Genomic DNA, 61,046 nt, shown 5'->3' on the forward strand with positions numbered 1-61,046 from the left:
TGAGTAAATTGGGGACCTAGAGGGAAGATTGAATGGGGAGGGGAGAGACAGGAAGGGGAGCAGAGAAAAATGTAGAGCTCAATAAATATCAATAAAAAATACGTATAAAATTTTTAAAAAGCTGGGCAATGGCGGTGTACGCCTTTAATCCCAGCACTCGGGAAACAGGCAGATTTCTGTGAGTTCAAGGACAACCTGGTCTATAAAGTGAGTTCCAGAACAGCCAGGACTGTAACACAGAGAAACCCTTTCTTGAAAAAAAAAATTTTTTTTTTTGTTGGGCAGGGCATGATGGCTCACACGTTTAATGCCAGCACTTGGAAGGCAGAGACAGGTGGATCTATATGAGTTTGAGTTTGAGACCAGCCTGGTCTACAGAGTGAGTTCCAGGACAGCCAGGACACAGAGAAACCCTGTCTCTAAAAGACAATAACGATGATGATGATTTTGTTACATTTATATATTGATTATGTGGGGGGTGGGGATGCACTGTGCTAAGGTGTGCTTGTGGAAGCCAGAGGACTGTTTGCAGGAATCAGTTCCCCTTCTACCAAGCCCCAAGGATTGAACTCAGGTCATCAGACTTGGCAGCAAGTGCCTTTACCTGCTGAGCCATCTGGCCAAACTGGCCCGTTTTTCAATATTGTACTGACTGCAAACAAATGGTAGACTATTTGTGAATCACTCGGAATGGCCAATGCCTTCTGGATACTGGACTGCTCTCAGTACCACCCATTTGTAGGCAGATAAAAGGGATGAAGGGAGCTGATGATGTTGCTCCATTGGTAGAGTGCCATTCTAGCTTGCAAGTTGATCCTAGTACAAACCAGTCTAGGTGTCCCAAACCCAGCACTTGGGAGGTGGAGGCAGGTGGATCTGAAGTAGTCCAACCTGAGACCCTTTCAGGAGAATGAGGACTATGGCTTGGGCACCAGAATGGTGAGGTGTGGGGTGCTGAAGACTCAGATGGGGGGGGGAGAGTCTTGGGCATTCCCAGCATCCTTACAGGAACTGATGATTTGGAGAGGCAGAAGGTCCACCTCTCCCTCCTCCAGCACAGCTATAAACTTGGGACACACTGAGGCAGGTTTGGTGACCAGCTCCGGGCATGGGTGTGCTTGGAAATAGCATGTGTTTCTTTGTTGCTGTTGTTTTGTTTTGTTTTCTGAGACAAGTTTTCTCCATGTATCCTTGGCTACCCTGAAACTTGCTTTGTAGACCAGGCTGGCCCCAAATTCACAGATATCTGCCTCCCTCTGCCTCCCGAGTGCTGGGATTAAAGGCCCGTGCCATCACTGCCTGGCTTTGTTTTTTTTTTAATCTTTTTATTTTATTTTCTTTTTTTAGATTTATTTATTTCATGCATGAGTTATAACTGCTTGTACACCTTAAAGCCAGAAGGTGGCATCAGATCCCACTAGAGATGGTTGTGAACCACCATGTGGTTGCTAGGAATGGAACTCATGGCCTCTGAAGGATCAGCCAGTGCTCTTAACTGCTGAGCCATCTCTCCAGCCCCTCATTTTGTTTTTAAATAGGGGCTTGCTTTGTAGCCCAGGCTTGCCTGGAACTCACAAGAATCCTCCTGCCTCAGCTTCCCCAGTGCTGGCTGGCATTACGAGTCTGTGCTACCACTCAAGAGCTGAATCAATCTTTTTCGTCACTGCTTCTGCTGAATTGCAAGGATTGTGGTGGAGGTGAGGTGGGTGGAAGCCAAGCTTCCTTAGCCACCCCCCAAACCAAGCACGGGTGGCTTCTGTGTCTGTGATAACCCTGGTACCTTTCCACTTGCTCATTGCCCTTGGCCTCCTTCTCTCAGGGCCTGTCTTGTCTTCAAGGGGCAGTGTCTGTCTCCAGAGGGTCAGGCCTTGTTTCTCCAACATAGACTTTTTGGTTCTATTTTTGACACAGGGCCTCATTTAGCCTGGGCTATCCTGGATACTCCTGCCTCTGTCTCCCAAATACTGATACTATACACTTTGGATAGCATGTACCACCAAATTTATATTACTCAGAAAGAGTAAGTCTTGCTTCTGGACCTCCACTGATGAGTGGAGGATACTGTATGTATGTATGTATGTATGTATGTATGTATGTATGTTTGTATGCATGTGTGTGTACATATGTATTGTTTATATTAAATAAAATATAAAACTTATTTATTTGATGCATATAGGTGTTTTGCCTGCATGGATGTGTGTGCACTACATGTGTGCCTGTTTCCCATGGAAACCAGAAGAGAGTATCACATTCCCTGGAACTGAAGTTATAGGTGGTTGCTAGCTGCCATGTGGGTGCTGGGACTTGAACTCTGGCCCTCTGCAAGAGCAGCCAGTGCTCTTAACCATTAAGCCTAGAAAATACCTCTTGATAGTCACATTTTTACTTATTCACTGGGGTAGCATGAATCTGCCATGGGGCACCTGTGGAGATCAGAGGGCGACTTGTGAGAGTCCTTGCTTTCTTTTCACAGTGTGGGTCCCAGTGAACTCAGGTTGTCAGGCCGGGCAGCAGGTGCCTTTACCTGCTGAACCATCTCTCTGGCCCCAACATTGAGAATACCTCTAAGGCCAAGCATTGATGTAGGTGGGTCTTCTGTCTATCTGTTGCTTTCATTGGTTAATTAATAATGAAAACTGCTTGACCTGATAGGTCAGAACACAGGTAGGTGGGGAAGACAGAACAGAATGCTGGGAGGAAGAAGGCAGTGAGTCAGTCGCCATGAAGCCAGCCACCAGGTCAGACATGCTGAATCTTTCTCGGTAAGCCACCACAAAGTGGTGCTACACAGATTATTAGAAATGGGTTAAGCAAGATGTGAGAGTTAGCCAGTAAGAGGCTAGAGCTAATGGGCCAGGCAGTGTTTAAATGAACACAATTTGTGTGTTGTTATTTCGGGTGTAAAGCTAGCCATGCGGGAACTGGGCGGAACAAAAAGCAGACCTGCTTGCAGCTCCTTACTACAGAGCATCTCTGGGGAATGGCTTTGCTCCCAAGGGATAGGACTTTTTCAAATTGTCACTCTCAACTTTTCCTCTTTGTGATGAAGATGCAGAGATAAAAGTCCATCGTGTGAAAGAACGATTGAGCGAATTTGTTTTCAAAGGACCAGCAAGATGGTGGAAGGCGTGCCTTTTGCAGAGCCCTGGTTCTGTTTCAGCACTGTAAAACAGGAGCAAAACAAACAGCCAGGACTGAGGAAAGGGTCTATCAGGTAAGCTACCTGCTTGCAAGCATGAGGACCTGAGTTCGGATCCCCAGCACCTATAGAAGCAGGCTAGTGCAGCAAGATTGTGTAGGGAGTGAAGACAGGCAGATATCGGAGGTTCATTAGCCAAAGGCACGCTTCAGATGCAGAGAGGGACTGTCTCAAATAAGAAGGTGCAGTACTGGTGAGACGGCTCAGGGTAAAGGGGCTAGCTGCCAGCCTGACGACCCGTGTTTGACCCTTGGGACCCACACAGTAGGAGAGAAAGAACTTCTGAAAGTTGCCCTCTGCCCTCTGTGCCCATGCCATGGCACATGCACACACAATCACACACAGAAGAGCACAGACATGTACATACAAGCACACACACACACACGCACACACACAAGAGCACAAACATGCACATACAAGCACGCACACACACAAGAGCACAAACGTGCACATGCACACACACACACAAGCACACAGACACTAATGAAAAATGAAGTAAAGTGAAGAGTGGTTGAGGAAGACACCTACAATAACCTCTGGTCTCCACAGGCAGCCTTACACACAGGCTCACACATCCACAGTAAGGAGTGCATTCACCACACCCACCTTAGTGAATGAATGAATGGCCCCAGATGAAGATACAGGACACTGTTCGCTATGGACAGCCATGGAGTCCCCTCCTACATTCAACCTTTCAAAGTAGCCGTCTGGGTTTTGCAGAATTGCTCTCCACCAGGCGTGTGGCATATGCCTGTCTCTTGGCATTTGGGAGGTGGTGGTAGAATAGAGTCAGGATTATCCACTGTATAGCCAGCCAGTTTGAGGCTAGCATGGGGTCCATGATACCCTGTCACACAGAAATCCCTTTTAATTTTATATGTGCACTATCGTGCTGGTGCCCTGAACTGGAATTACAGGAGACTGTGAGCTGCTTGATGTGGGTGCTGGGAACTGAACTTGGGTCCTTATGTGCTTTTAACCTTTGAACCATCTCTCCAGCACCACACACACACACAAATATTTTTTTTAATGTTTGGGAGCCTGTGAGAGGGTGTGGTGGTTAAAAAGATGGCCCCCATAGAGAGTGGCACTATTAAGAGGAATGGCCTTGCTGGAGGAAGTGTGTCACTGTGGAGACAGGCAGGCTCTAGGTCTTATATATGCCCAAACCATGCCCAGTGAGACAGACCACTTCCTGTTGCCTGTGGGTCGAGGTGTGGGCCTCTCTGTCCCTTCTCCAGCACCATGTCTGCCTGCTTGCTGTCATGTCACACCATGGTGACAGTGCACTAAACCTCTGAAAATGTAAACCACCCCAATTAACTGTTTTCCTTATAAGGGTTGCTGGGGTCAAGCCAGGCAGTGGTGGTGCACGCCTTTAATCTCAGCACTCAGGAGGCAGAGGCAGGCAGAGCTCTGTGAGTTCGAGGCTAGCCTGGTCTGCAGAGTAAATTCCAGGACAGGCTCCAAAGCTAAAGCAAGAAATCCTTTCTTGAAAAACTAGTACATAAGTAAATAAATTAATTAAATTAAATAAAAAGAAAGAAAAAGAAACAAGTTAAAGAGTTGCTGTAGTCATGGTGTCACAACAATAGAAATGCTGACTAGGACAGGAGACGTGTGCCAACGTGCCCAGCCATCATAGGCTTTATAATCTAGTGTGGGGCAATGGAAGGGAGTCAAGAAGAGACGAGTACTTTAGAGCTAGGTGGCTCAAGCTGGGCTTTTGGCTGTGACCGTGGATGCAAAGATGCAAGACAAGGCTTTAAGTGCAGACGACGTGTGCCATTTTCCTGCCCTCTGGCTGTGGAATGGCGAAGGAATGGAGCAAGGCGAGTGGAAGACAGTGCTGATTCTGTGCTTATCCAGGCCCTGTGTGTTTAATCCCAGCATTTGGATGGCTGAGGCAGGTGTATTCCTATGAATTCAAAACCAGCCTGGTCTACAAGGCGAGTTCCAGGCCAACCAAGGCTACATAGTGAGACCCTGTCTCAAAAACAAATGAAAGTAAACAAAGTCTAGGATGGCTGGCATTGTCTGTTTCATTCACTGTAGTGTTCTCACAGGCTTTATGTTGTCTAGCACAGAAGGATCACTTGTGCAGGGATGCGATTGAGAATGTGAGAGCCACTCCTCCCTCCCTCCCTCCCTCCCTTCTTGAACTCATTCTTCTCCTGTACCTATCTAGGTATCCCCAACAACTCCCCCTTCAATGACCACGTTAATGCTGGCCATCCTATCTAAAATGGTGAGCTCTTGCTATTCAGTGTGTGTGTGTGTGTGTGTGTGTGAGAGAGAGAGAGAGAGAGAGAGAGAGAGAGAGAGAGAGAGAGAGAGAGAGAGAGCTGGGACTGAATTTAGGATGTTGCACATGATACTAGATAAGTGCTCTACCACTGAGCCACACCCCAGCCACTCACTGGGGGATTCTAAGCATTCTACCTTTGAACTTCATTCCAAGCTCTTTTCAATCTTTTCTCCCAAATTGTTGATGTGTGTACATTTATGTATGGGCGTGTCACGTGTGTGTGTGAAAGCCGGAGGACAACCTCGGGTGTCATCGTGACAATGAGTCCATGACCTTTCAGATAGGATCTCTTGTGGGGCTGCACCCCATGGATAAAGCTAGACTGACTGAGCAGTGAACCCCAGGGATCCTAGTTCTGTTCTTCATCATGCCTGGAAGTTTTGTGTGAGTTCTGGAGATTAAATTCAGGCCCTCATGATTCTGAGTTAAGTATTTTATCAACTGACCTATCTCCCCAGCACAATCTTTTACTGCTGAGTTGGGTTCTAAGTCATCCAGGCTGGCACTGGACTTCGGTGTCTCGTGCTTTAACTTCCTAAGTAACAGGCCTGCACCTGAGGCAGCTGCCACCACCTTCTCAGCACACTTCCTTCTTGCTGCAAAGGTGTTCACTACCATATGAAATTACTATCTTCTCTTGATGCCTCCCTCCCTCTCCCTGTGCACTGCCCACACTGTAGACTATAGTAAGCTCTAGGAGGGCCAGTATTTTCTGCTTTGTTCAATGTGCGGTCTATGATCTAGACTTTAGAACTTAGTATGGCCATGCAGAAAACAGAGTCTAAGGCCTGGAACCTTTTCAAGATATGGCTTGGTTTTCAAGGGATGTGTCCTGTGGGGGTGTTTCTCGATTTCCAGATGGGGCCGCTTAGGTGAGTTGTAAACTGTTTCTCATCTGAAGGGCTTAAAAAGGATTGAAGTGCCCAAGCCCTCAAGGGTTTGAGGATCTGGGCACTTACAGGAGGAAAGTGTCGTTCCCCCACCCCACCCCTGTCTTTAACTGCCTATGCTCAGGGGAGGGGTGGGACCTTGGGAGTCATTACACCCTCCCCCAACCCTACCAACCATTAACTGCTCAAAAACCCACAGGAAGTGGCAGCGACCCTTGACTCTGCTTCTCAAGGACGGGTATCTAGCGAACCTATTATTTTCTAAAGGTTAAAGGAAATGAGGTGCACATGTATGTGGGTTTGTGCATGTGAGTGCAATGCCCAAGGAGGCACAGAGGAGGCCGGAGCCTCTGGAGCTCAGTTAGAGGTGGTTAGGAGCGGCCTAAGTGGGCACTAAGAACTGAACTCTGGTCCTGACAGCATGCATTTTAACTGTTGAGCCATCTCCTTAGGTCCTAGGGGACATAGTCTAAGTCCAAGAGGGAGAGAGCCCCACCTCCCTGAGACCCAGAGTCAGCAAACAAGACAGTAGTAACGGACAGAATGAGGTTTATTGGAGTCCCAGAGACACTGGGGAGACCGGGGGTGAGGTTGAGGCTCACGGGGGAGAAACCCCTAGCCAAGTCCCCCTTTCCTCTTGGGGTTAGAACACAGAGACAAGGTGGTAGCGATGGAAAGACTGACAGGTACTACAGTTGATGGGGAGGGAAACCCCAATGTCTACCACCTCCTCTAGGTCACAGGATTGGGATGACTTTGGACAGAGGACTGTGCTCTACAGTGTAAGGAAATGTCTGCCCTATTACTCTAAGGAGAGTGGAGTCAGGCCACAGCCTGCACCAGCCCATTCCAAGTGCACAGGAGTATGTGTATCTGGGTCAATCCAACCTACAGGGCAGGGAGACTTTGGGCCAGTCTAAGCTAGTGTTCAGGATTGGGGACGATGAGTAGGGTCAGACCATTCTGCAGGAAGGGAGACCTAATCTGAGGAGGTTAACTGAAGGTGGGGGCATCTACCCTGGTCCTCTTTCAGCATAGGAAGCAAAACGGGGAAAGGCAGATTCTGGCTATACTCATTTTCTGGGGCTACCAGTGAGTGGCTGGTGGGTGTCATCTGGAGGGGATCCCGAAGATTCCAAGATGTTGCCCCCATCCCCCAGATAAAGGTCGTTGGGAATGATGGCTCTTGGGGTGGTAGGACCATGAGGGTACCCACATGTGAACTGCTGAGAGGTGTTAGTGGAGACCCATTTTTCATTCTCAGGTCTCAGTGGCGGAGGCCAGTTGATCTGAGCATGCCCGCATTCCAGGGGTCTCAAAGTCAAGAGTCTCTCTGTAGATTTCAGTCCCCAACAATTATGTCCTTGGACCCCTTTGCTGAAGGATTCTTCACTGTGGTCCTGCATGGGTTGTGGGTGGCACCATTTTTCCAGGCAAGGGCCTCATCTTATTATGGTCTGGCTCTGGACTTGTAGAGGTCGGGGTGGCCTGGCTATTCAGTCCATGCCCCTGTGCAGCTTCAGGTGCCTAGAGAGATTGCTGAGTGTGATGAAGCCCTTGCCGCAGATGTGGCAGGGAAAGGGCCGCTCTGTGCCATGCAGCAGTCGGTGGCGCTTGAGGTAGCACTCGTGGCGGAAGAACTTGCCACACTCTAGGCAGGGGAACGGCTTCTCCCCTGTGTGAACCAGAACATGCCGTTCCAGGTCGCGAGGCGAACGGAACAACTTCTCGCATTCTGAACAGCCAAAGATTTTCTTGCCACGGCTGGAGGAGCCGGGCCCTGGCCCTCCAGTCGCCTGCTCGCCCTCGCCATCAGGGGCCACTTCCCCACTGCCCTCACCGTGGCTGGCACGCCGATGCTCCTCCAGAGCGGCCAGCGCTGCATACAATGCCCCGCAGTGGCCGCAGCCATAGGTGGCTGGGCCTGAGTGGGCTTCTAGGTGACTGGCCAAGGCCGGGGCAGACGCGAAGAAGGTCCCGCAGTCGCACTGGTACAGTGTGTCTTCCGAGGACGCCTCGGCTGCTGCAGCCGGAGCCCGGGTATTCTCTGCACCCTCACCCTCGGGGAGCAGTGCCTCCAGCTTGGGGATGCCTGCCCCGGTGGGGCTTAGAAGTAGCCCGGCGTCCCAGGTCGGCGGGGCATCCCCTACCTCCACTACATCGCCATCTCCTGCCACCTCTGGACCCCCACCTGAGGACCAGACCTGCGTTGGGGGTGCATTGCTCCCCTGCAGGTCGTGCGTAAGCTTATGGCGTTCCAGCAGCGCGGGCGCGTTGAAGTCGCGCTCGCAGCGTGGGCACTTGAATGGCTTCACATCAGTGTGCGCGGCCCAGTGGGCAGCTAGCTCCCGGCCGTGGTCAAAGCGACGGGCACAGGCGCCACACGCAAACGGGGGCAGCGAGGCAGCTGCGGCAGCTGCTGCCTCTGCTAGTCCCCAGCTGGTTGCTCCTGCTCCCTCCAAGCCCTCTCCTCCGCCAGCCCCTCCACCTCCACAAACCGTACAGGGACCCACGTTACAACACACTGAGCAGGGGGAGTTCAGGGGAGGCAGGCCTGGGCTTGGCTGCAGGGGAGACGGAAGGACGCCCCGGTGCTGCCGCTTGAGGTGGCGGCCTAGGCTGGAGCGAGAGGAAAAGCGGAGCTCGCAGACCAAACAGCAGTAGGGCTTCTCTCCAGTGTGGACGACCTGGGAGCAAGAGCAGAGAGGCAGGGCTGAGGATCTGGGTCCTGCAACAGATTCCCAGGAGAGGGGAACCAAGTTCTCAGCCTCTGCTTATGGGACATGATCTAGATTTCACTGCTCTCCTCTGTTAGGTTGCTAGACAGGCATACGCAGGGGTGGAGGCCACTGAGAAGAGACCCCCACCTCTTTGTGATGGGAAGCTTTACAAGGACCCTTCATATAAAGTTTAAATACCATTATGAAGTAGTAGGAGCTGGGCGATTGGTGGTGCACGCCTTTAATCTCAGCACTTGGGAGGCAGAGGCAGGCGGATCTCTGTGTTCAAGGCCAACCTGGTCTAGAGAGCAAGTTCCAGGACAGCTATGGCTGTTACACAGAGAAACCCTGTCTTGAGAAACAACAAGGGGCTGGAGAGATGGCTCAGTGGTTAAGAGTACTGACTGCTCTTCCAGAGGATCCGGGTTCAATTCCCAGCACCCACATGGCAGTTCACAACTGTCTGAAGATCCAGTTGCAGGGGAATCTGACACCTTCATACCAATGCACATAAAATAAAGTTAAATAAAAACCCAAAAAAAAGAAAAGAAAAACAACAACAACAAAAAAAAAACCAAAAATACAAAACAAAGATATTTAAGTTACAGAAATAATGGAGCTGGGCACCTTGGCACAAGCCTTTAATTCCAGCACTCAGGAGGCAGGAAACTGAGGCAGGACAACCCTGTGAGAAGGAGGCCAGTCAGGGAAACCCTGTCACAGAACAATCAACCAAACATCAACAAATAATGAAATAAAAATATTTTAAGGAAAGAACAGGAGCTAGAGAGATGGTTTAGCAGTTAAGAGCACTTGTTGCTTGTGCAGAGGCTTTGGGTTCATTTCCCAGCACCCACATGGCAGCTCACATCCCACATGGTAGGTCCAGGTCTAGGGGTCCATCGCTCTCTTATCTGCTGGAGCACCAGGAGCGGATGCAGTGCACAGACACACATGCCAGCAAAACACACATACAGATAATAAATAAATAAACCTTACAAAAGAAGAGGATCTAAATCTACTTTGAGCCCTGGGTGTAGACGCTATATTCTAAACTGCCTCAAACATTGCATACTACTGACTTTTCCCTGAAGGTTAAAGCAATTGGCCCTGTCAATTACCTGGTCGGGAAACAGCTAAGGAGATGGGAGGAATAATTATCTTCTTAATGAGGTCATGTACTCACCCTCGTCCCCTCCCCACCCACCCCCCACCCCTGCCCTTTCGTTTTCCAAGTCAGGTTTTCTCTGTGTAGCTTTGGAGCCTGTCCTGTCCAGGCTGGCCTTGAACTCACAGAGATCTGCCGGCCTCTGCCTCTCCAGTGCTGGGATTAAAGGCATGTGACACCACCCCTGGCTCTTTTCTGAGTTCTTAACTCAAAAAGTCTAACCTTTCCTTTTCTCCTTTCTTTTTGTTTTGTTTGTTTTGGTTTTTCTTTTCTTTATTTCTTTTTGGGTTTTCAAGACAGGGTTTTGTTAGGGGCCATTTCAGACCTCTTCTTTCTCAGGGCCTTGAAGTAAAATCGTGACATTTTAGGCCTCTTCTTTCTCTCAGGGCCTTGAAGTTTAACCGTGAGACATAACTCAAGGTTAATTAAAACATTGAGTGCTAATCTTAGAGACTCAAGGTCCTAAAAGCACCATAGAGTGCCCCCCTTGTCTGTAGCTTATTGCTAACGTTCTAACCATTGACCTTGCAAAGCTGCCGAAGCTGCTGAGTCCCTCTGCCCAAGTTTCCCCCATCCCTCTCTGCCCAAGTGCAGCCGAAAAACTACTTAAGACTCAAAGCTTGCTTCAATAAACTGAAACCTTAACAACTGCATCCAGCTTGGTCTCGTTCTTTTCTCCCCCCATGTCTCTTTCAGATAGCGCCCCTTCAGAGAACTCTGAATAGCTGACCCACTGGTGGGTTATAGGGTTTCTCTGTAGCTTTGGAGCCTGTCCTGGAACTAGCTATTGTAGGCCAGAGTGGCCTTGAACTCAGAGATCCACCTGCCTCCACCACCTCAATGCCTGGCTTTGTTTTGGTTTTTCAAGACAGAGTTTCTCTGTGTAGCCTTAGCTATCCTGGAACTCCAGAGATCCGCCTGCTTCTGCCTCCCAGGTGCTGGGGCCAAGGGGCTGTGAGACCACTGTCTGACTCTTTTCCCACTTTCTGGCTCTTTGGATACCAGCCCAAAATTTCAGCATGCTCGTCCTGGCACTCTGGACTTTTTCACTGTCTCTCTGAAGAGGCACCTCCCATGTGGCTGCTTGCAGACATTCACTGATAAACCTGCCTTCTCTCCTGGACTAACTGAAAGGTTTCCATCCTCTTACCGTCTCTCCAGCCCCCAGCCCCACACAATGCTGCCTTTCCTATGATTTTTCTTTCAAATTCTAATAAAATGATTCCTAAGCTTTTAACTCTGCTTTTAATTTTTTTTTTTTATCCAAGAGAGCAGGAACACACAAAAGGAGACCCTAGCTCCCCAGTCACAGCCCTGCTACAGGCCAGCTCCAACCCAGTCCCTTACACTGATGGCCTCTGTACACACTGTTCCCTTTTCAATAGGCTCATCACAGAGCAGCTATGGCCAGGGCGCTAGGTATCCACAGGCCTGAGTTCACCCATCTCTCTTCTCTGTGAACGCTCCACTTTTTCCCTTTGCAAAATGGCCCACTTCACAGTGCCCTCAACACTGTCTCAACTGCGTGGTTCCCCAACAACATATGCGTTAAGATACAAGTGTTTTGTTTGTTTGTTGTCTATCTAGGAGAGCACCTGAGCCAGGGAACCAAGGCAGCTCCCGGGAGTGCAGCTGTTACTCTGCCTGCTGAAAGGGGCCTGGCAAGGCGTTAGAGTGCTAGGAAGTCAGGGTAACGGGAATGTGGGCTCCATTATGTAGGAAGTTAGGGTAACCGAATGTGGGCTCCATTATGCAGCTTGCACCAGACCATCTCCATGACAGCATGGGGCTTTGTGGTAAAGCACCTACTTGGGGTAGGGTTCTGTAAACCCTCACCTGTGCTCTCTGAGTAAAGTCAAACTGATTTGCCAGACTGAACGCTGGTGCAACTATATTTTGGTCTTCTGTTGGGGCCCTTCCTAGGGTGAATGCGTGAGTTTGTTCTCCCCAGGAGAAGCCAATGCGATGCCTGTGAGCACACCGAGGTCCTTCCCACCTCCCGGCCTTTGCACCTGCCACTGTTTCTGTCTGCAATGCTTTGCCCAGGTGGACTAACCACATTTCAAAAGACTCAGGCAGACATCACTGTGCCCTCTTGTCTACGGTAACCCGCAGCGCTCCCAATTCACTCCTACACATTAGTTTTGGTTTGCTGTTTGTGACAGAGTGTGTCATATAGCCTAAGCTAGCCTCAAACTCTGTGTGTAGCTGAGGACGATCTTGAACTCCTGATCCTCCTGCCTCCACCTCCCGAGCACTGGAATTATAAGAATGCATCACATGCCCTGAGTATTTTTTTTTTTTTTTTTTTGTAATTTGCCTCCCAACTCCTCCTCCTTCTTTACCCTCCATCTAGCTTCTGGTCATTTAAAGGAATAAGTTCTCTCAAAGGCCTTGTTGAGCTCCCTCGAAGGCCTGTGCTCCATGAAGGGAAAGCCTTCATTCAGTTGGTCACTGTAGAATAAAGGAGCTGGGTATTCACGGATAAACCTGCTTTCAAGATGGTAAGGGAGAGAACTGTAAACACAGGCTGCAGATACTGGCGGGCATTGGAGGCTTCAGCAGTAGCGGGTGAAACAGTTAATTCCGTGGGGCAAACTTGCTCTGCAGGCTCATGCTTTGATTGGTTTTTGGCAGAAAGGAAAGTGAAATTTTCTAGGAGAAGGAAGCTGGGGAAGGAGTGTGCTCCCATCTCCTGCTGCCTTTCCCTGAGTGGAATGGAGCTCCAGGGTGTCAGCCCCGTGTGGCTCCCAGGACTTACCTGATGGTGCAGCAGGCCAGTGGAGTCTCGGAATCCCTTAGGGCAGGCAGAGCATCGGTAGGGCCGCTCGCCGGTGTGTGAGCGCAGGTGGTTAGCCAGGTTGAAGCTATGCTTGAAGCCCTTGCCACAGCGAGGACATGCGTGGGGCTTGAGCGCTGTATGCCGAGCAAAGTGGCGCCGCAGGTCCGATCGGTAACGGAAGCTCTTGCCACATTCGCTGCAGTGAAAGGGCACCCGAGGGGCAGCGGCAGAAGGTGCTGGCCCTGGAGAAGCCATAGGGGCTGGAACCACAGGCAGCGAGGCCTCATCCATGGTGGCAGGTCCAGGGTGTCTAGAGGCTTTCTCTGGAGTATATTAGAGATACAGAAGCAGGTAAAAATCACCTCCCCATATGCCATCCCCTCCCTTAGCTTTCTGGGCTCAGAAACACTTGTCCTCTGGGAGACCCGCCCAATGCTAAGACACGCCTACCACCAGGCCACACACATACTTTTGCCTAGGTCTGGGCCCCTCCCTCTGTTCCCTAAGCACCCAGTGTTCCTCGAAAGACTTCTTGCTTCTAACTCATCTCCGAAGACAAGCTGCTAGTGAGACGGGATTTGGGGCTGAGCACACTACTCTCATATTTCTAAGGAGATCTCAGTAGCTCTTGTGCAGTCGGTCTGTAGCTTCGGATGAAGCCAACTGGAACTCTTCACCCATGAAATGGGTATACTTGTGCCTACCTCGCACAGTGACGGTCTGAGCTAACGTGGTCAGTATACTTCCCAAAGCCACTGATGCACAGCAAAGGATTAACTGAGCAGTTTGGATATTTAGGCTCCTCTCAGTTCCTTTATTCCCACCTCCTTCCTTAAAAGTTAACTTGACTTTTCTAAGTTAGATTTTCGCTGAGACCTGCCTCCAAATCCCACCCAACTTTTCCTCTAAATAAGTCACCTTTTTCTTTTCTTTTCCTGGAACTCACTCTGTAGACTAGGCTGTCCTGGAACTCACAGAGATACATCTGCCTTTGCCTCCCGAGTGCTGGGATTAAAGATATGCGCCATCACTGTCCGGCACATTTTTCTATCACCTCCTTTCCTTATCATAAGCCTGTCCTTAGCCTGCTTTCACCTTCATGATAAAGACCTGATACTAATACTCTCAAAACTGCATATTTCCATCGGGCACCCTTGCCATGGCAACTTTTTCTCTAAGCCACACCTTAGGCAAACTCCACATCATATTCTGAGCCTCTCGTCTTCCTGCACCCCATTTTTCCACGAACCTTAACAAGTTTCTTCAATTTTTCAACCTAGGCCCCTTCACCCATGGTATATAATCCATGCCTCTTTACCAGGTCCCACCCTTTGCATAAACCTCACCCATTTCTAACCAGTCTCAACCCTTCACAAAATCCCTCCCTCCCTCCTCTAGGCCCCGCCCCAACTAGCTCCTCCCCCTCTCATGCCCCGCCCCAACCGCCATAAGCTCCGCCTCCTCCTGCACCCCACTGTGTGTGGTGCTGCGGGGGCTCCCCCACCCTGCTCGATCTTTCGAACCAGGCCCGGAAAACTAGCCCTTTGTACCCCTTTCCCTGTCCCTAGAAGGTGCGGCCCCGGGCGCCCGGGGCGGGGGCAAGGTCAGGCGGCCCGGGACTAGGCGAGACCACCTTGCTTTTGCGTTGCGGAGGTCCTGGAGACCAGGCAGGACTCCGGGAGGCCGGGAAAGTCTGTCGGCTTTCCTCTTTAATTACTTACACCTCCCTCTGGGCGCCGACATTTTGGGCAGCGGGGTCAGCGTCACTTCCACCTGAGGGGCCCCTCGACTTCCGCCTCGGCTCCCTTCTCCCCCAAGCAGCCCCCCCCCCCGTCCTCTTCTCTCCCTCCCCCTTGGCTCCCTTTTCCCGCCCCCACCCGGCCCTTCTACATTCCCTTCCTTTTCCAAGCCCAGGAGGTCAAAGAAGCTAGGCTGGTGCCATCTTGGTTGAGGGCAGAGGGAGGGGCGGGGCTTAAGTTACCCCGGCGCGCTATAGACTAAGGGCGTCGCACCACTTCTCTTAGTCCACGGCGATTATATTTAAGAGTTTACATAGATGGGCGCAGATATGATTTCCTTCTCCTACCCTTGGGCTCCTGCTGGGCAGGTTGTCGAGTTGCATTCGGAAGGAGAAAAAGCCAAGCGGGCGAACTAATACGGAGTTAGGAAACACCAAGCACCATTTTACTGCTTTAACACCATGGGGCTTTGAAGCTATCGGCCGCCATGTTAATTAGGGGCACTTAGCAGCCATTTCCCGCGTCTCATCTATCCGGTACCTGTATTTGATTGGGTCACCGGGTTGGAGTGCTTTGTGGGAGGAAAGGCATTTGGAGGTGGTCGGGGATTTTCGTGCGTTGGTTCTCACAGGGACAAGGAAGGCGATTGGTGCGCAGGCGCGTCAGGGCCTTGGGACCCAGCGTGTCCCCTTTGTTCCCCGCGGGCGGCGGTGAGGGCGGGGCCACCGGCGTCCGTACCGAGGGGCGGGGCCCGGCTCGCGCTCCGCCGCCCCCGCCCCACCGCCGCCTAGGGGCAGGGCCCCCCTCTCCCCCGCCCCTTCCCACGCTTCGGCCCGTCGCCCCCGGCGCGCGCGCATACACACGCGAGCCCAGGCAGCATGCAAATGAGGTACCCAGAGGCGGGGGGCCCGGGTGGGGGGGAGGAAGGGGGTGGTCCCGGGTGCGCGTGCCCGAGCGCGCCCCCGGCACCTGTTCCCTGCTTCTGCGCTCTCTCCTGCGCGCGCCGACCTCGCGCCCCGCCAAGCAGTCCGGGCTCGCGAGCGCAGACCCCCTCCTGGCAGCCCCTGCCGCCAATGTCCCCGCGCCGCTTATTGGCCACCGCACCCTGAGGGCCCGCCCCGCTTGCGGGCTGGGCCACTCGGGTTGACAGGCAGACGTCCCTCCGGACTGTGGGTGGGGGAGGGTCGAGGGATCACTCACTTCCTAGGTATGTTCCAGAAATTCAGTTTCTTGTCCAGGCTACAGCGTGGTGCGAACCTTGTGATCCTGGAAATGTTGCCTCTCCCCCTCCCCCCGTGTGGACCTCATGCTGTGTGGATATGAAAAGGGGGTGCAAGGTTTGGGGTTGTAGCTCAGGCCTAGTATGCGTGAGGTCCCTGAATTGGATAACTAGCACCACACACAAAGAAAACTTAGAAACCAACCAGACAACAGAACTGTTTAAAGAGGAATGCAGGGGCACCCGGCAGCATGTGCTACTAGCTGCACCTGTAGCGCTCTTGTCCTCCAAGTACACTCCGTTTCTACGGTCCCAAGATCCGGGCACTGGGAAATGACGGTGGTGGTTTTTCGGGTGCTTTCTGTATTCCAGGCAAAGGGTCTAGGGACATTTTTGAAACTTCCTTGTTTCAGTCGATTCTCCCCCACAACCTCGGTATATTGACTTTACAGAGAAGGAAACTGACTTGCAGCTAATTATTGGTAGAACGGGATCCAAACCCAGGACTAGGAGACCTCAAGTATGCCCCCCCAACACCTAGTCTTCCTAGGTCTTTCTCATTTCCTGGGCCACCAAGGTCAGTAAGACAGATTGACTTCATTGGCACTTACTGGCAGAGAGAACTTTAACTCACTTGGCTTTCCGTGCCTTAGTTTCCCTGTTTGCAAAACAGAAAACGTGTTTCCTCGAAAGGTTGGTACTGGCTTTTGTGTATCATGTTCACTGCATGTCTGGGTTAAATTAACAACAGCAATAACAACGAGAAAGAGAGAGAGAGAGAGAGAGAGAGAGAGAGAGAGAGAGAGAGAGAGAGAGAGAGAGAGAGAGAGAGAGAGAGAAGCAAACAAACAAACCCTGAGTTCCATCTTGCAAAGGACATAAATGAGCCCAGAGAAGTTAGGATCTTGTATAATGCCACACAGAAAGGAAGGGACAGATTCATCATTTCATTTCTGATTATCTGACTCCAAAGTCCAGACATTTAGCACCTTCATACACATCCTTCACACATCAGCAGATTTGCCTAGGACCTGCCCCTTTCCAGACCGCCTCCCCATCTCTGTGTGGAAGAGGGCTTTTGGAGGCCTTTGTGGCCCAGAATTCCAGTCTCAGCTAGATTTTTTTCTTTTTACTCTTTTTGACCTTAAAGGCTAAAGTAGTTACTGATCTGTTGCTGTGATGAAAATCCGTCACCACGGCAACTTACAAAAAAACGGCATTTGCTGTGAGGTGGCGGTGCATGCCTTTAATCCCAGCACTTAGGGAGGCAGAGGCAAGCAGATCTCTGTGAGTTCAGGGCCAGCCTGGTCTACAGGAGCTGGTTCCAGGATAGCCAGAGATACACAGATAAACCCTGCCTCAAAAAAACAAAACAAATCAAAAACCAAACCAAACCAAAAAAAAAAAAAAAAAAGAAGAAGCAGCATTTAGTGGGGCTTGCTTACGTTTTCAGAGGGTGAGTCCACAATTATCTTGGTCAGGAGCATGGGGGCCAACAGGCTGACCTGGTGCTGGAACAGTAGCTAAGAGCTCATATCCGATTCATAAGTTTCAGGTAGCAGACACTGGCCTGGTGTAGCTCAGTCCTGGTGAAACACTTCTTCCCACAAGGCAGCACCTACTCCATCAAGGGCACACTATAGTCCGACTGTCCTTCAGGCCACCAGCTCACAAATAACAACATAGAGACTTATTATTAATTATGAAAGCTTAGCCTTAGCTTAGACTTTTTCAACTAGCTCTTGTAACTTAAACGAACCCGTCTCTATTAATCTACCTTCTGCCATGTGACTCGGTTACTGCTCCTCTGTACCACATGTCCATCTTCTTCAGTGTCTGGGAGGCAGCTCCTGCCAGGCCAGATTCTAACCCTGAGTTCCTCTCTACCCACAAGTCCCGCCTAACCTCTCCAGCCTAGCTATTGGCTGTTCAGCTGTTAGACCAATCGCAGCAATACATCTTCACTCAGTGTACAAATATCCCGCAACACCACACCTCCTAATCCTTCCCAAAGAGTTCCACTTGATGGAGCCAGACATTCAAACATAGAAGCCTGTGTGGAGCGGGATCATTCTCAAACTGCCATGAAAGAATGCGTAAGAGAGAGTCATGGGATACACTTTGGAAGAGGGCAGTCAGTATGTCTTATCAACTTGTACAGAATTGTCTTATATAGGTCTTTTAGGAGGGATATGAGTTATTGGGGTACATGGGGGCTTAGACCCTCACCACACTTACGCCGCCCCCTCTCTTCTCTTAGCCGGCTCCAGTACCCAGACTCAAGCTCCCCACTGCTCAATGGACAACCCCAGCTCAGACCAGTTACCTTCCACTTTGTCTGGGGAGGAAGAAAAACCTCTGGCCTTACTTCCTCCTGTTCCCCGGGGCCGCCGAGGCCGGCCACCAGGGGGAGCCACCACCTCCAATCGGACTCTCAAGTCCTCCCTCCCTCGAAAGCGGGGCCGCCCCCCCAAATCAGTGCAGGAAGCCCCGTTGGTAGCACCAGTGGACGGCGGTGGCAGCAACGATCTTCTGTTGATCGATGATCAGGGTGTTCCTTATACAGTTCCGGAAGGATCAGCAGCAGATGGGCCCCAGGGCTCTGGCTCCAAGAGGGCTCCACACTTCTGTCCTGTGTGCCTGCGAGCCTTCCCCTACCTCTCCGACCTGGAGCGCCACAGCATCTCGCATTCAGAGTTGAAGCCACATGTGTGCAAAGATTGCGGCAAGACCTTCAAGCGGTCCAGCCACTTGCGGCGTCATTGCAACATCCATGCCGGCCATCGGCCCTTCCGTTGTGTGCTCTGCCCTCGTCGCTTCCGCGAGGCTGGGGAGCTCGCACATCACCACCGCATCCACTCTGGCGAGCGTCCATATCAGTGTCCCTCGTGCAGGGTGCGCTTCACTGAAGCCAATACTCTTCGGCGCCATTACAAACGCAAACACCCAGAGCTTGTGGGGATGCCCGTGCGCCTGTGCCCCCCAAACCCAAGACCCCAACCGCTGTGGGATGATGATGAGGGTGTGCCTGTTCCAGAAAGGGTGCAGGAAGAGAGTCCTGAAGGAAAGACGCCTGCTTGGCCTGTATCCTCCACCACTTCTCCCCTGTCTGGGTTTACAGCAGGGAGTTCAGCTGGTGCTGGGCAAGGAGGCCAAGACACCCTTATCTCTAGTGGTATTCCCGTCACAGAAGGGGGTCAAAAGCAGGGACCTAAACCGCTGGGTCCTGATGCCGTCTAGCACTTTCCTTCGGACTGACAGGCTCTGGGAGGCATGGGCTGTGGAAATAAATCCCTGCCTACTGACTTCCAGTGTGTGTTCAGTCATGGTGCCTGTCCCTTTCAATGTTCCTGTTACCTTCCCTGAGTGCGGTGTGTGTGATTGGAAAGAAACCATTTCACATATCTCCTTAGCAAGGTGCCAAAGAACCAATGGCTTGGAACAAGCCTTGGCCCAAGCTCATCTCCATCAGACAAGTACTGTAAAACATTTAACCCACTATGCAAACTTGACTCTGGGCCCCTCCATCCTAGCTGAGTCCCCAGAAATTCTACCTAGGACACTCTTTGCTCCAACTTCTTTTCCAGAGGACTTGCTATTCGGAAGAAAAAAAACTAAGTTGAGGGCTTGCAGTATAACTCAGTGGTAATGTGCTTTCAATGCACAAGGCCTTGGGTGGAGTGAGTGGCCAGCTCCAGGGTGTGGGGTGAGGAGGGTGAACAGAACCGAACATTTCCATAAGGTTTAGAGAAAAGGATGTGCGCTCGAGGGGAAGGTGGGACTTAAGATGAGGTACAAAACTTAGGCAATAAAAACTAGGTTTCAGTTTAGGAAAGGAGGCAAAAAATTGGGCTGAGGATCAAAGAACTTTAAGGCTTGGCTGGCAGAAAGCAAGCTAAAGGGAATGGATGGCATTTAACTGAAAGGTGGGGCTAAAAGAAGTCTTTTTAAAAAATGAAGTAGAGTTCAGATTGTTGATTTTAAAGATCTTTTAATATAGGTGTACGAAGCAATTAAGGCACCCCTGCGAACATTCGTAGGGGCATCTCAAAAACCAATTCCATGGATGTACTTTCCAAAGTGCGGTATTGACCATTTGGAGAGGGTGCTTAGGGATGGACATTATTGCTATTCAGGCCATGGAAAGGGAAGAAAAATAGACTAAAATTAGGTTCAGCTGTTCATAGTGGGACTAAGTTAAGAGTAGTGCATCCACCTTCAATCCTAGCACTCAGAAGGCAGAAATGGACGAATCTCTGAGTTCGAGGCCAGCCTGGTCTACAGAAAGAGTTCGAGGACAGCCAGGGCTATACAGAGAAACCCTGTCTCAAAAAACCAAAACAAAAAGTCGTGCATCCAAAGTGTCTCAACTCGGATCTCTGAAACCCACCCCAAAGCTTTCTATTCAGTAAGTCTGTGTTAAGGAGCATCACGCTGATTGATGCCAATGGTTGAGAATAACTGACTTAAAGGAACGCTTTCAAAGTGCAAAGCCGAACTACAAGCATACAAATTATTAGAGAGCCAGCCCCATAATCTCAGAGTTCTCGAAAGCTCTGACAGGAGGATTGCTGCAAATTTGAGGCTAGTATGCCCTACACAGGAGTTCAAGGCCACCCTGAGCCATAGTGTGAGACCATGTCTGAAAAGAAGAAATTAAAAAGTAAAAAAGTGATGTCTCTTAAATGCGAGGGGCGGTGCACAGCTTTTTTTTTTTTTTTAAGAGACAGGATTAAAAGGGGGCGTGATCTGTGGGTGTGGCCTGGGCGGGAGGGTGGAATTCCAAAAGTAGGGGTTTAGCGAGAAGACTAGAACAAACTATTTGGAGGTGCAGCAAAAGTAATCGAACCAACCTATAACAAGACGTTCGAAATGGGCGGGGCCCAGCCTAGGGGGCGGGGCTCAAGCGTGAGACCGGAGCCCCAGGGTGTGTCCTAGCCGGATGTCTAGAGCCTGTGGGTGGTGTGAGCGCAGGCGCAGCAGGCTCCGTTCGCCCACCGGAAGCGGCCTAAGCTGTTCCCCCGCCCCTCCCGTGTCGTGAGACACTGCCGGCGTAATTTCCCTCCCCCGTTCCCCGGCCGCCATCCTCCACGCCGGCGCTTTGGGGGAACCGGCGCGACTTCCGCTTCCGGGCAGGAGGCGCGGGGCTGGTGGGGAGTGGGGGGGAAGGGGCGGCACTTCCGGTTGGGCCCTCGGGTCTCCCCGGAGCGGCGGCACCTCCTCCGCCTCCTCAGCCTCCTCCCGGCGGAGACCCCAGCGCCGGTGAGTGACGGGGTGCGCGGCCCGGGGACCCGGGTTCCACGGGGGCGGGGGGCCTCTTCCTGGCCTGCCGCAATCCCCAGGATGCACCCCCCCCCCGAACGTCAGTGCTTCACTGCCGGGCCCGAGGCAGGGGATCCCCAATCACTAGTCCCCCCACAAGATCACTCCAGATATATCCCCCATGGTCGCCCCCCTCACCGTGGGCTGGCTACCAACGCGTTTTCATTCGTAATGAACCTCTCAAGAGCCAGGGCCCCCCACGGATCCTTTCCCTACAGCCTCGCCAGCTTCCTCCACGAGACCCTCCCCATGCCATCAGCATTGCTATGCTTGCAGGGCAGCTGCCCATGAGCCCTCGGTCCCCATCTCCAGTACGATTGCCTCCAGGGGGTGTTGCATTAGTACTTTGTGACAAGAGTTGCCCCCCACCGTGTCTGACCACACACAACCACCCCCAAAGCCTTCTTTGTGGGTGCAAAGATATTTTCTATTCTGGCCTATGCCAAGATTGCTTTTTTAAAAACCCCTTCCTGCAACCCCCTCAAAAAGACCCCATCAGTGGAACAGCTCCTTCCAGAGTCCTTTCCCCGTTAGGGAGAGACATCTGCCTGCTTAGCATCAGGTTCTCATGAAACACTCCTGCCCCGCTTCCCTCCCTCCCCTCGTCCTGGCCTCTGCTTTCCCAGAACAATGCAAGTTAGCAGAGACTGTTCCCCTATGGAGCATGCATGAGCAGCTCTTGTCCCCATCTTTAGCCAAGTCTCGTGACATTGTCCCAAACTTCCTAGGAAAAACCCTGGCGCTGCTTACATCCTTTCTCAAACGTTCTTACTCTTTACTGAAGGAATCCCACCGTTCTAGGCCCACACCATGCGGTTGTGAAGGGGAGAGGCGCAGCTAACCCTCATTTTCCAGGGGTTTGCAGCGTAGTTGAGGCAGATCGGAAACAAACAGTGCTGCTCTTTGGGTTTTCTGAGAGTCTGGTGAGCTATGCCCGGAGGTGAATGCTGAAACAGAAGATTTAATCGTGCCATTCAAAGATCTGGGGGAACAGCTGGTGCAGAATTCCGGAGGTAACCGTGATGTGTAGAAGAGCAGCAGTGAGCTTGGAGCAGAAGCAAGGAGAGAAAGCTTGGTCCCAAAGAGCCGGGGATAAGTTGCCTGGCTTTTGTCTGCTCTACCAAGCTCCTAAGATTCTTCCTGCATCCACTCGTTCCTTATTGACTCATAAACACTTTCAACCGTTTAGCTAGCATCTACTTCCTACAGAGAATAAAATGGGCAAAGATTCCTGTCCACATAGAGTGGCTACGCTAGTTGAGAAGGTGGACATGAGAAATCAAGCTACCTGGGGTTGGGGGACATAGTTCAATCAGTAAAGTATTTGATCCTGAATTCAGAGTCTTAGCACTTACATTAAAGAAAAAAGTGAGCATAGTGGCACATGTCTGTAATCCTGGCACTGGGGAAGTGGAGACGAGGGGATTCCTGGGGCTCACTGGCTAACTCCAGATTTAATGAAAGACTGTAGTGTGGAGCTGCAGGCAGGCCTGCTTTTTGTCCCGCCCTGCTCCTGGTCGCCGGCTAGCTTAAAACCCGAAATAATTACACAGAAACTGTATTCTTTTAAACACTGCCTGGCCCATTATTTCTAGCCTCTTATTGTCTAATTCTCACATCTTAACCCATTTCTAATAGCACCACGAAGTGGTGTCTTACCGGGAAAGATTCAAGACGTCTACCTAGTGGCTGGCTTCATGGCATCTCTCTCTGAGGAGAGTCATGGCAGTCTGTCTAACTTAGGAGAGGCGTAGCATCTGACTGAGCCATCTACCTCACTTCCTTCTTCCTGTTCTGTCTACTCCGCCCACCTAAGTGCTGGCCAATCAAATGGGCCAGGCAGTTTCTTTATTAGCCAATGAGATTCCTCCATCAAAAGACTTCTCAAAGAAGGAGAGGAGAGCAGTTGAGGAGGCCAAGCAACATTGGCCTGGCCTGGGCCTCCACACCCTCACATGCAAACATATACCACACACAACATAAGAATACACATGTGGACAGAGTTTCAGGGGCTGCTGTTACTAGGACCACATGCGGGCTCTCATTCCATCTCGCTCCTCAGGAACAGACAGTTTGGTCCTAGACTGCCGTAGCCACCGCGGGGCTGCTCTGACAGCTTCTCACCCTGTGTGCCTGGCCTCGTTCCTTCGCTTCTTCAGTAATGTTTATCAAGCCACCAGTGAGATGGCTCAGTGGGTGAAAGCTCTTGCTCCCAAGCCTGACGACATGAGTTCAGTTCCCAAAACCCGCATGGTGGAAAGGGAGAACTGACTCCTGTAAGTTGTCCTCTGACCTCCACATGTGCGCACACACAAGAAATAAATGTAACACTTTGTTTTTTTTGGTTTTGTTTTTATTTAATTATTAGCAAGCTAGGTACTGTCCCAGGTCCTGAGGACAGAGTTCAGAGCAAAGCATTTAAAAATCTTGTTTCTGGGGCTGTGGAGATGGCTTAGTGGTTAAATCACTTGCCATAAAAACATAAGGATCAGAGTTTGGATTCCTAGAACCCATCTGAATGCCAGTGAGTTGGGAGATCCACCTGTAATTCCAGTCTCTGAAGGCAGAAATAGGATCTCCAGAGCAGTCTGGATAATAAGACTGGACATATCTGTGAGCTCTGAGTTTGACTGAGTGGAAGAGAGATGGAGGATCATTCCTAGCAAAAATCTTGGCATCAGAGAGTGAACCCAGTAAAAACACAGTCAGGAAAGCAGAACGTGCGGTGCATTCAGTGCTGGTGATCTGGAGGGAAATGAAGCCAGCTGGGGAGTGTAGGTCTGGGGAACAGGTGGCACTGCCCGCTCAGAGCCTCCATTGAGAAGACAATTGAAGAGACAGGGAGGAGATGAGGAGAGTGTGGGGGACTTAATTTTGCCTGCAAAAGCAACAGTCTTGAAACAGGCCCCGGAGCAGAAATGGAGCCAGTGCAGTGGAAGAACAGCTGCAAACTTGTGGGGGCCTGTGTTGGTCATTGAAGGACTTTGGGATTTACCAAGTGGGGCAGGGTCTTGGGATTTTCTGCAAGAAGGGCCTGGCCTGGCCTTCATCCTCCCAGCTAAACAGGATAGCAATAGTTCTGAGAGTGTTGGGAATTTTTTTAAAATTATTTTTTATTTTCCGTGCATTGGTGTTTTTGCTTGCATTTGTCTCTGTGTGAAGGTGCTGGAACTCCTGGAGCGGCAGTTGCAGTTGTGAGCTGCTGTGTGGATGGTGGGAACTGAACCCAGGTCCTCTGAAGAGCAGCCAGTGCTCTTAACCACTGCGCTGTTGGGAATCTTGAATGGGACACACTGTGTGAAGCAGCAAGCCCCGTACTCTAGAGTTGAGTGAATGCCAGTGGCTGGTCTGGAGTCGGGCAGACTGAGAGGAGGCAGGAGGCGGGGAGAGGATATGCAGCTGTAGGGGCCCCACTTCTGTTCTGGAAAGTGAAATACTGACAGGGGAGAGTGGGGTCTGGAACCCCACCACTTTCCTTCAACTCCACTCATCTCGTAACCCCCTAGCTCTTCCTTAGTGATTTTTTTTTGGGGGGGGGGGGTAGGGTGTTTTTTTTGTTGTTGTTGTTTTGGGTTTTTTTTGTTTTTTTTTTGAGACAGGGTCTCTGTGTAGCTCTGGCTGTCCTGGAACTCACTGTGTATCCCAGGCTGGCCTTGAACTCAGAGGTCAGCCTGCCTCTGCCTCCTGAGTGTCAGGAGTAAAGGTGTGTGCCACCACTGCCCAGTGTTTCTGAGTCTACACGTCCTTATTGTTTTGAGGAGAACTTAGAAGAGTCAAATAACAGATGTGACTTGTTAACATTTTTTTCCCCTGTGTGTGGCATGGTACATGTGCATACTTATGTAGGGGCCAGAGGTTGACGTGTGTGTCTTCCCCGATTCCGCTCTGCTTTACTGAAGCAAGGGCTCCCACTGGATCTGAAGCACACAAGCTGGGCTAGTGTAGTTAACCTGCTTGCCATGGGGATCTCTCATCTCTGCTGGATTTGTTTTTTTTTTTTTTTTTTAGTTTATTTATTTTTATTTCATGTGCATTGGTGTTTTGCCTTCATGTAGGTGTCAGATCCCCTGAAACAGGAGTCACAGACATGTGAGCTGCCATGTGGGTGCAAGGAATTGAACCTGGGTCCTCTGGAAGAGCAGCCAGTGCTCCTAACCACTGAGCCATCTCCCCAGCCCTACCTCTGCCTTCTTAAGTACTGGATAACAGAGAGCTGTTTTGCCCACCTGACTTTTACTTTTCTGTGGGTTATGGGAATCCAAACTCTGGTCTTCAGTCTTGCATGCCAAGTGCTCTATTCACTGGACCATCTCCTCACCCCTGTTAAAACTTGCTGTGTTTATGTGGAACTCCATTTGGTGTGTGGAGTGGGGCAGTCTCTTCCATTATAATTGCATAAACTTTTCCTTGGCACATGGCACCTCAGGAAAGGGGCAGTTTGGGACTGGAGAGATGGGTCCACACTAGAAGTGCCTGCTATTCTCATAGAACCCAACACCTGCTTGGTGGCTCTCAACCACCTGGAACCCAAATCAAGGGGATCTGACACTCTTTTCTGGCTTCCACTCAGTCACATAGGCAGTGCACAGACAGATGTGCCAGAAGAAAATAAACAAATATTATTAAAACAGGGCAATTGAAGACTTATGTCATGCTTACTCAGTAAATACTTACTGAACCATCTTTCTAGTCTCTTGTTTGGCAAATATTTATCAATATAGATGTCTACTGCAATAAATTTCCTTTGAGCACGCACTGTTTTACCTACATCTCTTCAGTGTTGGTATGGGTTTTGTGTGTGTGTGTGTGTGTTTTCTTTTTTTATTGTCTGAGACCGAGTGCTAGATAGCCCAGGTTGGCCTTGAACATGCTGTGCAGCTGAGGCTAGTCTTGAACTCCTGGTCTTCCTACCTCCTTAAGTGCTGCTGAGATTATGAGCATGTGCCACGGCACCTGGCTGTGACTTCATTTTCAATCATTGCAACACGTTCTCTGATTCCCCTCATGGTCTCTTCATGGATTTCCTGGAGGAGGAGAGAGAGAGGTGTTGCTCATCTCTACATAGCAACAAATATTTGTTAAGTATCTGTAGCTTGTCCACATCTGCACTGTGGTAGGTGCTAGGGCATAGTGGCAAAGAAAGCAGTCTACTTTAGTCCTTGCTCCCATAGTTGAGAGGTCAGACAGTAATAATGCATGGCAAAGTGGTACATAATCTGTTGGTGGCACTAACTGGTGAAAAGAATACAGCTGGATTATGGACTAGCAGAGACAGTATGAGGATAGAAACCTGAGTAGGATGTGTGTGGCGGGGGGTATCATTGACTGCTGGGGAAGGATGTCCTGAGGCAGACAAAGAATCCATGGGGTTTGTTGCTTTTTGAGACAGTCTCCTGTATCCCAGGCTGGCCTCAAGCTCACTACATAAGCAAGGCTAGCCTTGAATCCTCCCTCAGGTTCACAAATGCTGGTGTTATAGAGGTGCACTACCATGCTTGGCAGGATCTATTGAATAGTAATCCCCCACACCACCTGCTAGGTCCCTCATATAAATAGCCCAGAGAGCTCCCCTAAAGGAGACTCCTCCCTACACTTTCAGTGTGCAGCTCCTGGGAAAGCCTCTCCCATAGGGGATGGCATCTTCTGGCTGTCACACCAGCTGCTCTGCTGCAGACTTGCTCTGGAGACCTCGAGGAATCACTAGATCCTTGGTGCTTCAGTGGGTTCAGTGGAGAGAGAAGCGTCTCCATATGAGTTGTAACAAGGATCTCATGAGTTAAGAAGCGGAAGGGCTTAGAACAGGCCAGTCTGTGTGAGATACCCCAGCTGCAGCAGCTGTCACTAAGGTCCTCATGGAGGCACACGAAGCCGGCACCATTTTCTCCCCACACATCCCCGCCCCCTTCCATAGCACTCTGAATTGGTCTCTGCCTCCTGCATCCTTCCACTACGTCTTCCTCTTTGCCTGTGGCCTCCTGCACTTAGGCTCTGCTGCAGTCTTCTGGTTGCCATGCCTTTGGTTCTCCTGGAGCTTAGACTGAATGGAAGGGGTGTAAAGGGCATGGGTGTTGACTCTTGTTCAAGAACACTCAGAGCTGGATACTAAAAATATCTATTTCTCTGTAGAGGTGGGGTGGAGACACCTTTTACCTGTGGGTGCCAGGAGCCAGCCAGGCAGACTAAATAAAGGTCCTGGGCCTTGGAGGGACATCCTGTCCCCCATGGCTCCTTAGCTTTTGAGTGTAGTATGATTAGAAAGGTGAGGACTAGGCCAGAACTACAGAACTATAGGGGCAAGGGATGATGGGCAAAAATGGGCCTTTCTCCCAGCAACTCTTCAGAAGCTCAGTAGGGCTGCTGTGTGTGCGAACATAGAAGTGAACTCTGGAAACTGAGGTTCCAGTGAGGAGAGAGGACAGACAGATAGCAGGAATGGAAAACAGACAGAAAAAGTTGTACAAAAAGTGCCTGCCTGCCTGCCTGCTGGGAGGAGCTAAGAGAAACCATAATCCAAGGACCAGGATCAGTGTGCCCAGGTGTGTGATGTCATCATTTATGGCATCCAGCCCAGGGGTGGAATGCACACTACTGATAATGTTGCATTTCACACTCAGCTCCCCATGTGGAAGTTCAGGCTCCATTTTAAATGTGGAGAAAGCATGGACCTAGCAAAGATCAGATCAGAACCCAGGTCTATGCAGGCACTCTTGCCATAACTACCTTGTCCTAGGTTAGTGGATTTTTCTTTCTACTTTGCAATCAAAGAATATTCCCTCTCCCCCAGTACTGAGCTCTTACTCAGTTTTCTTGGCTTCCTTAATTCTGCTGCTGGAATAGATACTATCAATTAATGGAAGGCATTACCATATATTGAGTGTTTTCAAGGCGCCAGGAGGAGCCTTCCACATGCTAATGTTAAACTGTTGATTTTCACAACAGCCCAGTGCTTGACAGATCCTGCTGCCCTAGACCCTTTTCCTTCCTCCCTGCCTCCCTCCCCTACCACAAGATTACTTCAAACTTGGAGTAATCTCAGCCTCCTGAGTGCTTGGTTTGCCCTTAGTCACAATGGTTGTGGAGGCAGAGGTTCTGTCATTTGCCCATGGTCACACAGCTAGAAAGTGACGGATGTGGGGGGGGGGGCAGTGGTGGCCCATGCCTTTAATTCCAACACTTGAGAGGCAAAGGTAGATGAATCTCTCAATTTGAGGCCAGCCTGGTCTACAGAGTGAGTTCCAGGACAGCCAGAGCTACATAGAGAAACCCTGTCTTGGGGGGGAAAAAAAGAAAAGAAAAGAAAGGGGCTGAAGTTGCCATTTTGGTTCCTGAAGCCCCTGTCTTAACTACTTAGCTGGGTGCTATTTTTATCCTCATTTTATAGTTGCAAACCTGGGAAGATCAAGACCAGAGGAAAGTATGTGCAGGGAGTGGAGGAATCTCAATGTGAGCAGGAGAGGGTTTTAAACACCCCCCCATCCCCCTCCATCACCAAGGTCCTGGGAGAATTAGTCTCGGGAGAGAAAGCAAGTGCCTATAGGTGCATAGAGAAGACAGTCTGTGGGTGGATAGGGAGATGTGTGAAGACCCAGGAAAAGGTGGAAGTAAGGTTGGGAGGAGGCTAGGAATGACCCTGGGTTCACACAGGCAAGAGGAAAACTTGTATGGGCAGATTGTCAGGTGTCAAGAGATTGGCGCTGGTGCAGGAGCTTGGACGTAGTTCCCTTTGCCTGCTACTCACGGGCTCCCCTTGCTCAGTCCCCATCCTCTTCTTCACAGGGTCTCCCTTCTCTCCACCGGCCAGAGATGGAGGCAAACCAGGCAGGCAGCGGTGCCGGGGGTGGCGGGAGCAGCGGCATCGGGGGCGAGGACGGGGTCCACTTCCAGAGTTACCCCTTTGACTTCCTGGAATTCCTCAACCACCAGCGCTTTGAGCCCATGGAACTGTACGGGGAGCATGCCAAAGCAGTGGCGGCCCTGCCCTGCACCCCGGGGCCCCCGCCCCAGCCCCCACCCCAGCCTCCTCCGCCTCAGTATGACTACCCACCCCAGTCCAGTTTCAAACCCAAGGCGGAGGCTCCTTCCTCATCCTCCTCGTCATCATCTTCCTCCTCATCTTCCTCATCTTCATCTTCTTCATCCTCTTCCCAAGCCAAGAAGCTGGATCCGCCATTGCCGCCCACCTTCGGGGCGCCACCCCCTCCGCTCTTTGATGCTGCCTTCCCTGCCCCGCAATGGGGAATTGTCGACCTTTCTGGGCACCAGCACCTGTTCGGAAACCTGAAACGAGGAGGGCCCACGCCTGGGCCTGGGGTGGCATCAGGTCTGGGTACTCCTACCGGGACCCCTGGGCCACTTCCCACACCCACGCAGACCCCACCTGGGCCCACGGTCGGGGCGGCCTGCGACCCAACCAAGGACGATAAGGGCTACTTCCGAAGGCTGAAGTACCTGATGGAGCGTCGCTTCCCATGCGGTGTGTGCCAGAAGTCCTTCAAACAGTCCTCACATCTGGTCCAGCACATGCTGGTGCACTCCGGGGAGCGACCCTACGAATGCGGTGTCTGTGGCCGCACCTACAACCATGTCTCCAGTCTCATACGCCACCGACGCTGCCACAAGGATGTGCCACCAACTGCTGGGGGTCCGCCGCAGCCTGGGACACCGCTTCCTTCGCTGGGCCTCCCGGTACCCACATCCAGTGCCACAGCCACCTCCGCTCCGGCTGCAGTGTCCTCCGGCCCGTCAGCTACACCTGCAGCGCCTGCCACCTCCACAGATGGGAATGCCACCCCCGCTGCAGCAGCTGGGGTGGCTATGCCTCCCCCCACCACTACTGGCGGGGAGGGCCCATTTGCCTGCCCCCTCTGCTGGAAGGTCTTCAAGAAGCCCAGCCACCTCCACCAGCACCAGATCATCCACACGGGTGAGAAGCCCTTCTCCTGCTCCGTGTGCAGCAAAAGCTTCAACCGGAGGGAGAGCCTCAAGCGGCACGTGAAAACGCACTCTGCCGACCTGCTGCGCCTGCCCTGTGGCATCTGTGGCAAGGCCTTCCGCGATGCCTCCTACCTCCTCAAGCACCAGGCGGCTCATGCAGGGGCCGGGGCCCCGCGGCCTGTCTACCCTTGCGACCTGTGCGGGAAGACCTACTCAGCGCCCCAGAGCCTGTTGCGGCACAAGGCTGCCCACGCGCCACCTGTGGCCACCGAACCGGCCAAGGATGGGGCGACCCCAGTCCCGCAGCCACCTCCCACCTTCCCCCCGGGCCCCTACCTCCTGCCCGCGGACCCGACCACCACCGACGAGAAAGCCACAGCTGCTGCAGCGGCGGTGGTGTATGGGGCGGTGCCTGTGCCACTTCTCGGCACGCATCCGCTGCTGCTCGGTGGTGCCGGGAATGGCGGCGCTAGTGGCGCGGGCACGGGCGTCCCAGGCAAGACGTTCTGCTGCGGCATCTGCGGGCGGGCTTTCGGGCGCCGCGAGACCCTGAAGCGCCACGAGCGCATCCATACCGGTGAGAAGCCCCACCAGTGCCCAGTGTGCGGGAAGCGCTTCCGCGAGTCCTTCCACCTGAGCAAGCACCATGTGGTGCACACCCGGGAACGGCCCTACAAGTGCGAGCTGTGCGGCAAGGTCTTCGGTTACCCGCAGAGCCTCACGCGCCATCGCCAGGTGCACCGGCTCCAGCTGCCCTGCGCCCTGGCCGGAGCCACAGGCCTCAGCGGGGCCCAGGGGACCACGGGGGCCTGTGGACCCGGGGCTGCAGGCGCTTCGGGCGGGCCTGCCGACGGCCTGAGCTACGCCTGCTCGGACTGTGGGGAGCATTTCCCGGATCTTTTTCACGTCATGAGCCACAAAGAAGCCCACATGTCAGAGAAGCCATATGGCTGTGACTCCTGCGGCAAGACCTTCGGCTTCATCGAGAATCTCATGTGGCACAAGCTGGTCCACCAGGCTGCCCCTGAGCGTCTTCTGCCGCCAACCCCCAGTGGCCCTCAGTCCTCTGATAGTTCTAGTGGCGGCACTGACGCATCCAGCGTGCTGGACAACGGACTGGCCGGAGAGGTGGGGGCAGCGGTGGCAGCGCTGGCCGGCGTGTCTGGGGGCAGCGAGGATTCGGGTGGGACGACTGTGACCGGTGGGGGTGGCGGGACCACTTCAGGCGCTGAACGCTTCAGCTGTGCCACGTGCGGCCAAAGCTTCAAGCATTTCCTGGGCCTGGTGACTCACAAGTATGTGCACCTGGTGCGCCGGACCCTGGGTTGTGGCCTCTGCGGCCAGAGCTTTGCCGGCGCGTACGACCTGCTCCTGCACCGCCGAAGCCACCGACAGAAGCGGGGCTTCCGCTGCCCGGTGTGCGGGAAGCGCTTCTGGGAGGCGGCCCTGCTGATGCGCCACCAGCGCTGTCACACAGAGCAGCGGCCCTACCGGTGCGGCGTGTGTGGCAGAGGCTTTCTGCGTTCCTGGTACCTGCGGCAGCACCGAGTAGTCCACACGGGCGAGCGCGCCTTCAAGTGCGGAGTGTGCGCCAAGCGCTTTGCGCAGTCCTCCAGCCTGGCGGAGCATCGGCGACTGCACGCAGTGGCCCGGCCTCAGCGCTGTGGCGCCTGCGGCAAGACCTTCCGCTACCGCTCCAACCTGCTGGAGCACCAGCGGCTGCACCTGGGCGAGCGCGCCTACCGTTGCGAGCACTGCGGCAAGGGCTTCTTCTACCTGAGCTCGGTGTTGCGCCACCAGCGTGCACACGAGCCCCCACGGCCCGAGCTGCGCTGTCCCGCTTGTCTCAAGGCCTTTAAGGATCCTGGCTACTTCCGGAAGCACCTGGCTGCCCATCAGGGAGGTAGACCCTTCCGCTGCTCCTCCTGCGGTGAGGGCTTTGCCAACACCTATGGTCTGAAGAAACATCGCCTGGTGCACAAGGCTGAGGGTCTTGGGGGGCCCGGAACAGGGGGAAGCGCCTTGCCCGGGAAGGATCCCTGACCAGGGAGTTTCAATGCACCACTCCAATCAGATGTTCCCTTCTGGACTCCCCCCGCCCTCCCCACCTTCCTGGGGCTGCTGGTCAGACTTTCCCCACCCCTCCTTATTGTTACCCATTCTAAAGAACTACAGATGGTCTAGCTTCCTTCCGACTCCATGCCTTGCCCTATAAACTGAAGGTTAAATTGCTACTATCCCAGGCCATTCTGGCCCTTCTTTCTTCGTCCGTCAGACACTGAACTTGATCCTCCGTCCAGCCTTCTTTTGTAAACCTCATCTGCTACCCAGCCGCGTTTTGGTTCCCGTGAACTCCGCGGTGAAGATGGGCCTGAATTACCCACCGCCTCCACTTCCTTTGGGATCTGGCTGGACAGTGGACTATGAACAGAGTTGAGAGGGCACAAGTTGGGGGTCTGGGTGCTCTTGGGTTGGGGGGAGGGGGGAACAGACGCGGCTTGTACAGAGCAGAGAACAATAAATCGTATCAACAGGGCCGCTGGGGTCTGTCCTTGCTGTTCCTGGGGGATTCTGATAACTGGATGGACACACTGCACCTCTGTCTTGTTTCACCTGGGTTGAGTGAGGATTTGCCATGTTCCCGGCGTTAGCCTACGAACTGGGCAAGTGGCGAGAGTGAGACAGGTAAGTCCATCTCCCGGGAACTGATTTGAGATTCCGAGACTCCTCTCCAGGATGTTTTCAGCCACCATGACCGGAAGTCTCCTGTCTGCCAAGTCCTGGCCTGGGTACTAGGGAAACATGAATCGATTGGACATGACATTCACACTCCAGTAGCTGGGAGAGCACGCCTGTGGAATTCACCACTGCAGACTTTCTAGAGACAGGATCTCATGGATTCTAGGCTGGCTATGGACTTGCTTTGGAGGTAAGAATAGCCCTGATTTTTGTTTTGTTTTGGAGACAGGGTGGGTCTCTCTCTGTAATCCTTGGCTGTTCCAGAACTCTGTAGACCAGACTGGCCTTGAACTCACAGAATCCACCTGCCTTTACCTCCCTGGTACTGACATTAAAGGTGTCCACTACCACAGCTGGCTAATCTTGGACTTTCTTTCTGTAGTTAGATTGTTTTTTTACTTAAGGAAATTTTATGTATGGTTATTTTGCCTTCATGTATGTTTGTGCACCACTCGATGCCTGGTGCCCCTGGAGGCTGAAAGAGGCCATTGGATCATCTGGCTCTAGAGTAACAGATGGTTGTGAGATACGATGTGTGTGCTGGAATTGAAACTCTGGTCCTCTGGAAGAGCAGTTAGTCCCCTTAATTGCTGAGCCATTCCTTCAGCCCCAAATTTGTAATCTTATTTTTTTAAAGATTTATTTATCTATCATACATATAGTATTCTGCCTGCATGTATGCCTGCAGGCCAGAAGAGGGCACTAGAACTCATTCTAGATGGTTGTGAGCCACCATGTGGTGGCTGGGAATTGAATGCAGGACCTCTGGAAGAGCAGGCATTTCACCAGCCTTGGAATTTTATTTTTATTCTGTTTCATACATATATGTATATGTGTACACACACATACAACTTTGGTTCTATCTATAAAGCCCTTAGTATGCTCATCCCTCTCGCCCTCCTGCTGAACTCTTTCCAGCAGGCTCTTCTACTTCCGTGCCCTTTATTCTCTTGGTGCCCTATTGTGTTTAGTCAGGGTTGCTTGCATAAATGGATTGGGCAGCTTATTTACCCGAGCAAGGGCAGCTTACCAGCAGCTACAACACTGGACTACAACCCCTCTTCCCTGGGCAACCATTAACTACCTACAGCTCCTCAGAGAGGAGTGGGACCTTAAGAGACTCTTCCTCATGACTACAAACTTCTGATCCCTCTGCTTCCACTTCCGGAGTGCTGGGAAGATGGGCATATGCTGTTATGCCTTGCTTCTGTGGTGCTGGCAATTGAACCCAGGATATCATGCATGCTAGGCAAGCACTCTAGCTACACCCCAGCCCCACTGCCCTCTTCTGATGGAGTGTGCAAATTCCATTAGCATCCAGTTCCCTGCTTCTTTTGAATCTGAACACCGAGCCTGAGTGTCAGTTGCTATATTTCCCCTCCCCTTGAATCTGGCCACTTACCTATACTGCCGATGTGTTGGTGGTCCTGTTCCATAGCAATTGGGAGTTTCTGTTTAGTGGCAAGGATCCGCGTGAGAAAGTGGAGAAGGCAGGACCTGACGCGCACTGCTGTAGTCATTCAGACATGAGGCCATTGATGAATAGATGATGGAAAGAAGTGCCCGGACCCCAAAGATGCTTAACTGCTCAGTGTGGGAGACTGATCAGAAACAAGGTGAGGGAGGTGGCTTAAGGAACCCTGTAGGTCTCTGGCTTCCGCCGAGGAGCTAGTGAGACAGATGGGAAGCAGGGTCCTCTCTTTAGAGGAAATGGTGAGTTGTATTATGCATCATCTGAGAGTCATCTCTTGGGGATGCTGGATGAACAAGGACTGAGCTAGCAAAACATCTTCTCCATGAGAAAATCAAGGCCTCTACTGAGTAAGAGCAGCAACCTCTAACATCCCTTCAGTGCACAAAACTACAATACAGCCACAAAGTCAAAGCCTAGTCCCTCCCCATTCCAGATATAAGAAAACAGAGGCACTGGGCAGTGGTGGCGCATTCCTTTAATCCCAGCACTCGGGAGGCAGAGGCAGGTGGATCTCTGTGAATTCAAGGCCAGAGTGGTCTACAAGAGCTAGTTCCAGGACAGGCTCCAAAGCTGCAGAGAAACCCTGTCTCGGGGGGGGGGGGGGGGAGAAGAAGAAGAAAAGAAAACAGAGGCATAGTGAGGCCCTGATCTCCCAACTATCCAGAAAACTGGAATACAAGACTGACAGAGAAGCATTTCAGAAAGTCTTTTAATAGGAACAGACTCGAAGGCCCCACTCCCACCCCAAATTCCAGCTCCCAAGTCCTTCCAGCCCTTTCCCACAGTGTTTCCTCTTACTCTCTACACCCAGGACCAGCCCACCAAGGTTGTCAGCAGCAGCCAACCCTTCCTCTGAATTGTCCAGAACTAAGCAGGAAGATGTTTACATCACAGTGGAGGAAAACAGAGAAATCTGAAACTTATCTGTAGACAAGACGGGAGACACAGGCTCTAAGCCTAAAGCTTAAGGGGATACCAGGTGATTGCTTGCTTGTTTGCTTGCTTGCAGTGTGTGCTCTTGGATGCTTCCAGAAGAGTCTAGTGGCTAAGGAAAGTACACTCTGGGGTTGGATGGCAAAGTGAGCAGAACTTAGAGTTAATCTCTATGGGCAGGCTCATCCTAGAGATTTATGGACGCCCAACTGTGGTTTAGGTAGTCTCTGGTTTTAAGGGAGAAGGCATCCCAGCATCCCTTTAGAGATGACCTGTGGGCATCTTCTGTCTAGGGAGGGTAGGCAACCCAGTTGAGGTAGGTAAGAGATTTCATATTAGTCCACCTTAGGGCAACCCATGGTCCAGAGGCAGTTCAGGATTGGACCAGAGGTGGTGGTGGTGGATTATTAAGTCTTGCTTTGCAGCCTGGGCTGGTCTAGACCTCACAATCCTCCTGCCTCAGCCTCTAAAATACTGGACTTACAAGAATGGGCCATGCTCGGCTGTCTCTGTGTTTTCACATTAAGCTGGGCATCTACAGAACTGCAGGTACCTCTTTTCCAAGTCTCAAGTGTATCGTGGGTTTCTGGGAAACAAGAACCTGGTTCCTTTTCAGCTCTCCAGTCTCAGCTGCTCATTATTTCTCCTTGGCTTTTGCCTCTATTTGTCCACCCACTTTCCCTACAATAGGCTTCCTACTTCCCAGCCTACTGGTCAACCTCCACATTCACCTCCACAGGCTCTCTGCGCCCTACTTCAGTAGTGTTCTCTGTCCCTTGCTTACTTCCTGATTCCTGGACCACCCAAGATGGTCCCAGTTGACCTCCAGACTCTCCCACCCCAGGCCCTGGCCCGTGAAAGTGGGTGCGCTGGTGTTTGCGAAAATTTGAGGCGTTATTGAAAGTGCGCTCGCAGAGCGTGCAGCGGAAGGGGCGCTCACCAGTGTGGATGCGGACGTGGCCGCTCAGCACAGAGGACTGTGTGAAGCCCTTGCCACAGATGGCACAGTGGTAGGGCCTCTCCCCCGTGTGTACACGCTCATGATCTCGCATGTCTGAGGAGCGGCGGAAGGGCTTGGTACAGAACCTGCAGGCGAAAGGCTTGCCTACTGCAGCCCCTGCAGCTGCCGCAGCCATCACCACCTCCGACCTCTCCTGGGCCATCCCTGGGTTCGGCTGTCCAGTTGATGCTGCCGGTGGAAACCTTCGAGAGGTGCCTGGTTCCACCCCGTGACGGTGCTGGTGCCGGAGCAGAGGTGCCAAGGTCTTAAAAGCTCGTGGGCAGAGTGGGCAGCGGTGAGGCCTTTCTCCTGTATGCAAGCTGTAGTGTGCACGCAGGCTAGCAGGACCTGGACAGCGGTGGCCACACACGTGACATCGGCTTGGTTCCCCACTCTGTCCAACCCCCTCCACGCCTGCCAGGTGGCCATGTTCATGAAACAGCAGCTCTGAGACCAGGTTGAAGGCAGCGGGACACAGGGCACAGTGAAAATATCCGGGCTCTGGGGGCTCAGGTACCAATGTAGTATCTGTAACTTTTACCACCTGGATCTCGATGAGGTCACTTGGGGGTGTGGCAGAGCAGCCAGCATCAGGCACCAGGACCTGGAGAGCAGAAGAAGAAACGGGAGGCTGTGGATCCTTCTCAGAGAGTATTCTTCAATGTGCTTCCACTTAAAACATTTGCCCAGGCCGGCGAAATGGCTCAGAGCCTAGACACTTGCCAAATCTAACAAACTGAGTAGGATCCCTGGAACCCGCAGGGTAGAAAGACAGAACTGACTCTCCCAAATTGCCCTTTGACCTCCACATGCCTGTGCTATGGCACACATGCACACCCTTTCCTCAAATATATAAATTAAATTAAAACTTTTAAATAAAATATTTGCTCCTCTGTAGTCCACTGGATCCTTGTTTTTTATGATTTATTATTTACTTATTTTGAGACAAGAGTTTCACTATTAGCCTTAGCCGAATGGGAACTTGTTGTGTAGACTAGGCTGGTCTAGAACTCAGAGACACTGCCTGCCTCTGTCTTCCCAAGTGCTAAGATTAAAGGCGTGTACCACCAGGCTTGAGTTTTTCTTTTTATGTGTATGTGTGAGTGCCTTCATGTGTGTATGTTCAGTACATGTTTGCTGTGCCTATGGAGTCCAGAAGTGAGGATCAGATCCCCCAGAAGTGGAGTTACAGATGGTTATGAGCCTCCAAATGGATGCTGGGAAGTGAACCTCTAAAAGAGCAGCCAGTGCTCTTAACTGCTGAGCCATCTCTCCAGCCCCGGCTATTGGTTTCTTGACCCTGTTACCCATGATCCAGAATTCTTGCTGTATTCGGTTGGCATTTCCTTTTCCTGCCCAAAATATACCACAGATACAGACATGCCTCTTCTCTATACTAGTTAAAAGCCTCATCATTTCTTGCCCTTGCAACTGAAAAAAAAATACCCCTCAAAGGGAATCCCTGTTCTTACTTCTGTCCCTCATTACCTCCCTCTCTAGAGCACCTGAATAGACTTTGGAAAATGTAAATAAGGTCATGCATTTTTCGCCACTCTAAGCCCTCCAACTGCATTAAAAACCCCGTGTCGTCCCTATAATATCTAGCACGGTCTGGATCCTGCTTATCTCACTGACTGCAGAGTAAATATAACCCGTCATCCAGCTGGCTTCTGCCATCTAAATTTAGCTCGCCCGGTCCCCACCCTACCAGTTTACTTTTTATTCCCCTTATGGAACATATTAGAATAAATTCTGTTCATTGCCACTCCTCACAAGTCCTCACGAGACTGCGAGCTGCAAGAGGACGCAATCTCTGTCCGTTTTGGTCCCCTGGAACTCAGTCAATATTGGTTGAATGAATCAATATTCTGAGTTATTCTTCAGTCACGAGTGAGAGGTTCCAAAGTCACCCGGAACACCCATTTCTCCTCCAGAATCTTCTCTTGGGCACTCATAAGGCATCCCAACATGGTGTCCAGATTATAACTCCCCTTTGAGGTCACCTTCCCAACCATCCACTATAATTTCCCTGACCGCCCACTCCTCTTAAGACTCCACCCCTCTCTATGCAAACCAACTCCCTAGTCCTCTCTCAGGACCTAACCCTGCCCCACACACAACCTGTCTTCAAGCCCCGCCTCAACCAGGCCTCGCTCCTCATTCCCCATAGGCTTCTCCCCAAGCCCCGCCCCCAGAATGTTAACATACTCCCGCCCAGTCCTCTTAGGCCCCGCCCCCCATCCTGCGCCCTCTTTCGCCCTGAACTCCAGGCCCAGACCCCTTCGTCTCCCGCACCAGGTCCGACGGCTCTGGGGATGGCGACTCCCGGGTCGGTGAGCTCGGAATCAGGGGGTCCGGGTGCGCGGCGGCCATCTTGTAGCTAAACCCCGTCCCTGAGGCCCATGATCGCTCCGCGAGGGGCGGGGCCGGGCTGGCGGCACTGCGCAAGCGCGCCAGGGCGGGGCCGTGGCTGGGAGCCAAGGAAAGTCTTCATTACCTGTCAATCCTCCACCAGGACAGTCTGAGCTTGTAGCTGGGAGGTCGGCCAGATTCTGGAGACAAATTCCGACGTCGTCCCCCTCCCTTTTAAAAATTATTGTTTATGCAGGTTCTCACTGTCTAGTCCGGTCTGTCCTCGAACTCTCTATGTAGACCAATCTGGCCTCGAACTCACAGAGATCCGCTCGCTTCTGAGCCACTATGCTCGGCCCTACAAGTCCCTTTTTAAAACTAACTCAGGCCGAGCACGAAGTTTGCTTATCTGAACCTCAAGGCACAGAAGCAGCTTTGATTTATGCTACAGAAAACGTTTCTAAGGTTACCTTCAATTCATGTGCAGGAGACAAAGCGGTGCAGTTTATGAACGAAGGTTTTGCAAAAGTCTGTGTCAAGAAAGAGACTTAGTAGCAGTGCAGGAACTTCCAGAAGGAAGAAAAGCCCCGCTAGTTGCTGTGATGTTTAGAAGAAAAGAGGTCAAAAGGTTTTCAGCAACACCAAGGACAGGGCTTTTCTGAGGGTTCAATTCAGTCTGGGGCCTGGCTTTCTGACTTTGGATAAGTCAGGACATTTTTGTGGCCAACGCCTCCTCCTCTCCCTACTCCTTGTTTCCCTCCTATTGACAAGACTCCCTTGAGAGCTGACCTCAAATTTACTACGTGGTCTAAGCTGGCCTTGAACTCTATTTTTAAAGATTAACTTAAAAAAACCAAATATGGGCTGAGGAGATGGCTCAGAGGTTAAGAACACTGACTGTTCTTCCAGAGGTCCTGAGTTCGATTCCCAGCAACCACATGGTGGCTCACAGCCATCTATAATGAGATCTGGTGCCCTCTTCTGGCCTGCAGGCAGACATGGAAACTAACACTGTATACATACATACATACATAAATAAATAAATATTAAAAAAAAACAAACATATATGCTCTGCCTGCATATATGTCTGCGCACCACATGTTAGCAGTGTCCATGGAGGCTGGAGAGGGTGTCGTAGCCTCTTGAAGTTATGTGGGTGTCATGTGGGTGTTGGGAACTGAACTTGGGCAACTAATGCTTGGCTACTGTTATTTCTCCAGCCCTAGCCTTGAACCCTTGATCTTTCTGGTACTGTGATTGCAGGCATGCACTCCCATGCCCAACTCCATTCTTCTGTTTTCTGTACAGACCTCTAGAAGTGGAAACAGATAGAGAAGAGACATGGGATCAGGACGGTGGTGGCACACACCTTTACTCCCAGGACGCGGGAGGCAGAGGCAGGCGAATCTCTGTGAGTTCAAGGCCAGCCTGGTCTACTGAGCTAGTTTCAGGACAGCCAGAGCTGCGCAAATAAACGAGAGAGAGAGAGAGAGAGAGAGAGAGAGAGAGAGAGAGAGAGAGAGAGAGAGAGAGAGGAGAAGAGGAGGAAAGGAGAGCTTTGAAACACTGTTTACTTGGACAAAACAGGAGATGCTAAACATTTATCACCACAGCTAATATTTCTGTTCTTTGGGGGTTATGGTGGCACTTCTGCTTGAAGTTACATGTGGTCATGTGATTTTCTTTGGGTAATGACATATAATATAAATGATAGTGTTTGGTCCCTCTGTTCTTTGGTAGGAAGTGAAATCTCCATCAGGCTGAATCCCAGAGTGACTGTACTCAGCAGAGAGGTGGTGCTTGTTTGCCTTGGATGCGCAACATTTCAAGTAAACGTCTGTTGTATTAGCCACTGAGTAACATTTCAAGTAAACATCTGTTGTATTAGCCACTGAGTAACATTTCAAGTAAACATCTGTTGTATTAGCCACTGAGTAACATTTCAAGTAAACCTCTGTTGTATTAGCCACTGCGCTTTGCGAGTGCTTCAGCAGGCCTGCTTCCTGTGGACCAGAGCCTTGAGAAGGCTAAAGCAGGTGGGCTGGTGAGAGGGTCAAGTGCCTGCGGTCAAGCCTGATTACTTGAGTTCAGAGCTGTAACCCACATGGCTGAGGAGAGAACCGACTCTTGCAGGTAGTCCCCGACCTTCACAGACCTGTCTTGGCACACATGATCCAGCACAGAAAATAAGTATAATTTCAAAAACGTTTTTCAAAAGAATGCCAAGCTTGTGCTCTTATGCTGGGTTATTTGGGCCCTGGATATGTATGTAGCCTTTAAAATAAACTTTCTGGACTTGTGCGTAACACTACTGATGCAGCAGACACGAAGTGCAGGGCAGTAGGGATAGTTCTATAAGAGGGGCAAGGAACCACTTCCTGATCAGGGTTGAGGCCCACTCCATAGGAAGTTAGTTAACATCTGCTACTGTGAACCCAGTCAGTGTCCTAGTTATGTTTTTATTGCTGTGATAAAACGTTCTAACCCAAAGCAACTTGGTAAGGAAAGAGTTTATTGGGCCTACCTGTTCTGATCACTGAGGGACGCAAAGACAGGAACTCAGACGCAGAGACCATGGACCAATGCTTGCTACTCATGGCTTGCTCCTCATGGCTTCTTCTACAGCTCAGGTTTGCCTGCCCACAGGTGACACCACCTTCAGTGAGCTATGCCCTCCCACATCAAGGCATTAATCAAAAAAGTGCCCCATGATCTTGCCTGCAGGCCAGTCTGATGGAGGTGTTTTCTCAGCTGAGGTTCCCTTTCCCAGATGACCATAGCTTGGTCAAGTTGACCAAAAACAATAACAAAACCCAAAGTAACCAGCCAGCAAACCCTGTAAAAAACCCATAACTGTTATCTTAATCACAGTTTTTGTTGCTGTAAAGAGACACTGTAACCATGGCAACACTTGTTTCGTTTTTTTTTTTTTTTGAGACAGTAGTCTTGGCTGTCCTGGGACTCATGCTGTAGACCAGGCTGGCCTCGAATTCACAGAGATCCATCTGCTTCTGCCTCCCTGAGGGCTGAGATTAAAGGTGTATGAACCATGGCAACACTTTTTTTTAAAAAAGATTTATTTATTTTTATGTGTGTTAGTGTTTTGCCTGCATGTATGTCTGTGTGAGGATGTCAGATTCCCTGAAATTGGGGTTACAGTTGTGAGCTTCCTTGTGGGTGTTGAGAATTAAATCCAGATCCTCTGGAAGAACAGTCAGTGCTCTTAACCACTGAGCCATCCTCCAGCAACTCTTATAAAGGAAAACATTTAACTGGGGCTGGCTTATAGTTTCAGAGGTTTAGTCTATTGTCATGGTGAGAAGCATGCTGACATGCAGGTAGACTTGGTGCTGGAGAAGGAGCTGAGAGTTCTACATCTTGATGCACCGGCAGCAGCAGGAGACTGCTCCACGCTGGGCATAGTTTGAGCATATCTGAGACATCAAGGCCTGCCTCCACGGTGACAGCTTCCTCCAAGGCTACACTACTCCATCAAGGCCACACCTCCTAATAGTGCCACTCCCTATGGGACAAGCATTCAAACACCTGAGTCTATGGGGGCCATTCCTAGTCAAACCATCACAAGGGGACAAAAAGAAAGTAAGAGCTGGAACATGGGGGTAGGTGGTGTGGGACAATGACTTCTGGTTGCATTGCTTGAATTCACAGCTGCTGAGTTTATTTTTTCAAGATCTACACAAGATTAGACCCACCAACACCCGGGCATGGAATGGGGTGGGGCTCATGGAACGCCCCCCCCCCTCCACATACATGACACTAGATAGTCTTTTGTATAACCTGAGTCTGGCTACGTGGAACCATCAGGAAATGACATAATGATTTGCTGAGGCTTAAGTGTGGAAGAGGCGGAGGTTATACCCGCTTCATTCTGTCCCATCTTCACTGTAAGACCTGCAGCAATCCCCTCTCCTTTTTATTGGCTCTAGATCCTCTGTCTTTCAAAATCAATTGACTTATAAATTTACCAAGTGGTTCAGCAATTCCAAATAAAATAAAATAAATGACAACTCAGTGGGTAAGATGCCAAGCCTGATGTCCTGAGTTCAATCCTCAGAACTTCCATGGTGGGAGGAGAGAGCCAACTCCCTCAAGTTGTTCTCTGAGCTCCTAGTGTTTGTGGTGTGTTTGTGCTCTCTCTCTCTCTCTCTCTCTCTCTCTCTCTCTCTCTCTCTCTCTCCCTCCCTCCCTCCCTCTCCCTCTCCCTCTCCCCTCTCCCCCCTCTCTCTCTTCCTCTCTCTCACACACAATAAAAATATTAAAGAAGTGTATTTCCACAAAACTTGTATGTATCTGAGTGGTGGTGGTACACGCCTTTAATCTCAGTGCTCAGCAGGCAGAAACAGTTGGATTTCTCTGCGTCTGAGAGGTCAGCCTGGTCTACAGAGTGAGTTCCAGAACAGCCAGGGCCACACAGAGAAAACCTTTTTGGGGAAAAAAAATTATGTAGAAACTTATGGGTTTGGGGCTGTTGAAATGGTTCAGTGGTTAAGAGCACTGGCTGCTCTTCCAAAGGTCCTGAGTTCAATTCCAAGCACCCACATGGTGGCTCACAACCATCTGTAATGAGATCTGGCGCCCTCTGCTGGCCTGCAGGGATACATGCAGACAGGAGAGTGTATACATAATAAATAATTTTTTTCATAATAAATAAATTTTTTAAAAAACTTATGGGTTTTTTTTGTTTTGTTTTGGTTTTTCTGAGACTGGGTTTCTTTGTAGCTTTGGGTCCTTGTCCTGGAACTAGCTCTTTAGACCAGGCTGGCCTTGAACTCACAGAGATCCACCTGCCGCTACCTCTGCTTGGCTAGAAGCTTATCATTTTAAAAACAGTCACAATGCTGAATCAACGCAAATGTCAATCAGTTAACAAAGACTCAAACAGATGTGACAGTGCTATGATGGAATAGTCCTATTGGTACTGAAGGAGACCCCTGAACAGTGGGGGCATCCTCCTGACCCGGATTAGGCACAAGCCCTATCCTAATCCAATGGTTTCATCAAGATAGAGAAAATGGGGAAAAGGGCAAGGCCTGCTAGAGCCTCGTGCTCCAGCAGGCTAGTGTCTCTTCAGGTACAGCATATAGAGTGGAAGAATCTTGAAAACATTATCTTTGGTGCTGGAGAGTTGGCTCAGTGGTTAAGACTGGCTGTTCTTGCAGAGGACCAGGCTTTGACTGCCAGCATCCACATCAGCTGGCTCCCAGCTGCCTGTAACTCCAGTTCCAGGGGATCTGATACTATCTTCTGGTCTCTGTGAGTACTGGCATACACACGGTGCGCAAACATGTGCAGGCACACACAAAACATTAAATAATTAAAAAATAAAACTACCTTTAATTTTCATTTATGCATACATGTGTGTGTGTGCCTGTGGAGGCCAGAAGATGGGGAGATGTCTTTGGAGCTGGAGTTCCATGAATTTTTAAGCCATGAAACTTGGGTGTTGAGAACCTAACTCAGGTCTTTTTTTTTTTTCCAAGACAAGGTTTCTCAAGGTTTTTCTGTGTAGTCCAGGCTGGTCTGGTCTACAGAAGATCCATCTGCCTGTGCCTCCTGAGTGCTAGGATTAAAGGTGTGTGCCACAGCTCTTAACAGCTTCTTAACTGGACACTTTAAGTTTGATCCTCCTTTGCCCTCAGATCCATCTTTTGGTCGCATGTCTGGTGCTGCCAAACCCAGGCAGTAGCCAGTATAAGAACTTTTTCACAGAAGGGTCAAGAAATATTAAAGGTTGTCACTCGAGGCTAACAGGTGGGAATTCCGGCCCTTTGCAAAAATGCTGCAGCTGGAAAGAACCAAGCCAAGAGGTATAAAATTCCCTTCTTATTGGCAAGGGCCCATCTCACATTCTTATATTAAAAGGATTCTTCCTTCCCCAGCACAGTCACTTCTATTGTTATTTATTTATTTATTTATTTATTTATTTATTTATTTATTTATTTATAAAAAGTGGTGTGAGAAAGACAGAGCTCAGGTGGAGGGGTTTCTTTCTTGGGGGAAAGTGAATGGGAAAAGGGAGGAAGGAGAGGGGAGACTGGCCTCTGGGGACAGGAGTAGCAGAAGAGAAGAGAAGAGAAGAGAAGAGAAGAGAAGAGAAGAGAAGAGAAGAGAAGAGAAGAGAAGAGAAGAGGACGGGAGGGGAGGGGAGGAGAGGAGAGGAGAGGAGAGGAGAGGAGAGGAGAGGAGAGGAGAGGAGAGGAGAGGAGAGGAGAGGAGAGACAGACCGATGGAGACAGGCAGAGAGAGAGAGATGGGAGGTGGGCATGGCCTTTTAAAAGGGAACACAGTGAATGTGCACTGGAGGCGCTCGTCGTGGCTACAGCTGAGGACATGTACCCCAAGGGCAGACCAGTACGGATGCCTGAATACTAACAGCTTCCCACACAGAAATTTCCTCTTTCTCATTTTGTGCTCCGATGGCAGCAGATACAGACGAGTGCTGTCCCTGCTTCATTCTACAGACCTGAAAACGAGGCCACAATGAGGAAGGAACTCATTGGAAACTGGTTAGCCAGCAGCCAGATGGGGCTCAGATTCGCCAGGTACTGCGTGGGCACCGCACCCTCAGTTATTAGAACCCCAGGATTTTTCTGTTCTTAAATAACCTAGAGATATAGTTCAGAGGTTAAGAGCACTAGCTGCTTTCTGTAGAAATAGTATAGCAGGCTGGGAATGCAGTTGTGTGGTAGAGTGTTTGCCTAGTGTATGCAAGGTGCTAGGTTCTGTCCCTAGCACGGGGAGATACAGAGACAGAGAAAGAACAAACTAGGATAAATAGTAGATAAGAAAATGTAAGCAAAAAAGGTATTCTTTTGTTTTGTTTTTTTGAGATAGGGTTTCTTGGTAGCTTTGGAGCCTGTCCTGAACTCCCTTTGTAGACCAGGCTGGCTTCGAACTAACAGAGATCCGTCTGTCTCTGCCTCCCAAGTGCTGCGATTAAAGGCATGCACCACCACTGCCTGGCTAAAAAAAGGTATTGAACCACTACCTTCAAAGTCCTCTATTTTTGAGGAATGATCTCACTATAGAGCCCTGTTTCTCTCGAAACTTAGTATGTAGACCAGGTTGGCTTCAAACTCGGAGAGATCTTGCTGCCTCTGACTCCTGAGTGCCAGGAACAAAAGTGTGTACTACCATGCCCAATTATTTGATGTTACTTTTAATTATTCCACTTTATTTTATGTATATGGGTGTTTTGCTTGCATGTATGCCTGTATGTATGCCAGATTTTAAAAACTGTGTATAGGCTCCCTGACACCAATATTTTATTTAAAAAAAATTGAATGGGTGGGGACTTAGGTGTTGACTCAGTAGTTAAGAGCACTGGCTGCTCATTCAGAAGACCTGGGTTCAGTTCCCAGCACCCACCTGGTAGCTCATAGCCACCTGTAACTGTAATGTCATTTTCTGACCTCCTCAGGCATAAGGCATGCATGCGGTGCACAGGCATATGTGCAGGCAAAGCACTCATATGTGTAAAATAAGTAAATGTTTTAAAAAATTAAAAGATAATATCAAACAAAAGTTGTAGTGAATATCCATATATGTATTTTTCTAATTTTTAAATAGCATCTACAACATCCTCAGGCTCATTTTTAATGTATTATGTATTTATTTATTTACTTAGAGCGGGGCTGGGGACCCATGTGCCAAGAGGTACATCTGAAGGTCACAGAACAACTTTCACGCCAGTTCTTCCCTGACACCATTTGGGGCCCAAGGAAGAATCTCAGGCTACGAGGCTTGGTGACAAGCACCCTTGCTTGCTGTGCCAGCACCTTCCACTTTTGTTTTATTTTTAAATCTTACTTTATTTTTAGTTGTATGTGTGTGTACGTGTGTGCAGGTGCCTGAGGGGGCCAGAAGAGGGTGTCAGATTCCCTGGAGCTGCTATTATGGAGTTTTGTGAGCCATCATGTAGGTTCTGAGGCTCAAATTGGGGTTCCCTGGAAAAACAGCCAATGCTCTCACATCCTAGGCCATCCTCAAGCCCAGCTTACAGATGTTTTCTGAGCTGGTGGTGGTTCACTCCTTTAATCCCAGCACTCAGGAGGTAGAGGCAGGCAGATATCAGAGTTTGAGGCCAGCCTGGTCTACAAGAGCGAGTTCCAGGAGAGCCAGGGCTACACGGAGAAACCCTGTCTCGGGGGAAAAAAAAGATAATGTTTCTGAGCAGGACAGAGTCTCCATTACCACTCAAGGGAATGAAATAAAGCCACGTACAGAGCAAAGTACCTTGTGCAGACAGCAGAGTGCTGGTGCTGGTGTTATTCTTGCACCTAGAAACCCTCTCTGAGGTCACTGCATAGAAGAGAATGTTAGCTATTAAGAGATGTAAGCATTTTGGCCAGGCCGTGATGGTGCATGCCTTTAATCCCAGCACTAGGGAGGCAGAGACAGGTGGATCTCTGGGAGAGGGAGGGATGGAGAAGGAGAGGGAGAAATCCACACAATAACTCAAGTTCTCAGTCTCCAACGCCCCTTTCTTAGCTCAGAGTCTGTCTCTCTCTGTGGGTTATAACAGCAGCCTTTTCTAGAGTCTCAACATTAAAAGACTTTACCTTTTTCCCAAAATCTGAAGAAAGATTTATTGCTGGGCAGTGATGGCACATACCTTTATTTTTTTTTTAATTTTTTTATTTTTTTATTTTTTTTTGGTTTTTCGAGACAGGGTTTCCCTGTAGTTTCTAGAGCCTGTCCTGGAACTAGCTCTTGTAGACCAGGCTGGCCTCGAACTCGGAGATCCGCCTGCCTCTGCCTCCCGAGTGCTGGGATTAAAGGCGTGCGCCACCACCGCCCGGCTTGGCACATACCTTTAATCACAGCCCTCAGGAGGCCGAAGCGGGTGGATCTCTGATTCAAGGCTAGCTTGACAACAGAACAGGTTCCAGGATTGTCAGGGCTAAACAAAGAAACCCTGTCTCAAAAAACAAAACAAAACCAAAAAAAAAATGATGGAGGATTCCCATTGGCTAATAAAGAAACTGCCTGGCCCATTTGATTGGCCAGCTCTTAGGTGGGCGGAGTAGACAGAACAGGAAGAAGGAAGTGAGGTAGATGGCTCAGTCAGATGCTACGCCTCTCTTAAGTTAGACAGACTGCCGCGCCTCTGCTCAGAGAGATGCCAGATGCAATGAAGCTCCAGCCCAAGATGGACATACGCTAGAAACTTCCCGGTAAGACACCATTCATGGTGTTACACGGATTATTCGATATGGGTTAGTCAAGATGTGAATAAGAGCCTGAAAATAATGGGCCAGGCAGTGTTTAAAAGAATACAGTTTGTGTGTTGTTATTTTTGGGGCATAAGCTAGCCGGTGGCCGGGAGCCGGGCGGCAGGAAGCCAGCCCACTGCTCCCCACTACAAAAAAACAAAAAACAACAAAAAAAAATTATGCTCCATTGTGTGTTAGCATCCACCTTGATACCCAGTGACCCCCACCCAGAAATGTACAGCCATGACCATCTTCTTGTTATGCTATGACTGCTTTTTTGGCTTCTGAAACCTGCTTAGTCAAGGACTGTTTTGAAGTTGCCTTCAATCTTGGCAGAGCAGAACAGCTCTTAGCTTGCATAGATACTCGAGCTATTTATTCTTGTGGGTTTGGCTTTAAAAGATCTTTCCCTCGCCTCACTTTGAGCGGCAGTCTCTAGTTTGACTCAGATTTCTGTCCTGCTATGAGTGTCAAGAAATTTAACTAATTATAATCGAGATTGAGTCTCTGGCCTTTTCCTAGGGGGCTTGAACTCCTGTACCAGCTACACAGTGAGTTCAAGGCTAGCCCAGACTATGAGACCCCCATCCCCCATCTCGAAATCCAAAAAATAAACAGAACCGAGCAGAATGTGTGTGTGTGTGTGTGTGTGGTGACATAGAAGTTAAGAACACTGGCTGTACCTGGTGGCACATGCCTTTAATTCCAGTACTTAGAAGGCAGAGAGACAGACATATTTTGTGAGTTCAAGGCCAGCCTGGTCTACAAAGTGAGTTCCAGGACAGCCAGTGTTACACAGAGAAATCCTGTATAGGGCGGAGCACACAGGCTGCTCTTTCAGAAGACCTGGTTTTGAGTTCCAGCACTCACAACCATCTTTAACCCCAGTTCTGTGAAATCTGATGACCTCTTCTAGGCTTTCTGAGCACCAGATATGTAAGCAGTACACAGATACACATGCAGAGAAAACATCCACACACATTACACATTAAAGTCCACTTTAAATATTTTAAACTGTATTTTTATTCATTTATTTTGTGTGAATTTGTGTGGGTGCACATGCCCTAAGGGTGTGTGTGTGTGTGTGTGTGTGTGTTGGTCAGAGAATAAAGTTCAGGGGTCAATTCTCTCCTTGCACCACCTTGGTCCTAGGGGTCAAACTCAGGTCATCGTGTTTGATGGCAATCACCTTTACCTGTTGAGCCATCTCCCAGACTACTTGAAGGATCTCACTGTATAGCCCTGGCTGGTCAGAAATTCAGTGTGTAGACCAAGCTATACTGGAGCTCACAGAGATCCATCTGCCTCTGGTTCCCGAGAGGCGACGTTTCTCCACCCTGCGTTGTACTTGCCTGTTTTTCTGTCTTGTGTGTTTTGTCTGTCTGATACAGTTGTGACTGTATTAGACAGCTCATATCAAAGGGGCAGGTATGTCAGGACAATGAAATGCCACATACTACTCTTATGGTATGTATGTGGTTCACTGAGATGCTGCAGGAAAAACTAAGGCTTACTCTGGGGGCAGTTATGGTAGCTGTTATCAAGCTGAATCCACATAGCCACTATTAGAAGCAGTTATTCCAGAGCCATAGAGATGGTCAGTGGGCAAGAGTCATCGCTGCCATGCTCGCTAACTCATGGTAGAAGGAGAGAACTGACTTTCCCCAATTGTCCTCTGAGTGCCATGGCACGCACTATAACCCCTACCCCACAATAAATGTAATTTAAGAACATTTTGTTTTGTTTTTTCAAGACATGGTTTCTTTGTGTAACAGCCCTAGCTGTACTGGAACTAGCTCTTGTAGACCAGGCTGGCCTTGAACTCACAGAGAGCCTCCTGTTTCTGCCTCCCAGTGCTAGGATTAAAGGCATGCACCACCACTGCTTTAAAAACATTTTTAAGGGCCGGAGAAATGGCTCAGAGGGTTAAAAGCACTGACTGCTCTTCCAGAGGTCCTGAGTTCAATTCCAACCACATGGTGGCTCACAGCCATCTATGAGATCTGGTGCCCTCTTCCGGCATGCAAGCATACAGGGAAGGAATGTTGTATACATAATAAATAAATAAATCTAAAAAAACATTTTTAAGTAGTTATGGGGATGGAGAGATGGCTCAGTGGATAAGAGTGCCTCCTGCTGCTGCAGAGGATCCAGGCTCAGTTCCCAGCATCCATAGTGGGTGGCTCACAACCACCCGCAGCTCCAGCTCCAGGGAGGGAAATCAGATGTCCTCTGCTAGCGCTGCAGGTATGGCTCACACACGCAGCAGCAGCAGCAGCAGCAGCAGCAGCAGCAGCAGCAGCAGCAGCAGTGCATGCCTTTAATTCCATCACAGGAGGCAGAAGCAGGCATAATCTCTTTGAGTTCCAGGCCAGTCAATGTTGCACAGTGAGACCCCGTCTTAAAAAAAATAAACAAGAGCCGGGCGGTGGTGGCGCACGCCTTTAATCCTAGCATGGGGAGGGGGGCGGTGCAGAGGCAGGCGGATCGCTGTGAGTTTGAGGCCAGCCTGGTCTACAAGAGCTAGTTCCAGGACAGCCTCCAAAACTACAGAGAAACCCTGTCTCGAAAAACCAAAAATAAATATCAATCAATCAATCAAACAAACAAACAAACAAGAGCCTAGACAACAAAGACGACCCTGATGGACAAACATGGATCTAATCTACATGGAAGTAGAAAAAGTCAAGATCTTCTGAGTAAACTGGGAGTGTGGGGATCATAGGAGAGAGTAGAAGGGGAATGGAGTGGAGAAAATATATAGCTCAATAAAAAGAATAAAAAAATCATCAAGCCTCCCCCCCCAAAAAAAAAATAAAAAATGAACAAGATGGGCTGGAGAGATGGTTCAGAGGTTAAGAGCACTGGCTGCTCTGCCAGAGGTCCTGAGTTCAATTCCCAGCAACTACATGGTGGCTCACAGTCATCTGTAATGAGATCTGGTGCCCTCTTCTGGCCTGCAGGTAGAATACAGTACAGAACACTGTATACATAATAAACAAATAAACAAGTAAGGTTTAAAAAACTCAGTAGCTGTGTTAGATGGTTTGAGCCTGGGCTGGGTTCCACAGGAGTAGTTATGTATGTTTCGGGAGCGAGAAGCTAGCTTCCTTGTGAGCGGGTAGTGCTCTGCCAAGTATCGGTCCCTTGTGGTGTCACCTTGTCACCCATCTAACACGTGGCTCTCCAGCCTTGGATTAACCCCAAGGGTCAGGAATTCACCTTCGGTCCTTTTTCACATGCAGGTAACTGTTTGCTGAGGAAGCAGTCTCATTTCTAAATGAAAACATTTTAAAAATAACATTTGTTTTTGTTTGTATGAGTGTGTGCATTTGTGTGTGTGCATACGCCATGGCACTCTTGTGGAAGTCAGAGGCCAACTTGCAGGAGTCAGTTCTCCTTTTCCATCATGTGGGCCTCTGGTCAAACTGAGGCTGGGGCGCAAACAGGTTGTCGGGCTTGGTGGCAAGACCGTTTATCCTTGAGTTATCTCGGCAGCCCAATCCTTAAGTCTCTGAATTTGCATCTCACAATCTGTGAAAATGGAGGGGACATTTTAATATTTTGAGCTTTGTCGCCCCCATAAGGCCTAGGAGAGAGTTCCTTTATGAGGAAGCTACGTGACAGTCAGCTTGGGGTTGTCCTAATGTGCTTTCTAGTGCCGAGAGAAAGACCGCGACTGAAAGCAGCTTAGGGAAGAATGGCTTTGTTTCATCTTACAGTCTGTCCTGGGATTAAAGGCATGTACCACCACTGCCCAATTTACAATGAAAACTTTTAAGACATTGAAAAAAAACCACCACCAACAAAGAAGGCAGTAGTGATTAGATGATGGGCAGACAGACATTCTGTGTGTCTGTTCTGAGAGAATCAATACTGTGGGAATGGCTGTAATCACCAAAAGTAATATACAGACCCAATGCAATCTGCACATGTTCCCACCCATCTTTGTATTTTATGTGGCTCAAAGCCTATAAGGGATCTGTGAACCTGGGTCTAGAGCACTACCTAGTGTTAAAGCAGAGCAGATGATGGGCTCAGACAGCTTAAGGCACAGACTCCAGGAAAGTTGTATCTGTGTATTTAAAATCATCTTGACCCTTATTATAAAATTTGATGGTCTCAGCAAACATGGGGATGACTTGTTTTGCTGCGGTCTGGCACGTAGAACCTAAATGATGGCTTGCTTGAAAATGGCGTGACTCTGACTAGGAGGCAGAGGATCAGTCTTGCTATTGCTTTGCATGAGGAGCCATGCAAATTCAAGGTCTGGCCAGGTGAGCAGGAGATGGTTTGCATAGTTGGAGTACAGGATGCGGGGGGGGGGGGGGGTGAGATGGAGATGTGGCTGTACCTGTCTTGTGAAGGGTCTCAAGTTTCAGGCTCAAGAACTTGGGCATAGGCCAGTGGGGTTCCTGAAAGGGTTTTTAAATTACACACACACATGAATGAGTATGTGCCACCTGTGTTCCTGTGCCCTTAGAGCCCAGGTCCCCTGGAGCTAGAGTTACAGGTGGTAGTGAGCCACTTTATGTGTGTGCTGGGAACCAAACTCAGGACCTCTGGAAGAGCATGGTGTGCTCTTCACTGCTAAGCCATCCTTCCATCCCTGACAAAGTTTTAGATGTGCAAATGTAACATTCAATTTCAGTAGCTTGACAAATTGTATACAGTCACTGGAGGCTGGAGTGCTATACTAAGGAGAAGGCTGATATTGGGATCCAGGTGAGAACTGGCTAGAATGGGGGCTTTAAAAACAGAGTGGAGGGCTGGGCATGCCTTTAATCTCAGCACTCAGGAGGCAGAGGTAAGCATATCTCTGAGAGTTGAGGCCAGCCTGGTCTACATTGTGAGTTCCAGGGCAGCCAGACCCTGTCTTAAAAAGCCAAACCAGACCTAATGAAATTCACTACCCCCCCCCCCAAAAAAAACCCACAACAGAACATATCAGGGCATGGATCTGATGGAAGAAGAAGCCTATTTGTGTGACTTTTGGAGTGTGGGGGGAAGGAGAACATTGAAGGGTTTAGATTTATGCTGATTTCTGGTGAGACTGATGTAGGAATTTAGCAGAATCACGGTATGTGGGGTAGACCTGAGCAACTGTTTTCTAGAAGTACTTTGACCTTGAAGAATCCTTGCTGAAAAAAGCCAGTTTTGCTGAAGGGGCATTGCAGCAATTTCATGACTTTGGTCAAAAGACACCTCAGGCATGCACACCCGAGGCTCTTGCATTGCTGTGTATCATAAACGATGTAAGATAAATGACTGGAGCCATGGAGGCTCTTGATGCTCTCCTCTAGGGAGCCGTGTAAATCAGACCTGGGACTGGTATGAGGGGACACTTTGTGGAACTTTCAAATATGCCTTTGTACGTCTGCTCAGGGCTCAGTCCATCAGAGAGGCTGGGCCTTCCTGCTACACATACACCTTAAAGTTTTATCTTGGAGTGCCTTTTCTTTTTTTCTATTAAAGACTTATTTATTTATTATGTGTACAACATTCTGCCTCCATGTATGCCTGCACGCCAGAAGAGGGCACCGATCTCATTACAGATGGTTGTGAGCTACCATGTGGTTGCTGGGAATTGAACTCAGGACCTCTGGAAGAGCAGCCAGTGCTCTTAAGCACTGAGCCATCTCTCCAGCTCCTGGAGTGCCTTTTCTTCAACCACCCTGCACTACATGGTGCACCCAACAACAACCACCCTAACTCCAGTTCTAGGAGTCCCGATGCCCTCTTCTGACCTCCAAGGGCACCAAGCATACACCAAAACACTCATAGACATAAAAAAGAATTCAAGGTTATCTTAGGCTACTTAGCAAATCTGAAGTCAAGCTAGGCTACTTGAGGTTCTGTCTCAAAAAGAAAAAGCAAAGTTTACATAGCGGTTCCATAGAGTAAAACTGAGTTAAGGGATGAATTAATTCTATACTCAGGGCCCCAGAAACACTAGCTTCAGTTCAAGTGCTAAGCAGCTTCACATACCCAGTGTCTGTCACACCACACAGGGATTATAGCATTGCCACCAATGGAAAGATGTCCGGCAACTCTATATAAGGGGGCTTGTTCACCCTTCGGGGGTCCTCCGACCGAGCGCCAGAATTACCCTCCTCTTTCTCGGCTATTTCCACCTGTTGCTGCCTCCCAACTTCCAGCACACGGGCCTAGGGTCTTAGCCCTACACAGGTACGAAATGCCCCTAATTGCTTCTTGGTTCCAGAGTGCATCTAGAAATATGTAGTGTCCTCACTGGCCACATGAACACTGGATGCTCAGACCCTCCATGAAGGGCCCAGAGCACCAGCTACATTGGATAAAGGGCGCCAGTGCCCTCACCTGCACTCTCCTCCATTCTGGCAAACCAGCTTCCATGATTGCATATATGGCGAAATCTGGCTTTCTCTGAATTTCGGCTTCCCTATGTACTCAATGGGAAATATACACCTTTCCATGTCTGTGCCTAAGAGTGTCTGGTGTAGGGATATTTTTTTTGTAATCTAACAAATAAAGCTTGCCTGAAGATCAGAGTGTAGAGCTAAGCCACTGGTTAGCCACAGAGGCCAGGCAATGGTGGCACACACCTTTCATCCCAGCACTCACGAGACAGAGGCAGAGGCAGAGGCAGAGGCAGACAGATCTCTGTGAGTTCAAGGCCACATTGGGCTACACAAAATAGATCCAGTTTAAAGGAGAAACCAAGTCGGGTGGTGGTGGCTCACACCTTTAATCCCAGTACTTGGGAGTCACAGCCCTTAAACCCAGCACTAGGGAGGTGGAGACATAAGGGATTTGGCTGGGCAGGCAGGAGGAAACAGGAGTTGGAGGAGTTAAGTCTGAGGATTTGTACAGACTGGATCACTCCTCAGTCTGAGGGTTTGGCAGAGGTAAAAGGTCTCTCTAGTGGCTGCACACCCTGCTTCTCTGATCTCTCAGCCTACACCCCCTAGTATCTGACTCCAGGTTTTTTATTATTAACACCAATTAGAATTCAATTTACAGTTTGGCATCCTCTGGGCTTTATTTACCCCACCTGATCACTGGTAAGAATCAGTCTCCCTCCACACCACCCCTCTTGGTTTTGTGACAGGGTTTCATGTAGCCCAGGCTAGCCTCCAACTCGCTAAATTGCTGAGAATGACCTTGAACTTCTGATTCTCCTGTTTCCACTTCCAGAGAGCTGGGATTAAAGTCTTGAGTGACTTACTACACCCGATTTTAGGCTGTGCTGAGGATCGAACCCAGAGAGCACGCTAGGCAAGCACTCTACTGAATGAGCTATACCTCCAGCCCTGTTCCCACTTTCCATACCCAGCAAGCTCCGGTTTCAGTTTCTCCAAATGCTCAGCAAGAAATATCACATTTTCCTTTTTTTTTTTTAAAAAAAAGTTTATTTAATGCACATTGGTATAATGCTGTCAGATTCTCTTGAATTGGAGCTACAGACAGCTGCAAGCTGCCATGTGGGTGCTGGGAATTGAACCCGGGTCCTCTAGAGAAGCAGTCAGTGCTCTTAACCACTGAGCCATCTCACCAGCCCCTCACATTTTCCTTTTTGTGTCAATATCTGGTGTAAGCGTTGCAGCTCGTATGGAACGGTATCCCAGCAGTTGGGAGCCAACGAATACCACAAAGTCACTGTAAGCGGAACACCCTTTAACCCTATATCTGGTCTTCTCCAGCCTCTGTTTTCCCATATGTTCAGTGGAGCACGAATACCTCACCTAATCTTGCAATGTCTTCTTTGGACATTGGTTCCCCCTTTACGAGATGTCAAGATTGAGCCCTACCACACCAGAGCAAGCATCTGGCCTCTAGGCCCCAGTCTCTCCAAATGCTCAACCAACAGAAAGACCCCTTATTTAACCCTCTGCCTTGAATGGCTTTCTTTGCCTGAACGGAAAGGGGAGAGGCAGGGTGGAAGGATGACACTGTACATTCCAGTTCTTTTTGGGTGGTTTAGGAAACTTCACGGTACCTAACTTCAGTTTACTGGCCATTCAAACCAAAGGAACGGCTCTGAGGATGGGGGCACGCAACGGGGAACTGTTCTTTTGCAGGTCCCTCTTGTTGGCCACGCGCCAACACCTCCCCCGCCCCCCACCGCGCGCTCCCACTAGAGGGGCCGTCCGACTCAGGCGTCGGAACCTTCGTGTGTGGAGCGTGCGTTTCTGAACGGCGCTCTTTCCCAGGGACGCCGTTGCCCCTCGCGCCCCTGCGCCCCCCGACCCGCGTCCCCGGCGCCTCCGGCCCGGAGCTACCCGGAAGCTCGCTCCTGCAGCGGCACTCGTCAGTGCAAGCTCGGGTCCGTCCGGGACCTCGGCCCCGTTCTCCCCCGGACCCGAGAGGCTGCTGCACCGGGTACGGGGGCCGGGATGGAGGGAGGAGCCTGGCTTGGGCAGGGCGCGAGGCCGGCAGGGCTCTGGGTGTGGGTCGGGGCGGTGAGGTTAGGAAAGCGATGCTCAGAGCCCGAGAGAGGGCCTTCTGGAAGACAGGGCGTCTTATGGAAGCCAGTGGAGTAGGAAGCCCTGGGGATATAACGGGACCGGGTGGTTCAGAGGACCGTGGTGCTAGAGCGCCCACGGCAAGGGGGCGCATGCATCATATGAAGCCGGGAGGTGAAGAGAGACAAGAGATGCCAGCTGCATCTAGAGAGGAGGGACCAAGGTTAGGGAGAGCTGGTGTGGGAACGGGAAACCAGAAGGTCCAGTGTCTGACTGCAAGCGGGAAGAGGCTCCATGGTGGCGGCGGCGGCGGTGGACAGAGAAACGAAGATGTCAGGATACTTCCCGGAGGAGGGGAGGGGGCTGGGGATGGTTGTGAATGAAATGCAACAAGATGGGGGCACATATAAGAGGCAGGCAGTTGAAGATAAAGTAGAGACGATGTAGGAAGAGAATGGCAAGACCTTTAAGTGCACAGTGCGGGGATGACATAAAAAGTCCATGAGTGGAAAGTGGGGAACTGGGTTAGTGGGACTCTGGGCAAGAATCTAGGGAGGAAACTCTAGGCCACGACAACTGTGGAGATTTGGGAGGTCCTGAGGAGGATCTAGTGGGGTGGAGCTCTTCCACCCCAGGGTGTTGTGGGACCTGAGGGAGAGGATTAAGCCAGTGCTTGAGTAGAGCTCTGGGAAGGAGGGAAAGGTAGATTGAAGAAAAATCCCGGAGGCCACCAGGGACTGGCATGGTTGGCTAGAGAGGTCCTAAGCTAAAAGGAGAGCAATGGACTTGGAGATGGATTGTGGCGGGTGGGGGATGGACGGAGGGAATCCGAAGGATGTCCGAGGCCCTGACCTGAGACTGGTGGAGCAGGGTGTTGCCAAGCCCTGGTAGAGGAAACCCAGAGATGGGAACTGGAGTCAGTTTTCACTTTGTAGGAAGGTAGGTCAGTAGCACAGAGTCTGGCAGAGAATGGAAACACCTTTTTAGGAATTTTTTTTCCTGAAAGGAAGAGACAGATCTTAACTTCTCTTCCCTCCGCCGCTCCCAGCTGCCGCTCCAGATGCTGCTGCTGCCGCCGCGGCCACCTCACCCTCGGTCCTCCTCCCCGGAGGTCATGGACCCACCGCCCCCCAAAACTCCCCCATTTCCCAAGGCGGAAGGCCCCTCCTCCACTTCTTCCTCGGTGGCGGGGCCGCGGCCACCGCGGCTGGGCCGCCACCTTCTCATCGACGCCAACGGGGTCCCCTACACGTACACCGTGCAGCTGGAGGAGGAACCTCGGGGCCCGCCGCAGCGTGAGGCGACCCCGGGAGAGCCAAGTCCTCGCAAGGGCTACAGCTGCCCAGAGTGTGCTCGTGTCTTTGCCAGCCCTCTACGGCTGCAGAGCCACCGTGTGTCGCACTCGGACCTCAAGCCCTTTACGTGTGGTGCTTGTGGCAAAGCCTTTAAGCGCTCCAGCCACCTGTCGCGGCACCGCGCCACTCATCGCGCGCGCGCTGGCCCACCGCACAGCTGCCCGCTCTGTCCACGCCGCTTCCAGGACGCCGCGGAGCTGGCGCAGCACGTGCGCCTGCACTGAGCTTGGCCCTGCCATCTCTGGGCCACCACGTCTGACCCACACAGCGTCACTGCCTTACCCTAGGCCTCAGTTTCCCCACCTATTCCCCAAAGAGAAACATTTTTGTCTTTTCTCCCTTCTAGCTGTGTGATGTAGACCAAAGTTGTTGCCCTTCTGGGCCTGGGTGTCAGTTGGAACTGGGCTTCAGTCTGGCTGTGCTGTGTAAGCCTTTACAACTGACGCGACCTCTCCTGAGTCTTGGTTTTCTACTCTTCCCAAGTGATGAGGTCCTTGTGGAAGACATGACAAAAGCACCGGCACTGCCTGGATCATCTCTGTACTTCCCCGTATTGCCCACGACCCCTCATTCTTTGCCCAATAAACATTCCGCACTTCATTCTCAAGGCTCTTACTTGCATGTGGGTTGTGTTGGGAGAGGGGAGATTGAATTCGGACCGTTAGCACCTAGGAACCTTGTGCTCGAAGTGAGTTGCCAACTGGAGCTGTTTTCTGATGCTCAGGCCACCCGCTCTCTCTTAGACCCTCGTCTCTCCCTGGGTCTATATTTCCCAAACCCGGTACTGCCAGGCGATGGCTGTAGCCAAGGGTCTCCGGTTCCGTGCTGCCCGTACCCGAGAGGCTGATGCACTGGGTACCAGGCAGGAAAGGAGGAATCGAGACCCAAGCAACCGCGGAGGGGCGGGGCCCGTTCGGGCGACATCCCAATGGGCAGCTTTTCGAATACTTGCCTGGGAAATCTCCAAAGGTGGGGGCTGCAGACCTAGAAAGAACTACGGGTGGGGCGTGTAACGGGAGAATCTAGACAAACCCACTTAGACCGGGTGGTGGTCAAAATGCGGGAGAGTCTTGGAGGGCCACAAGATGATGTGCATGACGGCTGGTAGGTAACCTGAGGGCACACGGGGGAAGGGGACTGAGTGAAAGCGACTGCATGAATATAGTGGGTAGTAGGGCCCAGAAGACAGAAGAAAGATTACAAGGGCCTTATAGAGGACCTTGGGTGGAGTACATAGCAAGAACAGAGTCCTTGTTCCCCACTCCGGTTCGATCTCATACTCTCTAGCATCCATTAGGCCTCATTTGCATCTATGGATGCTGGTGCTGCTACCTTGCTACCTCCAGACCTCAGCACTTCCCTCTGTAGAGGCCATGGAAGGCCCCCTCTCTCGAACAGGTGGGTCTCCAGAACCTGGGCCTTCTTTCTCCACAGGATCTCCCCAGACTTCGTCCCCTCCAAGGCTCAACCGTTATCTTCTCATTGACACCCAGTGTGTCCCCTACACAGTGCTGGTGGATGAGGAGTCACAGGGGGAGGCTGGGGTCAATGGGACTTCGGTTCAGAAAAAGTGCTGCAGCTGTCCAGTGTGCTTTAGGGACTCTGAGTACATCTTACCTTTACCCACTTGGAGGTGAAGCCCTTCAAATGCGACACCTGTGGGAAGGCATTCAAGCGGGCCAGCCCTCTTGAGCAGACCACTCCATTCATGGGGCGGGTGGTGTTTAGCCCTATGGCTGCTTGCTCTGCCCTCGCTGCTTCCAGGACGAGGGTGAGTTGACCCAGCACATCAGTGGACACTCAGGGAACCACCCGTTCCAGTGTCCGCATTGCCGGTGTCGCTTTACAGAGCAGAATGCATTACAGAAGCACACGCTGTGGAAGCATCCACAAACCATCCATGAACCGCTCCTGGGATCCCAGGGATCGAGGGGCTCCTGAATTTCTCAGACATGGACCTGAGTTGCAGGCTGGCTTTCAGGGCCCTAGACACAAACCCAGACCAACCTCTTTGAAGCGAGCCTTGCCTGGAAGAGTCTCTGAGCCGTCAGTACATCACAGTACTTTGGACCTATGATGGGAATGAGCCTTCAGAGAGAACAGCCCTGCACCTTGAACACTGGGAGTCCCGATAGGAGGAATGAAGGACAGTGTTGCTTGGGAAACTTGCCTAGGAGGTTCTGGTGGGCAGTCAGAAGTCTCCTTTATTTTAACACTGGCCCTAGACTGGACACCAAATAAACACCCCACTCTCAATTAGCACTTCAATTTTTGAGATGTCTTAGTTTACACTTACCACCTGGTACCACGACCTTGGGGGTTGGGAAAATCTGCCCTCCTCCTCCGGAGTTAGGCCTACTTCAGTTCCTTCAAACCTACCATCTATTTATTTATTGAGACAAGGTTTTAATGTAGCTCTGGGTACCATTAGACTTATGATCTTGCTTCTACTTCCTGAGTTCTGGAACTCAAGGTTTTTTGCATGGTAGGTACTCTACAGACTGAGACTCATTCCCAGCACCTTTGGAAATATGAGTCTAAATGTTACCCCTCCCCCCTTAAATTACAATCCACATTAACAGACTTAAGAAAAGGGCAGCCTAGAACATACGCACACCAAACGTATGTGAAATCATTTTAACAGTAGTTACCTTTAGTGTGCACAGGACACCTTGATATATATTTTAAATCTAGAGTTCCCCTTCCTATATACAATTTCCTGTGGTTTGAAAACTGATCTAGGGCAGGTGGCTCCCACGGGACTTGCTGACCCAGGCTGGTAAAGTGAAGCGCAAGAGGGAGCTGCTTAGTCTCCCTCTGCAAGGTTAGTTAAAGCCATGCCTCCATTAGGGCTTCAGAATCCCAGAGAGGATGTTGCTTTGTGACCTTGCTGCAGGCCTAATAAACATGTCTTCTCCGTCCCCTTTCAGGCCTGTTTTGTGCCAGATGTAGGTAGCCTCTTTACACGACTTCTTTTGGGGCGGTTTGCGGCGGAGGGGCAAGTGGGAGTGTCTTAAGACTGTGCTTCTATTCCACTGTCTGACTTTAAATAGCTTGGATCTTAAGTCCCAAGAGTGAGGTCCTGCTCTGGGCTGAGCCTTTGGTGTATCACACCACTGCATCCTCGCAAAGACCCTAGAGAGTATCTTCCCACTTAACAGGTGAGTAAACTGAGGCTCTGGAGGAATGAGGCGGCAGGGATTGGAGTGTAGCTGTTCCGCAGGCAGCTATT

General features: G+C 50.6%; 6 protein-coding genes across 12 annotated transcripts; 4 read left to right on the forward strand and 2 right to left on the reverse strand.

Annotated features, from left to right (window-relative positions):
* Nucleotides 1-6,929: 6,929 nt before the first annotated feature.
* Nucleotides 6,930-15,514, reverse strand: Fiz1 (FLT3 interacting zinc finger 1). Of its 6 annotated transcripts, none has more exons than XM_038340264.1 (3): nucleotides 15,347-15,514; nucleotides 13,047-13,390; nucleotides 6,930-9,084 (listed from the first exon to the last, which is right to left on the reverse strand). In XM_038340264.1, the coding sequence occupies exons 2-3, from the start codon at nucleotides 13,356-13,358 to the stop codon at nucleotides 7,894-7,896; spliced, it is 1,503 nt and encodes a 500-aa protein (XP_038196192.1). In that variant the 5' UTR covers nucleotides 13,359-13,390; nucleotides 15,347-15,514; the 3' UTR covers nucleotides 6,930-7,893. The 6 variants fall into 6 exon arrangements, with proteins under 6 accessions (XP_038196192.1, XP_038196188.1, XP_038196190.1 ...); XM_038340260.1 differs by lacking the exon at nucleotides 15,347-15,514 and adding an exon at nucleotides 14,789-14,893; XM_038340262.1 differs by lacking the exon at nucleotides 15,347-15,514 and adding an exon at nucleotides 14,701-14,868.
* Nucleotides 15,515-15,560: 46 nt separating this feature from the next.
* Znf524 (zinc finger protein 524) lies at nucleotides 15,561-19,331 on the forward strand. Its single transcript, XM_038340266.1, has 2 exons — nucleotides 15,561-15,695; nucleotides 18,286-19,331. The coding sequence occupies exon 2, from the start codon at nucleotides 18,324-18,326 to the stop codon at nucleotides 19,263-19,265; it is 942 nt and encodes a 313-aa protein (XP_038196194.1). The 5' UTR covers nucleotides 15,561-15,695; nucleotides 18,286-18,323; the 3' UTR covers nucleotides 19,266-19,331.
* Nucleotides 19,332-21,187: 1,856 nt separating this feature from the next.
* On the forward strand, nucleotides 21,188-33,370 carry Znf865 (zinc finger protein 865). 2 transcript variants are annotated; one of them, XM_038339786.1, is made up of 3 exons: nucleotides 21,188-21,287; nucleotides 22,132-22,360; nucleotides 29,124-33,370. In XM_038339786.1, the coding sequence occupies exon 3, from the start codon at nucleotides 29,151-29,153 to the stop codon at nucleotides 32,322-32,324; it is 3,174 nt and encodes a 1,057-aa protein (XP_038195714.1). In that variant the 5' UTR covers nucleotides 21,188-21,287; nucleotides 22,132-22,360; nucleotides 29,124-29,150; the 3' UTR covers nucleotides 32,325-33,370. The 2 variants fall into 2 exon arrangements, with proteins under 2 accessions (XP_038195714.1, XP_038195715.1); XM_038339787.1 differs by lacking the exon at nucleotides 22,132-22,360 and having other exon boundaries at nucleotides 21,222-21,287.
* A 1,819-nt stretch (nucleotides 33,371-35,189) lies between these two features.
* Nucleotides 35,190-38,852, reverse strand: Znf784 (zinc finger protein 784). Its single transcript, XM_038340736.1, has 2 exons — nucleotides 38,723-38,852; nucleotides 35,190-37,031 (listed from the first exon to the last, which is right to left on the reverse strand). The coding sequence occupies exons 1-2, from the start codon at nucleotides 38,798-38,800 to the stop codon at nucleotides 36,135-36,137; spliced, it is 975 nt and encodes a 324-aa protein (XP_038196664.1). The 5' UTR covers nucleotides 38,801-38,852; the 3' UTR covers nucleotides 35,190-36,134.
* Nucleotides 38,853-56,220: 17,368 nt separating this feature from the next.
* Znf580 (zinc finger protein 580) lies at nucleotides 56,221-58,414 on the forward strand. The gene is made up of 2 exons (XM_038340762.1): nucleotides 56,221-56,376; nucleotides 57,508-58,414. Exon 2 carries the CDS (start codon nucleotides 57,520-57,522, stop codon nucleotides 58,036-58,038), a length of 519 nt encoding a protein of 172 aa, XP_038196690.1. The 5' UTR covers nucleotides 56,221-56,376; nucleotides 57,508-57,519; the 3' UTR covers nucleotides 58,039-58,414.
* A 716-nt stretch (nucleotides 58,415-59,130) lies between these two features.
* Znf581 (zinc finger protein 581) lies at nucleotides 59,131-59,755 on the forward strand. Its single transcript, XM_038340895.1, is given in 3 exon segments — nucleotides 59,131-59,425; nucleotides 59,428-59,508; nucleotides 59,511-59,755. Coding segments are annotated over 3 exon segments (621 nt in total).
* Nucleotides 59,756-61,046: the final 1,291 nt, after the last annotated feature.

Source organism: Arvicola amphibius, chromosome 8 (assembly GCF_903992535.2).
Source record: "Arvicola amphibius chromosome 8, mArvAmp1.2, whole genome shotgun sequence".
NCBI lineage: Eukaryota > Metazoa > Chordata > Mammalia > Rodentia > Cricetidae > Arvicola > Arvicola amphibius.

Excerpts from the sequence above, each read along its gene's own strand:
- Znf580 (XM_038340762.1), top strand. The coding sequence starts at position 57,520 with ATGCTGCTGCTGCCGCCGCGGCCACCTCACCCTCGGTCCTCCTCCCCG.
- Znf865 (XM_038339786.1), top strand. The coding sequence starts at position 29,151 with ATGGAGGCAAACCAGGCAGGCAGCGGTGCCGGGGGTGGCGGGAGCAGC.
- Znf524 (XM_038340266.1), top strand. The coding sequence starts at position 18,324 with ATGGACAACCCCAGCTCAGACCAGTTACCTTCCACTTTGTCTGGGGAG.
- Znf784 (XM_038340736.1), bottom strand. The coding sequence starts at position 38,800 with ATGGCCGCCGCGCACCCGGACCCCCTGATTCCGAGCTCACCGACCCGG. Across the intron at positions 37,032-38,722 it reads CCCCAGAGCCGTCGGACCTG|GTCCTGGTGCCTGATGCTGG; the intron begins GTGCGGGAGACG and ends TCTGCTCTCCAG.
- Fiz1 (XM_038340259.1), bottom strand. The coding sequence starts at position 14,052 with ATGTATCTCTGTGAGTTCCAGGACAGCCTAGTCTACAGAGTGAGTTCC. Across the intron at positions 13,391-13,985 it reads CAGGAAAAGAAAAGAAAAAG|AGAAAGCCTCTAGACACCCT; the intron begins GTGACTTATTTA and ends AATATACTCCAG. Across the intron at positions 9,085-13,046 it reads CTGGCCTGCTGCACCATCAG|GTCGTCCACACTGGAGAGAA; the intron begins GTAAGTCCTGGG and ends TCTTGCTCCCAG.